The sequence below is a fragment of the Corythoichthys intestinalis genome, chromosome 12 (genome assembly GCF_030265065.1).
Source record: "Corythoichthys intestinalis isolate RoL2023-P3 chromosome 12, ASM3026506v1, whole genome shotgun sequence".
NCBI lineage: Eukaryota > Metazoa > Chordata > Actinopteri > Syngnathiformes > Syngnathidae > Corythoichthys > Corythoichthys intestinalis.
The window spans coordinates 796,766-857,713 of record NC_080406.1 but is presented as its reverse complement, the minus strand read 5'-3'; the positions used below and the strand labels follow the sequence as shown (position 1 = coordinate 857,713).

At 42.7% G+C, this 60,948-nt stretch overlaps 2 protein-coding genes across 4 annotated transcripts; both read left to right on the top strand.

The window, feature by feature from the left end:
- Nucleotides 1-301: 301 nt before the first annotated feature.
- Nucleotides 302-46,608, top strand: itprid2 (ITPR interacting domain containing 2). 3 transcript variants are annotated; one of them, XM_057852986.1, is made up of 21 exons: nucleotides 312-582; nucleotides 9,222-9,279; nucleotides 9,354-9,509; nucleotides 10,401-10,437; nucleotides 13,310-13,365; nucleotides 13,428-13,484; nucleotides 18,862-18,901; nucleotides 18,973-19,068; nucleotides 19,144-19,291; nucleotides 21,890-21,950; nucleotides 28,660-28,770; nucleotides 28,978-29,378; nucleotides 31,645-31,696; nucleotides 31,923-32,005; nucleotides 35,627-37,648; nucleotides 37,966-38,013; nucleotides 38,074-38,198; nucleotides 39,132-39,240; nucleotides 40,715-40,768; nucleotides 41,208-41,450; nucleotides 45,507-46,607. In XM_057852986.1, exons 2-21 carry the CDS (start codon nucleotides 9,237-9,239, stop codon nucleotides 45,585-45,587), a joined length of 4,023 nt encoding a protein of 1,340 aa, XP_057708969.1. In that variant the 5' UTR covers nucleotides 312-582; nucleotides 9,222-9,236; the 3' UTR covers nucleotides 45,588-46,607. The 3 variants fall into 3 exon arrangements, with proteins under 3 accessions (XP_057708967.1, XP_057708968.1, XP_057708969.1); XM_057852984.1 differs by having other exon boundaries at nucleotides 302-582; nucleotides 18,973-19,291; nucleotides 45,507-46,608; XM_057852985.1 differs by having other exon boundaries at nucleotides 308-582; nucleotides 9,354-9,479; nucleotides 18,973-19,291; nucleotides 45,507-46,608.
- Nucleotides 46,609-51,002: 4,394 nt separating this feature from the next.
- Nucleotides 51,003-58,100, top strand: hpxa (hemopexin a). Its single transcript, XM_057853556.1, has 9 exons — nucleotides 51,003-51,153; nucleotides 52,021-52,037; nucleotides 53,343-53,578; nucleotides 56,129-56,282; nucleotides 56,354-56,566; nucleotides 56,631-56,726; nucleotides 56,929-57,059; nucleotides 57,139-57,286; nucleotides 57,814-58,100. Exons 1-9 carry the CDS (start codon nucleotides 51,035-51,037, stop codon nucleotides 58,041-58,043), a joined length of 1,344 nt encoding a protein of 447 aa, XP_057709539.1. The 5' UTR covers nucleotides 51,003-51,034; the 3' UTR covers nucleotides 58,044-58,100.
- Nucleotides 58,101-60,948: the final 2,848 nt, after the last annotated feature.

Below are 60,948 nucleotides of genomic sequence, written 5' to 3'. Positions count from 1 at the left end.
TACAGCAAAAAAACATTAGAACCCGATTTGTTATATTATTACAGGAATTATTATGATTTTATTATTCCAGTTTTTATTAATAATTCATGTGTTTTGTTATGTGAAATTGCCATTTGTAATCGTACCAGCAGTATTTATTAAGGATTTAGTGTAGGTTTTCGGGCTGTGGAACAAATTCATGGAATTGTAATGTATTCTTATGGGAAATTCCTGCTCGACATACGACCATTTCGACTTTCAAAAAAGGTCCTGGAACCGATTAACTTCGTATGTAGAGGTACCACTGAACATGGGGAGCCCGTTCTTTTATTTTTTTCAGTGGGTCTAATTTTGTAAGGCGGCCATAGTCCGCCAGAGGGTGCCGTTTCCCCTTTTGATTCTCTTGCAAGCGGGCGGGCGACGATGAGGAGGAAGCGGAAGCAGGAATGCGGGACGTGAGTGGCAGTGGCGGCGCAGACGTCAAACTGGAGACGTGAGGAGGAGCAGGAGGAGGACGACTCTTGTCAACTTTTGACACTTTTCTTCACACTTGCGACGTGACGTGACGCGAAGCGCGGCGAGACGAGGCACAACATGAAGAAGGTGAGCGACGCGCGTCACTCGTTTCCAAACATTTGATTCGCAGTCCGCCCTCGTCTCTCGCGTCGCTCAACTTGCAGCAATAAAACTAGCTCAACTCGTCCGTGACGTTTTGGGGCAAACTCCATACGAGTGACGTTTCTCCTCAGTAAACACGTTTAAAGTACAAGATGAACTCGCGTTCGACTCCACAGCAGTTGTGCGCGCGACGCCGCCGAAAAGACGTCAAAAGTCAACAGAAAGTCGCTAAAGTTGCGTCACGGTGGCCATTGGCGTCCACGCCAAAGTCGGTGATGCTTCCTCAAAAGTCTGGACAAACTCGCGAGTCGTCACTTGTAGTTTATGACATCATGTTGAAAACGTCACGTCGTGGACTGTTTTGTAATCTTGGCACGCGTCCGCGGGACATTATTTAACAGTTCACGACGTCATGGAAAAACAAGTATTCACAAACAAAGATATTTTAGAGCAAAATAAGCTTGCTAAGATTATCATTTAGTACGAAGTAAAACTGTTCAATAATATCATAAAACATGGACGTCAAACTGCGGGCTTTCACGATTTTTCGACAGCGAATCAGCGATCGAACAAATGGATTTCTAATTTTGACAGGGTCATTAAAAAGCATTAAAAGTCAATAATGGATTTTGTCTATATGTTCTAGGCATTATAAATTTGATGGTTAAAAAACTTTTTTTTTTCTACATAGTTAGAGCGGTCAAGTAGCTGATAATATCGGCGATGAAAACATTTAAAAATGATATCGGAACATATTGACATCGGTTTTTCGTGATCGGTTTTGGCCCAGTGTGCGTGTTACCTTCAAAGCGAATGGCCTTGAGGCTTTGTGCAAGGGCTGGTCACAGCTAAGCACGGCAGTTACGCTTATTGACCATTAGATGTCGCCAAACTAAGATTTGTTATTTGAGCAGACCATTTGCATTCATGGTGCAAAAAAAAAAAAAGAATAAATATTTCAAAAACAATGAAATGATATACTCATGATGACATACCTTATTCACTGTACTGAAGCTGTGTGCAGTGTTTGTTATTTTGAGCCAGAAGCACTGTGGGAGCCACATGTGATATGGCAGTGTCTAATGGACACTTTGCACTTGCACTTGATCCAAAACACGGATGTTTGCACTATTTTGATTTCAACAACCTAGTGGTGCAATATAGGCACTTTCCCCAATAACTTCAGTTGAAGTTGTTCTCTTATTTTTCACAGAATTGATCATTGGAAACCCTTGAAGTTGTTATATTTATCATTATTAAAGTATCTAATGGGGCATCACAATGCAATTAACCATAATATGGGAAGTCCACGACTGCATATTTTGGAATCGGTTTGATCTAGGATTAGATCAATAGGGGGCCTGCATTGTTGGCGAGGCCGTCAAAGCTGACCGAGTGGAATCGCAGACAAAGAGCTTATTCGTTGAAAATTCTTGTGAATAAATGCTTAAATCCCTGAATTCTTTATAGATATGGACATAAAACCGTCTCAATTATTGGTTCAAAGAAAAAAAAAAGTGCAGTTAGCATTTATTTGATGTAAATATTACGAACTATGAGGCTAGTCAGAGTAAGGAAATTAGTGGCCCCCTGATGTAAACAAAGCTTTTCTGGTCAAAATTCTTGTGAATAAATGCTTAAATCCCTGAATTCTTCAGAGATATGGTCGTAAAAAAGTCTCAATTCTGGGTTAAATGCAACAAAACAAAACAAAAAAAACGTGCAGTTAGCATTTATTTTACGTAAATGTGCAATGCTAGTCTGTCAGTGAATGTAGCTAGCAGCCACCTGATGTGAACGGAGCTTTTCCGGTTAAAATTGTTGTGAATGAATGCTTCAATCTCAGTATTGCTCATAGATATGGACGTAAAACAGTCTAAATTCTTGGTTAAATGCAAAATACAAAACAAAAAACCGTGCAGTTAGCATTTATTTTACGTAAATATGTCAAAGTGCAATGCTAGTCTGTTGGTAAATGTAGCTAGTGGCCGCCTTATGTAAACAGAGCTTTTCCTGTGAAAATTCTTGCGAATAAATGCTTAAATCCCCGAATTCTTTATCGATATGGACGTAAAAGAGTCTCGATTCTTGGTCAAAAGCAAAAAAAAAAAAAAAGTGAAGTTGGCATGTATTTTACGTAAATATTGTGAACTATGATGCCAGCGCAGTAGTGGCTAATTTCTCACATTGATTTTTTTTTTCACAACGTTTCAAAATGCATGCATGGTACAAAAAATATAATAATGACCTTGAATCCTCGAACAAATCACTCCTGAGACAATCCTTCCTGTTTGTATGCGGTACAGCTGTCATACTTTTTCAACCTAAATCTGGCGTTGGGTCACTGCATGCGTGTTTGTGAAAAGCTCCTCTTGATGTGGGCGGCCCCCTACTTGAATGCGAGGCGCAGTGCACGACCCATCTGACCCATTTATGAAGTCGATGATCGGGATACTGGTTAAAAAGTAATTATAGGACAACTCTACTTACAATTTGTGTGTGTGAAACTATCTGCAGTTGGGCATGAAATTAGTTTCAAGTGGCATTCAATGAGATTGCTGATACCCGCTCCACTAGGCATGTGCCGATAACTGGTTTCAAGGTATACCGTGTTATGAAAACTAGGAGTGGGAACCTCTTGGTACCTCACGATACGATACGATTTGCGATACAAAGCTCACGATAACGATGATCTGACGATATGGCGATACAATGATTATTGATACAATTTGGTGAATAAACAGAAAAACTGTGAGTTGGAATGAGTTTATCACTAGTAGACGTCCAAGCAATCCATTTGAACTGGGAGGGTGGCAGCGAATGAACGAGCCGAGAATATGTTCCAATCCGCGGTAAGACCAGTTTTAAATGACCAAAAACACATCGAAACAAGTCATTGACAACAGTCAACATGGCTCGCGCTACACATGTTGAATAAACTTCTCTATTCTCCGCTCACGCTATTTTCTTGTCGCTTTAACAACTGCCCGTCCGTCGCTGATTGGTCCACTGCGCTGTCTGTTTGCTGTGGCTTGCTCCGCCCTCAGAATTTGATCCGCCGGACGGTCCCCAGACTCAACCGCTGGAGTCTGGTATACCAGGCAAGCAACTTGATGGTTCCTTTTCTTTTTTTTAACATTGACACCTTTTTAAAACGGTATTTCGATTCTTGACAGGAGCACATCGATAACCTTTTGGGATACAACGTATCACGATATATTGCCATTTCGATATTTTGTCACACCCCTAATGAAAACATCAAGGTTTCAAAACCGCAAAACTTTTCTGTCATACCGTCCCTAAGCTATTAGCTACTTTTTATTTACCATGAATGTAGGGAGAAATCCCTCGCTTTCAGCTGCAAGTCCCAAACCTTCCCCACTGGATGTTGCTCAGTGTAAGTGAGGCAGTTGTGCTACACGATGGCTGGAGGAGGTGAAACTCCAGAACTTTTTCCCCGTCGAAGAAAACGAAATCGCTGGTATGGGAATACAGTGCTGGCCAAAAGTACTGGCACCCCTGCCATTCTGTCAGATAATGCTGAATTTCTCCCAGAAAATGATTGCAATTACAAATGCTTTGGTAGTATTATCTTCATTTATTTTGCTTGCAATGAAAAAACATTCAAGAGAATGAAAAAAAAAAATCATTATGATTTTACACAAAACTCCAAAAATGGGCCAGACAAAAGTAGTAGCACCCTAAGCCTAATACTTGGTAGCACAACCTTTAGGCAAAATAACTGCAAACGGTATCAATGAATTTCTTACAATGCTCTGCTGGAATTTTAGACTATTCTTCTTTGGCCAACTACTCCAGGTCTCTGAGATTTTCAGATCTCTCCATCTTTTCCCCAAAAGCTCTACTTTTGTCTCATCTGACCAGAGAACATTTTTGACTTTCTCAGGGAAGTTTTGGCAAACTCCAGCCTGGCTTTTTTATGTCTCTGGGTCAGAAGTGGGGTCTTCCTGGGTAGACTCCCTTTTCATTCAGACGCCGACGGATAGTACGGGTTGACACTGTCGTACCCTCGGACGGCGGGACAGCTTGAACTTGTTTGGATGTTCGTCGAGGTTCTTTATCCACTATCCGCACAATATTTCTTTTGAAATCTCTCGTCAATTTTTCTTTTCCGTCCACATCTAGGGAGGTTAGCCACAGTGCCGTGGGCTTTACACTTATTGATGACACTGCGCACGGTAGACACGGGCACATTCAGGTCTTTGGAGATGGACTTGTCGCCTTGATATTGCCCATGCTTCCTCACAATTTTGCTTCTCAAGTCCTTAGACAGTTCTTCGGTCTTTTTTTCTTTTCTCCACGCTGAATGTGGTACACACAAGGACACAGGACAGAGGTTGAGTCAACTTTAATCCATTTTGACTGGCTGCAAGTGTGATTTAGTTATTGCCATCACCTGTTATGTGCCACAGGTAAGTAACGGGTGCTGTTAATGACACAAATTAGAGAAGCGTCACATGATTTTTTTTTTTTTTTTTTTTTCTAAGGGTGCCAATACTTTTGTCCGCCCCATTTTTGGAATTTTGTGTAAAATGATAATCATTTATTTTTTTAAATTCTATTTTGTGTTTTTTTCATTGCAAGCAAAATCAATGAAGATATTTATACCGAAGCATTTGTGATTGCAATCATAATGCTCAATTTCTCCCAGATAATCTTACAGAATTGCAGGGGTGCCCATACTTTTGGCCAGGACTGTAGTTGTGAAGATGAGGCCAAAACTGAAGAGAAATGGATGGAAATCAACGATGTTGGGGAAAACATGTTTTACAGAATTCATATCAACATCCTTTTGAACAAAACAAGTCAAATTTATGGGAACAGTCATTTTCATGGGGGGCTGATTTACAGGCTCCCCCCAAAATGGTCCATTTTAAAAAAAAATAAAGTCAACATCTTAGTGTTGAAAGCTATAATGGCATACTTGTGCGAAACAAAGAAAAGTCAAAATTGTACGAGAGTTGTCATATTTGTAGGAAAAAAAAAGTCATTTTACCTTATGAGGAAAAAATATCCCGTGATATGACAACTTTATTCTCATAATATTATGACTATTCTTTATTTCGTTCTTTTCTCCTCTTCCTTTTTTTTAAATCCTTTGTCTGAATCCTCAGTGTAAAATGTTGGAGAAAGTTGGATACAAAGGAAGAAATATAAATAGGCCAGCTATGACCGGGACGTGTGAAACAGGAAATGAGTGTTTACGGCCGGCAGCGCAACAACTTCCTGTCCGCGCTCGGCGTGTGTGTGATTTTCATAAACAAATTGAAAATGTCAACACGTGTCCACTCGCAGCAAATTCTCATTTGACTTCAAGTATAAACAACAACAAATATGGAATTTTCAAAAGCCGGTAGCGATACCAATTTCAACTTTTTTTTTTTAAACGGCCTCTTGCTTTGAATTTAACACTGTAAGTCCCAGGTTTTTTGGGCTATAAAGAAAGACCAGAAGAGCGTCAGATGATGCCGATACCAAACTGATTACTTGGCTTTGTCAAACAATAGACCACTCAAACAAGAAATCAAGCAGACAACCCCCCGACACACTCCTGTGGAGTCTCTGCCTAGGTGTGAAGGAAGGGTTTCACTCTGGATAGCTGCAATTAGTAGAGATGGGAATCTTTGGGCACCTAACGATTCGATTAAAATTACGATTCAGAGGCTCCAATTTGATTATAAATGGATTATTGATACACCCCCCCCCCCCCTTTTTTTATTTATTTATTTTTTTTAATGTTTTGTAGTTCCAAAATTGTTCAAAAATCCTCTCAGGCTAAACCAAACTACTATTTCAGTATCAAGTTAACAGTTAATAACAGTAAATATAATTAGAGCTGAAACGAATACTTGAGCAACTCGAGTAACTCGAGTTTAAAAACTGATCCGAGTAATTTTATTCACCTCGAGTAATCGTTTATTTTGACAGCTCGAAGCGTCACGTTTTGCTCGGACTACTTTTAATGCGGGACAACGCGCTGATGTCATGTGCGTAGAGGAAGAAGCAAAAAAAAAAAAAAACTTACTACAGCCGCTACAAACGACGCCGACGTTGCTAAATACTAGCCCGCACGATGCTACGTTGGTAGCAGGTAGCGTCTGATGAGTTTCATAGGGATCACATGTATGTTGAACTAGATGCAAAATGACAGACTCGGCCGCGTCTGGGCAGCGTTAGTAAACAGCCGCCATCCTAAAGCAGTAGAGGGCTCAGCGCTAATAAATAAGATTAACGTTGCTGTCACTAGCTCACGTAACGTTAGCCCTGCGGAGGGCTAGGTTTCTATTAATTATGACCACTGTCGATGCGTGGCTAACGTGTCTTACATACAGGCTTTGACATAACATAGCGTTGTGGAGTGATGAGGGTGTAAAATGAAAACTTAATCATGCTAACTATCAATTTTAGCTCAGTAGTCATTGCTGGATAAAACACCAAATAGCACTGGTCCCTAATGTGCTCCAATACAGCCTGTATCATACATTTATTTTGAACACTGCAAAAACTCCAAATCCTATCAGGACTTACAGTTGAGACTAACTTAAAAGTTAACTAGAACTTAAAAATCACTTGACACAAATAGAAATTCAAATTGAAACACGTGGGAAACTTTTAAGTGATGTGTGTTATGAAGCGTAACGGCATTTTTGGGTAAGATATATATATTTTAATAAGATCTAAAGGTTTTTTTGCGTGAAAGCAGTGAATTAGTCTTTTTTGTTTTTATTCTAGTCTGGCTGTTTTCAACAATATACATCGCAAATAAAGACATTGAATGAAAATGGTTCAAGATTAGATGAAATGTCTTGTTTTCTCATGTATATTTATAATTGCTCTTCACCTAAAAATATGTTTTATCCGATTACTCGATTAATCGATAGAATTTTCAGCCGATTATTCGATTACTAAAATATTCGATAGCTCCAGCCCTAAATATAATACTCAAGTCTCCATTCTGTACCAGCAGCTTTAATCTACATTCAATTAATTTAATGTTGTGAATCAACCGGTCAAGTTGCTCCCGTTATTCCATAATTTCATATTTTAAAGATAGATTCAAGTCTATATTTTGCTGATTTAGGAGTATTTTAAAAATAAAAAGTTAATTAAGTTTCGCTACAACAGAGCCTTTAAGAGAAGTCTACTGCTTTAAGATGGCGGCTGTTTCCTAAAGCGGGCCGAGTCTGTCATTTCGCATCTAGTTCTTTAATACGTGTTCTAATGCTGCCGTCGTCTGTCATTTTGCATCTAGTTCTACATCTATGATATCTACAGTAGCCGTATGTTTGTAGCAACTAGCAACTGGGCGTTGTTTGTAGCGGCTGTCGGCCGCAGTCAGGTATTATAGATTTTTTTTTTTTTTTTTTAGCGGCATGAGTTGAACATGATATTTACTCTCGGCCCGTTCCTCATTGCGTCTCGAAGACCGCGCCGACTGTGTTTTAGTTCCGCTTTACCTGGTATAATTTAATAATCGGAATTTGGATGTTTGTGAATCGTTCTCGAATCTTCCACGGCTGAATCGCGAACAATCTAAGAATGGGAAGTTTCGCACGCCTCTAGCAATTAGCATCTTGAATATTTGTAAATCCAGGGTTCCCTTGGCTTTGGCAAACACAGAGATGGCCGGTCGCCGTGTTCTACAATATGATTGACATGACAGCCGTGAATGCATATGTGTTGTATCAGGCATGCACCGGAAGGCAAGAGAGACGGGTGGACTTCTTGGTGGGCCTTGCAAAGGAATTGGCTCACTCTTATGTGGGCGCAAAGAAGGCGCAGAAGGAAAAAATTGCTTCGGCAACAACATCCAACACCTAGCTCCGGGAAAAGAGCGAAGTGTCAAATTGTCACCACATAAAAAATATTTTTATTTTATTACACCATCCCTTGTATATAGTTTCTTATGTTGTCTTTTTCACATACGTTTTTTTATTGGATAAAAAGCTTTTTTGTGCAAAAAATGACTTGTGTTGTGCATCATCAGCAATATGATAATTATAGCTCCATACATAAAAGAAACAGTGCAACTTAATATTCCAAGAGATTGAGACAGCTGTTCTTTTTCCATGCTGTCATGTCAGACAGTCCTCCGCAACAAATCCCCAGCAAAAAAGTACTCTGATATCTTCCCAATTTTGTCAAATCGTGCACAATTCGATCACATTAGACAACCATACTGAGCAGTTACCAAACAATAAAACATACAGTAAAAAGGTTGTCCGCCCGATTGCCTGCCTGAGCGGTCCGCTGTCCGACAAAGCCAAGGCAATCCTGCCTTGCAAACACTTTAGATGCTAATTGGAGCAAAACAACCCTGCGGTTTTGCGAGTGTGAATGGGAATGACTAATGAGGAGCTCAATGCTCACAAAAGATATGCTGATTAGAGATTAGATGACCCTTGCCTGGGTACAAAAGTGATTTGTATCAACTTGGTCGTTGTAGTTTTCAATCGTTGGAAGACAAATTGTCACATCCCTACTGTGTATGTAGCACTAGCTAGCTCTAACTAGCTCTAGTACCTTTAAATAAGAATGAGCCAATAGAATTTTTCAATGCCAGAACCGATGGTTTTGAAAGGGTTTACCCGCTGTCTCGCCAGGTGTTATAGCAGACGATGGAAAGTCCCGTCGTTCTCCCGGACCGGGCCCCGCCTCCAGGTACTTCCTCGCGGTAAGGTATGGAGAATGATCCGTGAATGACGCTCGGCCTTCCCCCCCTCGGCGACCGCTAGACGGCGCCGTGCCCAAGCCCATCCTGGCGTCCGTGCGCCGGTTGGCCTGGGCCAAGAGCAGGGACTCCACCTGGCAGGAGACGCAGAAATCCAACGGCGACGCCGAGAGGACCTCTGACGAAGCAGGTGAACCAGGTGTCTTAGACATAAATGGAGGTGGGTAGAATAGCCAAAAATTGGACTCGAGTAAGAGTGGCGTTACGTCAAAATAAAATTACAAAAGTAAAAGTAGTCATTTAAAAAAGGAATTCTCAAGTCATTAGTAACAATGTGAGTAACTGCTTACAATGTCTGTTTTTTTTTTTTTCTTAAACATTTTTTTTCCTCAAAATGTAATCTATATCAACTGTTATTAAAATATACTCACCTAATACGTGACCATGTTGGGCAAAAAAATACACACAAAAATAATCAAATTCAAACTAAGAAAAATGAAATGTCACCTGTCCAAAGATTGTGAGTGCCCTCTAGTGGAGAAAACCATTTCTACCATGAAATGAAAAGGATCATATCTCTGGGTCTCTGTGGTCAATCGGCGCCAAATAAAAACTCAGGGAGAGCTTGGAATTCAGTAATGTGTCAAATAGTTTCATTTTAATGGCGCTCAGAAGAGGCTACGTGATTGAACAGGCTGGTGCAATTATAGGACTGCGAGCTCGTGTGTGGTCACCTAACTATATTGTTACGTCTGATTGGTTTAACAGAGTCCTGTGATAATTGTTGCAACGTCTCATTGGTGAAACTGGTAGAGCTACATCTCTATGGAAAATAATGTCAAATCTATAAAGTATGGCGTGGTAAAAGTACTTTTACTGTAGAATTCTATTTCTCCCCAAAACCTATTGGAGTAAATGTAACGCGTTGCTACCCACTTCTGGGCATGGGCAATTTATGCGAACTGTCCACACACCACTGAGAAGCAGCAATACATCCACAAAATGATCCAATTGATTGACAAAATCAAGGAAGACAAAAGCGATCTGCCCGGTTTTGGCAAAAACGCCGCATGTGGCCAAAGCTTGACAAAAACTTTTGTCGCTCTTTCAGGACTTTCTCCCGTCACCAACTGGCTCGACCAATGCAGGTAAATCTTTCTATTTTGGGATCGTTGACTGCTGTTGAACTCATGTGCTGGTGTTGACTGTACTAGACTAGACGTCCAATTAAATTGTTTGTATTTGGGGGCCTGATCACTATGGCGCCCCCTTAGATGAGAAAAATATGTGTCATAGGTAATCTGTAGTCATCTGTGGGTACCGTTTAGTCATTTTAACTACAGTACTGTTGGTTCACTAAACTGTGGGCACAGTTTCGTCATCTGTACCCACAGAGTAGTGATCTGAACCCAGGTATTACTAGTCTGTACCCACGTTTGACTAATTTGTACCCACAGTGTAGTAACCTGAACCCATATATAACTAATTTGTTCGCTGAGATTACTAATGTGTACCCACAATGTAGTAACTTGTACCCACATAGTACTAATCTGTTCCAACAGTGTAGTAATCTGGACCCGCATATTATTAAACTGTACCTGCAATTTAGAAACGTACCACATATTATTTACCAATTCCCACAGATTACAAATCTTTACCCACCTATTACTAATTTGTACCCACATAGTAGTAATCTGAAACCAAATATTACTCATTTGTTTCCACAGATTACTAATCTGTACCCACGTATTACTAATCTGTACCCACAGTTTACGAACGTACCACATATTACTAATCAATTCCCTCAGATTACTAATATGTACCCACGGATTACTAATCTGAACCCACAGAGTAGTAATCTGAACCCATATATCACTAATATGTTCCCACAGATTACATCTGTACCTACAATTTAGTAACACGTATCCACATACAGTAGTACTAATCTGTATCAACAGAGTAGTAATCTTGACCCGGTTATTACTTGACTGTACCCACCTATTACTAAAATGTACCTAGAACTATGAAACATACCAAATATTACTAACAAATTTCCACATCTTAACTAATCTTTACCCACATTTTACTCATCTGTACCCACATAAATTTAGAAACGTATCACATATTACTAATCAATTCCCACAGATTACTAATCTGTACCCACGGATTACTACTCTGTACTGAGAGAGTAGTAATCTGAACGCACATATTACTAATTTGATTCACAGATTACTAATATGTACCCACGATTTAGTAACACGTGTCCACGTACAGTAGTACTAATCTTTACCAACAGGGTAGTAATCTGGACCCGCTTGTTATTATTCTGCACCCACGTATTATTAAAATGTACCCACAATTAAGAAACCTACCAAATATTGCTAACCAATTTCCACAGATTACTCATCTTTACCCACACATTACTAATCTGTACCCACAGAGTAGTTATCTGAAACCACATATTCCTAATTTGCTCCCACAGATGATTAATCTGTACCCAAATATTACTAAACTGTAACCACGGTTTACAAATGTACCACATATTACTAATCAATTCCCACATATTACTAATCTGTACCCAAGGATTACTAATCCGTACCCACGATTTAGTAACACGTGTCCACATACAGTAGTACTAATCTTTACCAACAGGGTAGTAATCTGGACCCGCATGCTATTATTCTGCACCCAAGTATTATTAAAATGTACCCACAATTGAGAAACCTACCAAATATTGCTAACCAATTTCCACAGATTACTAATCTTTACCCACACATTACTAATCTGTACCCACAGAGTAGTAATCTGAAGCCACATATTCCTAATTTGCTCCCCACAGATGACTAATCTGTACCCACATATTACTAAACTGTAACCACGGTTTACAAATGTACCACATAATACTAATCAATTCCCACGTATTACTAATCTGTACCCAAGGATTACTAATCCGTACCCACAGTGTAGTAATCTGAACCCATATGTTACTCATTTGTTCCCACAGATTATATCTGTACCCACAATTTAGTACCCACATTGTACAAATCTGTACCAAAAAAGTAGTAATCTGTATTCACGCACTGTATTACTAAACTGTACCCACTATTTAGAAACGTACCACATATTACTAATCTGTACCCACAGATTACTAAACTGTAGCCACGGTTTAGTACAGATGAAGACACAGAGGACTCATTTGTGGCTAAAGATGACCTCTGAAAACAATTCTCTTTACCCTAGCCGGCAGGCGGTTTTGTCCCATTCAGCTCTTCCGACCTGACACGTTGGCGCTATTGATTTTTTTTTTTTCCCCTGACACCTCAAGGCGTGTTTCGTTGTTATCAGCACACTGACGTAAAAACAACACACAGTTTTTGCTTAGATACACACGCGCGCAAGTCGACGCCATCAAAAGATGTCAAGACGGACGAGAAAAAGTCAACAAAGGAGGAGTTGCTTCTTCTACCGAGTCAACAGTGGTATCGCGCGTCACGCTAGCGATCGGCGGTTGCCGCGGGGCCTAAAATGACCGCCTGTGCTGTGGCAATCTCGTGCGAAGGCGCCGGCTGTGCTACCTTGTCAATCAATGTGGGAAAACGCCACCACGCGCACGTTAAGTAAGTGATGAACTCATCGGTGACGGCGCTAAAGGTCCAATCCATTTGAAGTGGGAGCGCCTGCGTGTCGTTTCAAATGGATTGGACGTCTACCAGTGATGAACTCCTTTCATCGCCTCTGCTAACATGTCCTCAGGGCAGCCATCTTGGTAGGGACGACGATCTCGTCAAAGTCGAGGCGTTGACATTACTACTTTATTTCTCAAACGATTTTTATTGAATCAGTGACAAAGCATCTGCCGTTTACAGACAAGTTCATACAGTTCAAATAATGAGCTGAGATGAATTGTGAGATATCGCATTCCGAATAGGAATCAAAAGTGGTATTTAGCACACTTTTATTTGGACTGTACCATACTGAACTTTCACTGGCTCTTCCCAGTCATAGTTGCGTTTGTTTCAGGACGCCGCTGACCGCATCGCTGGACGATCAGAGCGCCAACGCGGCCACGGCCAAAGGTAAGCGCGTCCAGTCCGTGACAAAGTCACAAGATGGCGACTGAGCTTTGCCGCTTCCGCAGCCGGGGCGCCCAGGAACGGCTGCAGCTTCGAAGATGACCTTTCTCTGGGAGCTGAAGGTCAGTTGTTGACCGGTTGCACTTCCGCATCAATTCTTCAGCAGGCCCGAGAACCAAAAGTGGTATTTGCCATGTGGCAAAATGTTTTTTCCCATGTGCCATTTTTTTTGCCATGTGGCAAAATGGATTTTGCCATGTGGCAAAATGGATTTTTGCCATATGGCTTTTTTTTGCCATTTGGCAAAATTGATTTTGCCATGTGGCATTTTTTTTTTGCCATGTGGCATTTTTTGTCATGTAGCATCATTTTTGCCGTATGGCAAAATTGATTTTGCCATGTGGCAAAATGGATTTTTGCCATTGCCATTTTTTTGCCATGTGGCATTTTTTTGCTATGTAGCAAAATTGATTTTGCCATGTGGCTTTTTTTTTCGCCATGTGACAAAATGGATTTTTGCCATGCGGCATTTTTTTTGCCATGTGGCAAAATGGATTTTTGCCATGCGGCATTTTTTTTGCCTTGTGGCAAAATGGATTTTTGCCATGTGGCATTTTTTTCCCCATGTGGCAAAATGGATTTTTGCCATGTGGCATTTTTTTTTTTTTTCCATGTGGCAAAATGGATTTTTGCCATGTGGCATTTTTTTCCCCATGTGGCAAAATGGATTTTGCCATGTGGTATTTTTTTCCCATATGGCAAAATGGATTTTTGCCATGTGGCAGTTTTTTTGCCATGTGGCAAAATCAATTTTGCCAAGTTGCATTTTTTCCCACGTGACAAAATAGATTTTGCCATGTGGCTTTTTTTCCTTTTTTGCCATGTGGCAAAATGGGTTTTGGTTTGTTGCATTTTTTGGGGGAGTATGTGGCATTTTTTTTGTGATAAATGACAGTTCTGAAGGCCATGCACATCCATGCAATTGATGGCTATGCATGTCCAAATTTTCCATTCATTTTAAATGGCAGAAAAACGTGTAGCTGTGATTTTTGACCATACACTTTACATTACAGCTAATTGACATTCAACTGACACCCGAGTCAGGCTATGCCATTGACAGCTATGCACGTCCAAATTTTCCATTCATATTAAATGGAAGAAAAAATGTATGGCTGTGACTTTTGACCATACACTTTACATTACAGTGCACTGACATTCAATTGGCACCCAACTCAGGCTTTGCCATTGGCAGCTATGCCACGTAAAAAATGTCACATGGCAAAATCAATTTTGCCACATGGCAACGAAAAAATGCCACATGGCAAAGAAATGACACATGGCAAGAAAATGCCACATGGCAAAATCCCTTTTGACACATGACAAATACCAAATTTTGGTTCTCCCTCTCTCTCCAATTCTTTGCGACTTCCAATTCTTGGCAAGTCTTCCATTTTTATGACCTCATTGTTTTTCCTATCATCTCAATAGTTTTGCGGATGCTTAGCAAAGTATACCAGAAGTGACCAAGAAATGCCCCAAAATAATTAGAAAGTCATCAAAAATCAACAGAAGGTGACCCGTAAGTGCCCTTAAACCACGGGAAGTGATCCAAAATGAATAGATAGTGACCTGGAAATGGTCCAAAATCAACAGGAAGTGACCCGGGAATGCCCCAAAATCCTTAACAAGTGGCCTAAAACCTATAGAAATGACCCAAAATCAATAAAGTTATCAGTAAGTGCCCCAGAAAAAAAGGAAGTGACCCAGAAATGCCCCAAAATCAGGAAGTGACCAATCAACAGGCAGTGATCCAAAATGCACAGGAAGTGACCCGGGATTGCACTAAACCAACAGGAAATGACCCAAAATCAATATATGGTGACCTAGAAATGGTAGAAAATCAACAGGAAGTGATCCCCAAATCAACAAAGTGATCGTTAAGTGCCCCAGAACCAACAGGAAGTGGCCAACATCCCTGACGGATTAGACGTTTAGCGCCGTCCGTGGCGCCGAAAGCCGCTCGGTCTCCGGAGTTGCAAGTCTAGCCTGTGCGTGCGCGGTATGCATTTAGCCCGGAGAGGAAAGTCTTCGCGGGTAAAACAAAGGATTTCTCAGACGAGCCCGGACAAGCCGTAAAGAAGACAATTCATCTTTTCCGACGCAATCCTGCATCATTTCTATATCTTTTTCCAGTCACCATTACATGATTATTATGATCACGCCGCAGTTTAGAGTGCAATAGTAACTAGGGATCAGAGGTGGGTAGATTAGCCCAAAATTTGACTGGTTGCTTCAAAACAACATGACTCAAGTAAAAGTAGCCATCTAAAAAATAGAGATCGACCCATATGAGTTTTTTAGGACAGATACCGATTTTTGGAGCCAATATTTATAATGTTTAGGAAAAATAGAATAATGCAAAGACGGAACTTCATTGAAAAGCCTAAAGCATGGTTATGAAATCACACAAATGAAAAATTATACAGTAGCTCCAGAAGTGCCTGAATTTTCTAGACTCCCAAACCTCACTTTTGAAGTTGAATAAAAGCTTAGATAAATAGCTCTCTGGAAAAAAAGTACTCTTCCAAAAACAAGAAAAAGTTTAAAACATGTTACTGCCCCATCATGCCGCCTTCATAATGTCAATTATTTTTAAAGAAATATAACGTATAAAAATGGGGGCTGTCAAACGATTAAAATTTTTAATCCAGTTAATCACAGCTTAAAAATTAATCGTAATTAATCGCAATTCCAACAATCTCTAAAATATGCCATATTTTTCAGTAAATTATTGTTGGAATGGAAATATAAGACACAAGACGGATATATACATTCAACATACGGTACATAAGAACTGTATTTGTTTATCATAACAATAAATCCACAAAATGGCATTAACATTCTTTCTGTTGAAAAGCTCCACGGGTAGAAAGATAAATGTTACTACAAGTTATAGAAATTTTATATTAAAACTCCTCTTAATGTTTTCGTTTCTTGAACTACGTAAGGTAGTGATTGAAACACACCACTTTTTGCCTCTCGACTGACGCCGTCGTTTCCGGGTTCATTGTACCTTACGTTCATTTGAGTGTTGACTTCACAACGTACGAGACCTCTGATAGTTTGTATATTGTGACTAAATATTGCCATCTAGTGTATTTGTTGAGCTAAACGAAATGTTTGAATAGAGTTTGACCAAAGTCTGAGTAAGTTTTATATGTATTTTGCATAGCTTTTTGATTTGGAATGCCACTTCTCTTTGCATTGAGCGCTTTTCTTTTCGGGAACATTATTTTTTGAGAGATAGGAATATTCATTTTGTTGTGCTTTAACTAAATGATACTGTAGCGACTTAACTGTTCCGCCCAAATGCATGATGGGACGTTGGGCAACCATGACTGTCAGTGGTGGCTGCAAATGGTATGTCTTCTGCGTTGTGTTCAATGAAGCGTGTTAAGATAAAGATCATCGCCTGTCATTCTCCCCCACATTGCTCGCCATAATAGGTAGTTATGGTAGGTAGTTAATAGTTATGTTTGTTGTGAAAGAGTTGCCAAAGCTTATGCCAATAAACGGCGCGGTCCAATAAAAGCCGGTGTCCACTCGCATTTCTCTGCCTCTTAGCTCTCAATGTGCAAAAAAATGGCGTCATTGTAATCTGTTTGAGGCAATTCATGAGCGGGTCATTCCGTGCATGCGTTAAATGCGTCAAATATTTTAACGTGATTAATTTTAAAATTAATTACCGCCCGTTAACGCGATAAATTTGACAGCACTAATAAAAATGCTTGTCTTTATTAAATGCTTGATTAAGTCCAGTCAAATCCGCTCACTCACATGAAATGAGTTGCCACAGAACTGTAGTGTTTAACAAGCTAAATGATGATTGACCCATTTTGCGTCTTTGAAGGTAGCGCTGCTCCATCCAGTCTGATCAATATGTAAATTTAGAGGAATAAATTAGCCCAATGTCCCTAACAGAAGTCCACTAGCTTAAATGCTACGAATGCTAACGTATTTACAGTTCTCGTTGCAAATCACTCACAACAACTCCACAAACTGTAGCTCTAAACTTCATTTCAAATGCATACACAAACATGTATTAGCTGAAACAACTTACAGCCTGATGTGGGCCAAACCAGAGCGCAGCCGTGCCAGACGAGTCTGCGCCTCAGTCTTTGCGAGCTGTGAGTCCAGCCAGACCCAAAGCTGCCACCAGAGGGCAGAGTATCTTCCATCATCAAAACACAACACAATACAATACAGTGCTTTCAAACAAACCAGTTGGATATTTATTATGAGGTTTAGGGGTACTTAAAGCGTTCATTCCGACTTACGCCAAAATTCAGGTTATGTCGCCAGCGTAGGAATGGAACTCCTTCGTACTACCTATATAAGATTTTTAAGCACGCAAATGTAATAACTATGACATAAATGAGATGTAGAAAAGAAAACAATGATTTGTACTAGGGCTGTCAAACGATTAAAATTTTTAATCAAGTTAATCACAGCTTGAAAATTCATTAATCGTAATTCATCGTAATTAATCGCAATTCAGACCATCTATAAAATATGCCATATTTTTCTGTAAATTATTGTTGGAATGGAAAGCTAAGACACAAGACGGATATATACATTCAACATACTGTACATAAGTACTGCATTTGTTTATTATAACAATAAATCAACAAGATGGCGTTATCATTATTAACATTCTGTTAAAGCGATCCATGGATAGAAAGACTTGTAGTTCTTAAAAGATAAATGTTAGTACAAGTTATAGAAATTTTATATTAAAATAAAATTTGTAAAACTTTCAAACAAAAAATAAACTAGTAGCTCGCCATTGTTCAGCACCGGCAAATTCTCATGGTGCTGAAAACCATAAAATCAGTCGCACCCAGGCGCCAGCAGAGGCCGACAAAACTCCAAAAACACAAGTAACAAGTGCACATGACACTGTACTGTCATTTTTATCTGTTTGAGCGGGGCATGTGCGTTAATTGGGTCAAATATTTTAACATGATTAATTTAAAAAATCAATTACCGCCCGTTAACGCGATAATTTTGACAGCCCTAATTTGTACATGTATATATTCATATATCTTAACATTTTTACATTAGACTTCAGCGGCTCCTTCCTCTACTGGCAATGATGACGATGATGAAGAAACAAGGGAGTACCTCAAAAATTCACAAATAACTGAAACTGCAAATTTCGGAGCGCAAAATGGCGAGGGATCTCTGTATGTGTTATCAAGAGGAAATGACTGTAGTTTCGCCCAAAATTCAGAATAGGGTTTGTTCTTCACAAACCTACTCAAGTAAAATTCAAAGGTATGATGTGTTAAAACAATTTTTATTAGAAGTAAATTTTTCTCCAAAGAACAAAGGACATGTGATGCGCTATGACCTACCTCTGTGTAGAAGTAATGCTTCTCTTACTCGAGTAAAAATTCTTTTCGCTGCATTTATGGCCACAAAACGCTTTTTCCACAGCGGACCACCTTCAGTCCGGCAACAAGAAGACTTCATCCTGGTGAGTGGAAATCCGTCCGTCCGCTCGCGGCTAACCGCTTGACGTGTCGCCGACTTTTCGCCCCCCGTTAGCGGCGGTCTGGCCGCCGATCAGAAAAGGAGCCAGTACAAGGAGAAAGGACGAAGCATGAACTCCACCGGATCCGGAAAGAGCAGCAACGTGTCCAGGTGCGTCTCCGTCGGCTCGGCTCGGCTCGGTGCGTCGGTCCGGCGTCCCGCGAGCTCACGGGCGTCCCTCGACAGCGTGTCGGAGCTCCTGGACCTTTACGAGGAAGACCCCGAGGAGATCCTCCTCAATCTGGGTTTCGGGAGGGACGAGCCCGACATGTCGTCCAGGATCCCGGCCCGCTTCTTCAATGGCTCGTCGGCGGCGCGCGGCATCGACATCAAGGTACGCCAAAGTGTTGCTGTTGAGCCGTTTTAAAAGACGTCTCAGAAAGAAATTTTTTTTTTTTTTTTATGTTTAACAGTTAGACCAGTGGAATCAAATTAGCGGCAGAGGGCCAGATCCAGTTCGCCTCGTCGTTTTGAGTGGCCCGCCAAATTAAATCGATTTATCTAGAATTTTTGTAATCCAAAAATCGGACAATATTTACAGCCCCCCCCCCCCTTTAAAAAAAGTTTTTTGTTCTCCTCTGTTTTTTAATTTAATCCAAAAACAAAAAAACGATTCTGATTCCTCCCCCCTTTTTGTTCATCCGAAATTGAAAATAAATTAGATTCAAATGAAAACTAGTGAGTAAATTAAAAGATTTATGGAAATAATCCCCGGGTTACGATGTACCCTTTAGCCAGGCTGCCGGATTACCGCCAGCCAAATCGCCGGAACCGCGCTAGCGCAATTCCAACAACCCGGGCTGGCGCATCACCAACAACCTGGCCAAAAGGCCAAACTCCACCTGCATTTTAACCCCTTGTACTGACTCCATTTTAAAAGCTGGAAAAGGGCTAATGAAGGGAATAGTTACCTTTCTCGCACACACACCGTGTAACTGTTTGCATTAGTCTAACACATTCATTATAGTCAGGGGTGCACTTAAGTGGTCCGCATGCGCACACGGTACTGGACGTAGACAAACGCGCTGGCCCTCAACGGTTTCCATACGCTTTTGCGTACCGATGGCTGACCACTGTATTTGCGGCAGACACGAGAAAATAACTTCTCAAAATGTCGAAGAGGCAGGCCACACTGAGTAATTACTTCCGTGTTCCCCCACCCACGTCAAAAGACAGATAGACAACAGAGATGTCACCGGAGCTACCGAAAAAAAGGACTTTTGCTGAATAGTGGCTCCAGGAGGTAAAATGTGCCGTGAGAATCCCAATGTCGCCGATAAGAGCAGCGCATTTTATGTAGGGTCAAAGAATTTCAGCCATCCAAACTTTAAAAAGCACGAAAAAAACAGTTTGCTTAATTGCCACATGCTCTCTATCAATGCCAGACAGCACCCTACTCGCCCTATGGACAAGCGGCGGAATAAAGGTAATGAAAACAGCGCCATGCACTGACAAACGTGTTTTTGCTCGCATTTGACAAAGCTAAACATGCACGTTCAATGAGGTCTTATGAGGAGGACATCCCACTTTTAAAAAGGCTTGGAGTTAATGTGGGAGCCGCATAATGCCCTTTATTTTGAATTGGTGCTCTTTATTTCTTTACATTTCACTTCAAAGTAATGGCAATTTTGTTGTGCCAGTTGATGTTTATCAAGCATTAATTGTTAATATAAATAATTAAAGTTAATTGGCTCTAAGTAAAGCTTGTCATAAATTTATCGCATCAGGCGGGTCAGCTCTCAAGCTCAATGAGGACCAAGTCACATCTCCAGGTCCTCCTCTGAGAACCTGGGCAAAAAAATTATGTGCACCCCTGATTATAGTAAAACATTTAACCATAGTTTGAGGGACCTCACTCCATGCCCTTTGACACAGTAAAGTGGATCACCTTATCAGCCCTCGCCTGATAAGCGAAGGAAAGGACGTCAACGACTTTTCGGTGGGTCAGGGCGCCCTCGCCCTAACAAGACAACAAATTGATAGCGCGGCGTCTTAGACGTCAAGACATGCCTCAGTTGCCGTGGCAACCACGTCCCAGCCACGAAGGATGACGCACGAACTTGACCGCCCAAACCTGCCACAGAGGGATGAGCCCGAGACAACACCCAGGCCCGGCCCACTCCACCGCAGCTTTCAAAAGACTCAACATTTTAGTGAACAATGGTCGCTTCTCGGGGACATTTCGATCTATCCGTTGTTTTGCTGGCCTTGGATCCATTTTGCCTTGTTTTTTGACCATTTTCCACGAATACATTGTCAAGCTGTTTTCGGCGAGCCTTCTTTAAACCGTTCAAAATGGAGTCAGTACAAAAGGTTAACACCGGAGTGGACGCGCGGGATTTGTCCCTCCCGGTCGACTTGCTGGGGCGGCGCCAGCGGAACGCCATCTGGTTCGGCTGTCGCTGTTCCGGCGGCTTGGCCGGGGGGCCTAATTCCTTCACTTACCAACACAAGTTGACAATTTATTCCAAGTCGACAGCAATCGGACAGCAAGGCAAAAACGGCAAACAGCCCCAGACGAAGAGGAAGGCTGGATCCAGGGTCACCAAATCAACAGGTCAACAAAAGATTCCTGAGAAAAATGACAGCGATTAGTTCAACATTGTCTTTTAAAGTCGGATTTACATTTTTTTCCCTTTACATTGGAGAAAATAAAAAAGGACAATATTTGCTGCTTCCCATGGAAAAAAAGACAAATTTTTTTTTTTCAAGGCTAAAAAAGGATTTTGACATTCTGAGATGTTTTTCTTTTATTCTCCATAGCGTTTAAAATGTAACGGAGTCCACAAATTGCAACAAAATTGACCGATTAAAAAAAAAAACAAACTCAAATCAATCCACAAAAATGTTATTTTGACTAGTTTCCAGCTCTGATGCAAAAGCACCCAAATCTTGAAATGGTATTTTGACATGACTTGACCTGTACTTGCAGGTGTACCTGGGAGCTCAGCTTCAGCGCATGGAAGTGGAGAACCCCAACTACGCTCTGACAAGTCAGTGGCTCTTCTTACGTAACGCTCTCTCTGTCTCTCTCGCGTGATGCCAATTGCCACGACAACACAACACACACGGCAAACGTGTTTGGGCGCCTCTCTCTCTCTCTCACCCATACACACGCGCGCACATTTCCATAGTTCACTTGCGCAAACAAAGAAAGACGCGAACTAGTCGGTTGCCATTGAAGGAGCCTGCCTGCCTTCTTTTGTGTTTTTTTTTTTTGTGTCATCATTTTGACATATGCTTTTTTATGTTTTTTGTGGTAAACCTAAATTTTCAACAATTACAATTTTAGTTTTTTGAATTTCTTTGGCATAATGTGGTTAAGGTTATACACAATTCTGTCAGACAATGCGTAATTTCTCCCAGAAGATGATTGCAATTACAAATGCTTTGGTAGAAATAATCTTCGTTTGTTTTGCTTGCAATGAAAAAACACAAAATAGAATGAAAAAAAAAAAGAATAATTATCATTTTAGACAAAACCCCAAAAATAGGCGGGACAAAAGTATTGGCACCCTTTTAAAAAAATCATGTGATGCTTCTCTAATTTGTGTCATTAGCAGCACCTGTTACTTACCTGTGGCACATAACAGTTGGTGGCAATTACTAAATCACACTTGCAGCCAGTTAAAATGGATTAAAGTTGACTCAACCTCTCTCCTGTGTGTACCACATTGAGCGTGGAAAAAGAAGACCAAAGAACTTTCTGAGGACTTGAGAAGCAAAATTGTGAGGACGCATGGGCAATCCCAAGGCTGAAGTCCATCTCCAAAGACCTGAATGTTCCTGTGTCTACCTTGCGTAGTGTCATCAATAAGTGTAAAGCCCACGGCACTGTGGCTAACCTCCCTAGATGTGTACGGAAAAGAAAAATTGACGAGAGATTTCAATGAAAGATTGTGCGGATGCTGGATAACGAACCTCGACGAACATCCAAACAAGTTCAAGCTGTCCTGCCGTCCCAGGGTACGACAGTGTCAACCCGTACTATCCGTCGGCGTCTGAATGAAAAGGGACCCTACCCAGGAAGACCCCACTTCTGACCCAGAGACATAAAAAAGCCAGGCTGGACTTACCTGAGAAAGCCACAAACGTTTTGGAAGAAAGTTGTCTGTTCAGATGAGATAAAAGTAGCGCTTTTTGAGAAAAGGCATTAACATAGAGTTTACAGGGGGAAAAAAAAAACGTGGCCTTCAAAGAAAAGAACACAGTCCCCACAGTCAAAGATGGCGGAGGTTCCCTGATGTTTTGGGGTTGCTTTGCTACCTCTGGCACTGGACTGCTTGACCGTGTGCATGACATTATAAAGACTACCAACAAATTTTGCAGCATAATGTAGAAAGCTGGGTCTCCTTCAGAGGTTATGGGTCTTCCAGCAGGACAATGACCCAAAACACACTTCAAAAAGCACTTGAGAGAAAGCACTGGAGACTTCTAAAGTGGCCAGACCTGAACACCTGCGGAGAAATGGCACCCTTTAAATCTCAGAGACCTAGAGCAGTTGGCCAAAGAAGAATTGTAAGAAACTCATTGATGCATACCAGAAGCAGTTGTCCGCAGTTATTTTGTCTAAAGGTTGTGCTACCAAGTATTAGGCTGAGGGTGCCAATACTTTTGTCCGGCCCATTTCCGAAGTTTTGTTTAAAATGATAATGATTTCATTTTTTTTGGCATTCCCTTTTGTGTTTTTTCATTGCAAGCAAAATCAATGGAGAAGTCGAGCATTATCTGACAGAATTGCAGGGGTGCCAATACTTTTGGCCAGCCAAGTGTAGGTGATAGTACAGTATAATGAGAACAGTTCATATGGATAACTTTGTGCTGAGAAAAAAATACCATTGTTTCAATAACAAATCAAACATCGTAAGCAGTTACTCACAAAGTGACTCGTTATTGTTTTATTTTATTTTTTATTATTGAGTATTTTTGAAAAGACAATTTTATGAACGTCAAAGTTCGGGCGGCGCAATTATTTTTAGAAAAGTATATCTGCGGTTTGACAAAAGCCTGGATGTCGTCCGGAACATTCTGGCCGCGCCGCGTCCGTTCCCGGGACGCTTACGTAACGAAGCGCCCGCCTTGATTTACGTGTCTAATTCTGAAGGCCCTCCTCGCTCCTCTCCTCTTCGGGAGGGGAGGCTTCTCCAAATCCGGTCCTCGGACCACATGTTAGTCCTTTCACGGGTAGTTAAGCCACAGAGAATTGTTCCAGGATAAAGTCATATAAAATATGACTGCAAGCTAATTATGAGCTCATTTGAAAGTCAACGCCCCTACCACTTTGTAGTGCTAATAATTTTATTAGGAAAAAAAAAAAACTTCGAGTCAAATTTTGCTGCTCGGAGGATTCATTTAATTAGTGTGGCCTTGTCCTGGTTTGCATTTAGTTTTATTAGGGCTGTCAAAATCATCGCATTAACGGGCGGTAATTAGTTTTGAAAATGAACCGCATTAAAATATTTGAAGCAATTAACGCACATGCCCCGCTCAAACAGATTAAAATGACAGCAGTGTCATGCCTACTTGTTACTTGTGTTTTTTGTCTCCCTCTGCTGGCGCTTTGGTGCGACTGATTTTATGCACCATGAGCATTGTGTAATTATTGACATCAACAATGGCGAGCTACTAGTTTATTTTTTGATTGAAAATTTTACAAATTTTAATCAAACGAAAACATGAAGAGGGGGTTTTAATATAAAATTTCTATAACTTGTACTAAGATTTATCTTTTAAGAACCAAAAGTCTTTCTATCCATGGATCGCTTTAACAGAATGTTAATGCCATCTTGTTGTTTTATTGTTATAATAAACAAATACAGGAACTATGTACAGTATCCGTCTTGTGTCTTATCCTTCCATTCCAACAATAATTTACAGAAAAATATGGCATATTTTAGAGATGGTTTGAATTGTTATTAATTACGATTAATTAATTTTCAAGCTGTGATTACCTCGATTAAAAATTTTAATCGTTTGACAGCCCTAAGTTTTATTGATTTGGGCGTATAGACTGCCCTCTAGTGGCAACAGTGAATATGACATAACTCGTCTAGCATGACTGAATCCAACCGCTCGCTGATAAGAGAAAAAACAAGTTAGCATTTTATAGCATTTAAGCTAGCAGACTTTTGCTATGCAAGTTAGCCAGTTGTTCTTTTGTTGTACTTAGATACTCATTCATTTTTTTTTAAACTGTTTGAGGCCAAGCCATAGACTTCATTATTGTATTGACGAGTCACATTCGTCAGCCACCGCGCAATGCCTTCGAGTAGGGAGCTGTCCTACAGTTTGCTTCAGTTATTCGCGGTCCAACGTCGGATTTAGGTTGAAAATGTACAAAAGCTGTACCGCAGTCAAACAGGAAGGATTGTCTCAGGAGTGATTTGTTCGAGGATTCAAGGTCATTATGATATTTTTCGTACCATGCATGCATTTTGAAACTTTGTGAAAAAAATCAATAGGAGAAATAAGCTGCTACAGTATTGGCATTATATACTTGCCAATATTTATGTAAAATAACTGCTAACTGCCCGGGGTTTTTTGCTTTTAACGCACAACTGAGACTGTTTTACGTCCATATCTATAAAGAATTCAGGGATTTAAGCATTTATTCACAAGGATTTTCAACAAAAAAAGCTCTTTGTTTACATACGGCGCCCGCTAATTTCCTGACTGACCAACCTCATAGTTTGCAATATTTACGTTAAAAAAATGCTACCTGAACTGCTTTTTTGCTTTTAACCAAGAGCTGAGACTGTTTTACGTCTACATCTATAAAGAGTTCAGGGATTTAAGCATTTATTCCCAGGGAATTTCACCGGAAAAGCTGCCACATTGACTGACAGACTAGCATCGTACTTTGACATATTTACATCAAATAAATGCTAACTGCAAACTAACTGCACTTTTTTTTTTTTGTTGCTTTTTGACCAAGAAACGAGACTGTTTTACGTCCATATCTATAAAGAATTCAGGGATTTAAGCATTTATTCACAAGAATTTTCACCGTGGCCCTTGTCCCGTCAATATCATTATGACGTCTATGGCTAAGCTGTTTTCATGTATTTTTAAATGCATTTATTACTCTTGTGAAATGTAAGTGCAGTTCTGCATTGTTTAAAGTGCCTATGACAGGATAAAACAAAGTCTTAAAAAGCATAATGATGTGAATTAGAATCATATTTGGAGACAATTCGACTATTTACAACAATTTGGCAAAGCGCAGATAACGAGAAATGAGTCTTTTAATCTGCCCTTTAGCCCCTGCCTTTCATTATAGCACTCTAGCGTCCCTAGCGGGAGGATGACGTCGGCAGGGTCACGAGTTCATCTGATTTAGAATTCAGCCCGTTGGGGGGGATTCAGAACGGGGGAAATGCGACAGAGCATCAAAATGTCATGATTATTTCAATCTCTCTATGCCAATATTTTGTCAAGACATTCTTTTTAGTATTTTTCCCTAATTGCTAAATAAATGTTATGGTCATGACCAGTGTTGTTATTTTACTTTAAAAAAATAAAGTAATTAATTACAGTTACAAATTACTTCTCCCAAAAAGTAATTGCGTTAGTAACTCAGTTACCTTAATTTAAGAGTAATTAGTTACTTGGCAAAGTAACTAGTGATAATTTTCATGTTTTTTGTTTTTCTCAAAAAAAAAAAAAAAAAGGACACACAATGTGAAGTTTAAAGGTTTTTTGGGACAATTGGCCCTAGCCCAATTCTTTACCCTCCACTTAACTAGACATAAGCGATAACTAGATAGTAACCTTTGCTATGTGTGGAAGTCATTTCAAGTTGTTAAAATTGCTCCCGCTATTGCATTAGTTCCCTTCTGTCTACTTTCAACATGTGTAAGTTTTAAAACTGTTTCATCATTTAAAGATCGATTTAAGTCAAGATTTTGCCGATTTAGGAGCATTTTAGATAAAAAGTTACTTAGGTTCGCTAGGAAGGATCTCTACAACAGAGCCTTTGAGAGGTCTACTGCTTTAAGATGGCGGCTGTTTACTAACGCATGTAGTCCTTAAAACATGTTGCCAATGCACCCTTGTCTATCATTTGCATCTAGTTCTATAATATGTGATATCTACTGTATCATGTGGGCGTAGTTTGTAGTCTACAGTCAGGTATTATTGGAGCCACCTAGCATCGCGTTTGCAACGGCGTCTTCCCCACTCCTGCTCTGCTCTTTCGTCTCTGTGAGTCCGTCTCTCTGACTTTTTTTATTCAACCAACTTAGTAATGCATAGTAACGCACGCCTTTCCCGCCTCAGTAATGCCAACGGCGTTGCCAAGCTGAGAAAAGTAATTAATTAAATTACTCGCTACTGAAAAAAATAACGCCGTTAGTAACGCCGTTATTAACAACACTGGACATGACAAATAACAGTCTTGTACTAAATGTAATATGAAATATTAAAAATGCATTTCTTCAGTACGACATGGCAAAATGACTCCATAATGGTCAAAACTGTAGACTTCTTGCACCTCCTGACTATATTTTATGCCACCGGAGTTAGTCTGGCTTTTGTCCTTTCCCTGACCCGGCTTCAGAGAGTGTAAACAAACCATGAGGCGTGACAGCAAGCCAACATGCTAACCCGAACCAAGCGGCGTTTCAAAGTCTTAATCTTGCTTTTTGAAGCGAAAAACCTGATAAAACTACACGGCGGCAGGGTTGTCGATTGTCTTCACTGATGGCAACCCCTACTCCACCACCAGCTCGTCATTCCCCTGCTGTGGGCAGGAGAGCTTATTTGCCGGGAAAGCAGCTGCAGAATGACCGCCGAACAAACCGGCCGACGTTGGAGGAGCGCGTAGCTGCCCGAGCCCGTCCCGAGGATAGTGGTCTATTGCTGGTGTTCTGCCAAATTTTGCACCCCTATAATATTTTGCTCCCAAAGCTGTTGTGGCCGTGAGTAACACCTCTTTTACATTCAGATGTACTCTCAATGTTATCCACAGGTGCTAAATAAACAAGTAATATTGCAAAGTTGCAATTTCTGATGGGGTACAAAATTTGACAGAACACAGAGTACACAAAGAGGGCAATAAGCCGAGTATAACGCTCTCTGGCGGACAAGCGAAGAGTACCGAGGGGGGGGTGCGACAAGCCGTCACCCGACTGGCATTCTCGGTGGACAAGGAGCATTGTCAGGCGTAAAATGCAAGCCACCTCCGTATTGAAACGTGTGCCGTGATCCCAGTATTTGACATGATACAAAACACGGTGTTTACTCACTTCCTCATAAGTCCAATGGTCCCACACTTATTTTGGCCATTCTCTGAGGGTGAACGGCCCTTTTTTAAACCCAAAAAGGCTCACACGCCTCTCCCTGGTGCAGCAACAAAACCCTGCAGCACATTTTGCTGGCGTGATGTGAAAAATAAACTAATGAATCTGCAAAATCGGCTGAATCCGCAGTTCATATGCCGTATTGTGAGATGCCGACCCAGGTGATGTCACATTCGCATTCGTCCTCAACCTGAGACTGGAGCTGGAAGTCACTCATTTTCATGGCGCGGGATTCAAACATTGAATAAATAAAATGATCACTTCCGCACACATCCAAGTGGCATAAAATACTGCGTGAAATATGAAGTAAACATGCTTTTTGCTTTCATAGGCACTTTAATGCTGTAATTTTCTGCACCGCGCGGCGCTTATCTAAACAACGTCCGTCTGTGCGCCGCTCCAGGTCGCTTCCGACAGATCGAGGTGTTGACGACGGTGGCCAATCAGTTCATCCAGCTTTACGGTCACGTCTCCGGTCAGCCCGTCCAGAGCGTCAACGGCAGCAAGGATCAAGGTAACCGCAGTCGTAAGGTTCCGGTGGAGTACGAGAAACACGTAGCTAGTCATTAAACTCATCGTCCGCTATTGACGTCCGGTCCATTTGAAGTGGGAGGGTTGGCTTCCGTTTCAAATGGATTGGACCTGTCCTAGTGATCATCTCGGTTTAAGATAGACATCTGTCATTGTCGATGATGCTGAAAGAGTAAACTTTTGGCCGTAGGCGGAGAAGGAGAGGTCATCAAAGACCAGTCGGCGCCGCCGTCGCTTTTTCAGAGGAAAAACTCTGCTCAGAACGTGGCCGACCGTCTGAGGAAGAGGCTGAGCAAGAACAACCTACTATCGGCGGCGTCCCAAGCCGCCGCGTCCGCCGCCGAGTCGGCCCCGCCCGCCCCCCTTGACGGGCGGGACGCCGTCGACAACCAGCACGCCGAGAAGAACGTCCGCAAGAAAGACGGACGCTCTCTGGAGACCGTCACCGAGGAGGGGGAACAACGCCCGAGCGTCCCCCCTGTTCAAAATGGCCACAGGTCTGCCCCGGAGGTGGTCCCGCCCCCTCTGGCCCCGCCCCTTCTTGCCCAGCTGCGTACGGTGACTGCGGCTGACTCTTTTGATATGGAGGAGGTACGTATATCCGGCAGATGGATGCCAACATTTCCACTTAAAAAAATTGGCGTTGGACTTTTGCTCAAGCCCTGATAGGGCGCTACTATGAATTCCAGAGAATGACAACTTGTGGGTGTCCTTAATCAGGGTTTATTTTGCATTGTTTTTTGCCATGTGGCAAAAGGGATTTTTCCATGTGGCAAAATTGATTTTGCTATGTGGCAAAATGGATTTTGCCATGTGGCATTTTTTTACCATTTGGCATTTTTTGCTATGTGGTAAAACTGATTTTGCCATGTGTCATTTTATGCCACATGGCAAAATCCATTTACCACATGGCAAATGCCACTTTTGGTTCTCTGCCCTGCTGTGAAAATGGCCAAATTGGAGGCCATAACATGCCATGTGGCATTTTTCTTTTTTTCACTTTTTCCACATGGCAAAAAAAATCCAAATGGCAAAATTAAAATGCCACATGGTAAAATCTGTTTTGCCACATTGCAAAAAAATGCCTCATGGCAAAATCCATTTTGCCACATTGCAAATACCACTTTTGGTTCTTGGCCCTGCAGTGAAAATGGCCAATTTGGAGGCAATAACATGCCGTGTGGCATTTTTCTTTTTTCAATTTTTCCACATGGCAGAAAAATTCAAAATGGCAAAATCTATTATGCCAGATGGCAAAAAAATGCCACATGGCAAAATCCATTTTGCCAAATGACAAAAAAAAATGCCACATGGCAAAATCCATTTTGCCACATTGCAAATACCACTTTTGGTTCTCGGCCCTGACAATGGCCAATTTGGAGGCCATAACATGCTCGAAATCTCACTAAAATTTGCACATACATGCGGCTTGGCGTACATTTGGATCATTTTGCAAAAAATACATGACAAAATGGCTCAGTGGCGCCCTCTTGAATTTTTCAAAAAGGCCTCTCCTATTTGTTTTCTTTTTCAACATTGGGTGAGTGGGGTGCCAAAGTCAGCCATTTTTTGGCAACAAGCAAAATTCATTCAATGACTAATAACTCCCTGATCCAAGGTGCAGTCTTTTTCATTACTGGCTTATATGAGAGGTATCCCAGCCTGAACAGGACTGCAGTAAAATATTACTCATTAGGCCTGGCACCCCCTGCTGGGGACAAGAATCACCCTTTTTAATTGACAGTCTCCTCCTCCAAGGGAAAAAACATCAATTGACCGGAAACCTGCATCAAAGGAGCCTTAAGACTTTTGTTCAGGTGTCTAATGAAAAATATTGAGGTTTTGTTGAAGCAGACTGGTCCAAACAGGAAAGTGAAAATGAAAGTCACCATTTTGTCTCGCCACAAATTTTGAACAGTCATAACTTGGCAGATATACAACATATCTGCGCCAAACTTTCCGTGCTTGGTGAGAGTTGGTTTCGTGTAGGTGTTATTTGCATCAAACATACAGTGCCACCTAGTGGCAACAGAAAGTTACTTATTGGTTACTCATTGTAGTTACAAGATCTTTTGTTATAGTACATTTTAAGGCCTACTGTATGTCAACATGTCTCTGTATGTTGCCATGACAACCCTTTGTTCGCCACTAAAAGGAAGTGGATTTCTTCAGGCAGCTTACAGAGCCACGAAAATTAGCACACGTAGTCAAATTGGCCTAATTCGAAGATTGATTTTGGTTTTGAATAAGGGCGTGGCTGCAAAGCTTGGTAGTGCCTCCTTTTTTTTCTCCTAGGTGTGTGACTGTATTTGTAATCCCAAAAAGAGGTAAGTTTTGAGCATGTTAGGTTCTCATGAGATGATGAGAGAGGGGCGATCTGCCACCACCCTGACCTGCGTGCTGTCCGAGTTGCGCCAAACTGTGAGGGCCTATTTAGTCTTGCTTGCAGGCCTAGTAATGATTTTTTTTCTTTTTCGTGACTTTTTGACCTTTTTTTTTTTGCCAGACAACTTTTCCATTCCTCTTTATGACTTTTTCACCTTCATATTTGTCAAATTTTCCCAAAGATTTGACCCTTTTATCAATTTCTCTGATTTTCTTTCTTGCCTTTTATATTGTTTTTATCATTGCTTTTTTTCTTACTCTTGTTTTCTCAGCTTTTCAGGCTGTTGTCAAATGTTTTTTGTAATGTGGCCTTTATGTAACTGTTCTGCCAACTTTGTCTGGACTTAATCTGATTACTGCAGACGCTTCCACATTGTCATCTTCTTCCTTTCCTTTCTCCTCCGGGCTTCTGTCTTTCTTTCCCCTCCCGTTGGTTCCTGTTGTAAAAGTTGCGCGTCTCGTCTCGCCTCAGATTCAGAGCAACGAGGACGACGCTCTCCTGTCCAGAACGTCCCGAAGCTCAGGTGAGAAGCGCTTGATATTCTCCCGACGCGGCTGTTTGATTTCACTTTCTGGCCCCGGAGGAAATTTCCATGTCGTCAATCTCTTACATAAGTCGGCGAGCCGTAAAGCGCCTGTCAGGACGGCTTGACGGGTCGCAGGGACGGCGCCCCTGATGCCGTCCGCGCGAGAGCGCCCTCTGCCGGACGGACGCGGTAACGCTGCCTTTTTTTGTTGTTGTTTGGCTAGATCTACTGAGGACGGCCAGCCAGCAGTCAGACAGCAGCGGCTTTGCCGAGGAGACGTCGTCCGCCGACGCCGCCAACCTCAAGGTGACCCCCGTCTGATCGTATGGCGTCCTTCTGCAAATGAGTTTATCACAAGTTGACGTCCGCTACGTTTGAAGTGGGAGGGTGGCATATGCAGTAATTACACTGTTTCAAAAAATAAAGGGAACACTAAAGTAACACCTTGTAGATTTGAATGGATGAAATACTTTAGTAGTGTGTTTTACCACTTTCATTTTGAGTATAACTCCAAATCCGGACCTCCATGGGTTGATACATTTGATTTTCATGGATATTTTTTGTGTAATTTTGTTGTCAGCACATTCTGACGATGGAAAGAACAAAGTATTTCATGAAAAATTTTCATTCATATCTTCAAAGTGTTACTTTCGTTGGCACCCCTGCAATTCTGTCAGATAATGCTGAATTTCTCCCAGAAAATGATTGCAATTACTAATGCTTTGGTAGTAATATCTTCATTTATTTTGCTTGCAAGAGAATGAAAACTAAACTAAATCATCATCATTTTACACAAAACTCCAAAAACGGGCCGGACAAAAGTAGTGGTACCCTCAGCCTAATACTTGGTAGCACAACCTTAATACAAAATAACTGCAAACAACCACTTCGGGTATCCATCAATGAGTTTTGCAATATTCTGCTGGAATGTTTGGCCATTCTTCTTTGGCCAACTGCTCCAGGTCTCTGAGATTTGAAGGGCGCCATTTTCAGATCTCTCCACAGGTGTTCTATGGGATTCAGGTCTGGCCCCTTTAGAAGTCTCCAGTGCTTTCTCGCAAACCATTTTCGAGTGCTTTTGGGTCATTGTCCTGCTGGAAGACCCATGACCTCTGAGGGAGACCCAGCTTTCTACATTATGCGGCAAAATTTGTTGGTAGTCTTCATTATGTCATGCGCACGGTCAAGCAGTACAGTGCCAGAGGCAGCAATGCAACCCCAAAAATCAGGGAACCTCCGCCATGTTTGACTGTGGGGACAGTGTTCTTTTCCTTGAAGACCTAATTTTTTTTCCTATAAACTCGATGTTGATGCCTTTTTTTGCCTTTTTGTCTCATCTGAACAGAAAACATTCTTCCATAACGTTTTTGGCTTTCTCAGGTAAGTTTTGGCAAACTCCAGCCTGGCTTTTTTATGCCTCTGACCCAGAAATGGGGTCTTCCTCTGTATCCTACCATAAAGTCCCTTTTCATTCAAATGCCGACGGACAGTACGGGGTGACACGGTTGTACCTTTGGACTGTGGGACAGCTTGAACTTGTTTGGATGTTCATCGAGGTTCTTTATCCACCATCCGCACAATCTTTCGTTGAAATCTCTCGGCAAATTTTCTTTCCCGTCCACATCTAGGGAGGTTAGCCACAGTGCCGTGAGCTTTACGCATATAGATGACACTGCGCACGGTAGACACAGGAACATTCAGGTATTTGGAGATGGACTTGTAGCCTTGAGATTGCCCATGCTTCCTCACAATTTTGCTTCTCAAGTCCTCAGAAAGTTCTTTGGTGTCAAGGTGCGCGGGTAATGTGGACCCAAGTGCAGGGAAAACAAAGTGGGGAGGCAGACCGGCAGTGGAAAATGATTTAATTCAGGCTAACAAAAGATGGGGAAGCAAAAAACACAGAAACAAACAAAACTCAGGTCACTAACAAAAGGCTTGATATCAAAAACTTACTTCGAGGAACACAAGGGTTTGGATGGAGAAAACTGCTGGGAGAAGACGCTGACATGCACATGGACACTGACAATGACGCAGCAAGGAGTGAAAAGAAACTGGGAGCTTATTCAGTATACACACACAGACAAGGGGTAACGAGACATAAAGGAACAGGTGGGTGACACAGAAGGATGCAGGTTGGAGGATACACTAGGAGCAGGTACAATAGGTGAAATCAATGGGCCATCACAGGGACACACTAGGAGGGAACCAACACAAAACCTAACATTTGGTCTTCTTTCTTTTCTCCATGCTCAATGTGGTACACACAGGACAGAGGTTGAGTCAACTTAAATCTATTTTAACTGGCTGCAAGTGTGATTTAGTTATTGCCACCACCTGTTATGTGCCACAGGTAAATAACAGGTGCTGTTAATTACACAAATTAGAGAAGCGTCACATGACTTTTGAAAGGGTGCCAATACTTTTGTCCGGCCCATTTTTGTGTAAAATGATGTTATTTTTTTTTTTTTATTCTCTTTTGTGTTTTTTCATTGCAAGCTAAATAAATGAAGATATTACTACCAAAGCATTTGTAAGTTCAATCATTTTCTGGGAGAAATTGGGCATGATCTGACAGAATTGCAGTGGAGCCAATACCTTTGGCCAGCACTGTATAAGTCAATTGAAAAATACAACAGAAAATTGGAAAAATTTGTATAATTCAAGGGGGAAAAAATAAAACAATACTGTAGAAACAAAGATATAAAATGAAATATTTTTAAATACCATTTAAAAATTAAAGAACTTTTTTTCGGGGGGGGCGGGGGGGTGTCTATTCTCATGATGTCGTTTGCCTGGCACAAAAAGCCCTCCACTGGAATGACAGCGACAACACTGCTGCCACCTACTGTAATGGATGTGCAATTACACTTAATTCTAGTACAGCCAAGAATAAAGCATATTCCCAAGAGAAACGCACGCGCCCCCCCCGTATCGCACCCGACCCACTATTTGAGAAGCACCGCTTAAAGGGAACCACAGATAAAAAAAAGACTTGTGGTTCCTAAAATATACATGTTTGTATGAGCTGTAACAATTTGATTTTAAACCCCGTGTTGATGTTTTTCTAAAATGTGTAAAAGTAAAACTGGTAGGTCGCCATTGTTGTTGACGCCGCAATGCACCGTGGGCGGTGACATCAAAGGGCGGTACTGCCGTGCTTTCAGAGTATGACTCTAGTTACATAAACACGTCATCTGTTCAGCCCTTTCAATTTGAGGCCGAGAGGAACATTCATAAGCTGTCAAAATTTCACAAAATGAGCAGCAAAAGCAGAATGAACAGGAAAGGCGGGATGAGACGAGACCAGAGTAGGAAAAAAAAAAATGGCGTTCTGCCAAAATGTGCTACAAAAAACAGGGAAAACCACGGTCAGAGGCAGACAAATGAAAAACCAAGGCAAGGATGCAACTCGCAACGAAGGGATATACAAGTGTGTCAAATGGCAGCAAGTCAATATCTCGGCAAGCCGCCTAGGATCGGTTTAAAGACGCTGCCGATGAGCTGGAATTGGGTGCCGGTACGACATCGGGAACTCATCCCACTGCTCTGTAACCAAACAGTCTGACCAGCAGCAGAATGTGACAAAATCATGCCAGTTGTCAAACCAGTTGTGCTTGCTAGCAAGCACAGCTATTTTCCCAGTCCAGTCCAGCCCAACCGCAACATCACCCTGTGCATGTGTTACACTTGTAAAACATGGAGCCCTCCGTAGGTCAAAACATGTACTAAATATTATAGATTTTTACATCAATGGCAATATTTTATGTGTTTCTAATAACACATACTTTAGTAAAAGAGGCTTGTTAGAGCCTACAAGTCTTGAAGTCCATGGTTCACTTTACAACATTCATCTGTTGTACATTCTGAAAATATTTTCAAAATAAGAGCCAAAAATGAAGTTTTTTTTTGTTGATGTTCTGTGTTTAGGTTCAGGTGAGCAGCGACAGCTGTGACAGCGAAACCACAGTCACTTCACACCCCTCTCAGGACGCGGCTACGCCAGTCGCCCTGGACCGACCGTCGTTCAACTTGCCGGACGCCCGGGCCGATGTCTCGGACACCGTTTCGGGGGCCGATGAGTCGGAACCCGCTTCCGGGGCCGAGGAGTCTCCACCGGTCGGTGGAGACGAGAAGTCGGAACTCTCTTCTTGCGAGGTCGAGAACTCTGAACCCGTTTGCGGTTCCGAGGATTCTGAACCGACTTCTGGGGCTCGGGGGTCGGAACCCGCCTCTGGCGCCGACAAATCGGAACGGGCTCGCAAAGTCGAGAGTTCGGAACCGACCGACTCGGAGGTGGCTTCTCGCGTACCCAAGGAGTCCCCTCAAGAACCAGACGGTAGTGTCAAGGAGTCCAACCTGATTTCTGTGGCCCAGGAGTCAAAACCCGCTTCTGGGACCGAGGAGTCAGAACCCGCCACTGGCGTCGAGCAATCGGAACCGACTCGCAGTGCCGAGAGTACTGAACAGACTCGCGAGGCAGAGGATTCGGAGGCGGCTTCTCGTGTGCCCACAGAGTCACAGCAGGAATCGGCTCGCGGGGACAAGGTGTCTGCACCGATTTCTGAGGCCGAGGAGTCGGGACAAGCTTCTTCGCTGGATTGGGAAACGGGCGAGGAAGGCCATATTTCCCAGCTGGTGCCGCAGTACAAGGCCCACCAGCTTCCCAAGAACATTGCGCCAGAAGAACGAGGGCCGAGCGGCGATGGGGCACAACCTCGGGAATTCCCGGAAGAGACTCCGCACGACACCTGTGATGATCCGCCCCCGTCGGTTCCGTCGCCTTTCCGTCTCCCTGCCATGGACTCCCCCGTCCTAAGTGCCCTGAATCGCGTCAAGCAGCGTTTGGGCGACGCGGTCCCGCATCCCAGCAGAAGGCGTCATCGAAGCGGCCTTCCCTTACAGAGATCGTCGTCCCTGCCGTCTTCACTGCTGTTCCCAAGCAAGGTGGTGTCCACTGTCAAAATCCAGTTAGGCGGGGGCCGGGCGTATTTCGGCCAACCCCGCTACTCCTTCCGCTATGTCCAGGAGCCCGACGCTGACCCTGACACCGTCAACCCGTGCTCCTTCGTCTCTGCCCATGTCGTGGAGAAGTCGTCTGATTCTCGCGAACGGGACGGCTCCCCCCATCCCACGGTGCGCTCGTCAGGCTCTCTGAGGTGTGCCAGCCCCCCTGCCGATTGGCCCTGGATCACACAGAGCGTCCCCGATCTCTCTTTCGACCAGCAGCGGTTTGGACACTATCAGAGGGGTGGCACCCCTGATCCGGGACCGGATATCTTCCACTACCCCTGTCCCAGCCCCAGACCGGAGACCCCTATGTCCGCTCCCCACGTCAACCCACCCCCCCTTTACCCCGCTCATCTTCATCCCTACGCCAGTCTCCCCAACCTCGTCCACCCGTACGTGTCCTTCCACCAGCCCCCCGCGACTACGCCCCCCCACTACGCCAGCCTGTGGAGCCTCCCTTCTGGAACTCACGGGCCCCGCTACCACGCCGGCAACTACCACACGGCTTACCATTCCGTTCCCCACAGTCCGTCTTATCCGGGTTATCCCGTTTATGACCCCGGCCCCTTCCCCCCTTTGGCACCGGACCACGTTGCGCACCGGGGCGGCGCCCCGCCGGCTCCGGGCTTCCTTTCGGGCCTCGGCCAAAGTCCCGGCCCTCGCCGCGGCCTCGGGCACGGCCCTCATGTGAGTTCAAATCTGGGTCAGAGCCCCCACCCGGGTGTCGGCCAGGGTTACGGCCCCTACGCCAGTGTCGGCGGTCACGTTCACGGCCCCTACTTGGGGTTCGGCCCAGGTCATAGCCCTTACTCTGGTCCCGGCTGTTGTCCCGGCTCCCACTCGGGCTTTGGCCAAAGTTCCGGTCAGTTGCTGTCTGATACCGAGATGCAGCTGAGGAGGGTTCTGCATGACATCAGAGGAACCGTTCAAAGTCTCAACCAGGTTGGTTCAGAGTCTTCGTTATCCCGATCGGTCAGATGAACTCATTGTCTGCCATTGAATGCGCTAGATGTGAGAGGGATTGGCAGTGAATGAACAAACTTATTTTTTATTTTATTCTGGGATGTAACTAGAGTTTATTTGTGTTTTAATTCATTTTAAATTCAACAAATGAACAAGAACTGACCTGAAATAATTATCAACAGGGAATGACCTACAGGAGTTAACCGACTGACCAGCATGATCAATTGCATGATTTATTAATCAATAATAATAGTTTTTTTTAAATGACCATGTTTTTTTTTTTTGTTACCTCACAGCAACTTAGCGACGTCTCAAGCGCGTCCCCCGAAGCTTCCTCTCAACAGGTGAGCCTTACCCATCGCTGTACCCGTCCCCGCCCCTTTAACCTTTCCCCACCCCCGCAGGCCTTTGCGGAACTTCGGCAGAAGCGACACAGTTTGAGCGTCTTCCGAGCGCAGATGAGCCACCTGGAGACGTCTGTCGGACGCCAGCAAGCGCTGGTCTACAAACACCTGAGCCCCGCCGACAGGTGCGTCTTTATCTATCGACGTTTGCGTGCATAAAAGTGGGCGCGGGAGGGTCAAACATAAAGGTATGATGATGCGCGGAGCTGTTTTTTAGCCAGTGCTTGTTTTTCCCCTCACTCCCTGAATGCACCGAGTCACATGACCAGTCACATTATGCCATCTCGTCAATCACCAGTCACCAAGGCAGCTTATAACAGCGCCTAGGTGATTGGCTAATTGACATAATGTGACTTGTCATTTAATGTGGGGCATTCAGGGACTCTGGGGAAAAACAAGCACTCGCTAAAAATTGGGAATCTTAACCCCTGTTACATGCGAAAAGTTGTTTAAGTGTTAAAATATTGTTGTCTGGAGGGGCCTGGCACCAATCCACTCCCTCCCCCATCACACACCCACCGGACGATTGTCTTCATCGCCCCCACCCCCGTTGGACGGTCCACTTACGGGGTCCCGTTTATGCTCATCTCACCCGGACCCTGTTCACCACTGGTGTACCTTATTCTTTCCGGTGTTTAAAGCTTTAAACTTATATTTATTTGTGATTTTTAATACATAAAGAGGGGAGGGGAAAAACTCTGGCAGACATCTTTTTTTCAAATTTTCTTAAAAACCAAAAGGAAAAACCTATTCTCTTTATTTTTGATAGATATTTTTACTGCAGAAATTTTACGTACATTTTATTTCAGTGACAAAAATGAAATTGTTCAGGGGCCGCAAAAAATAACGCCACGGGCCGGATTTGGCCCCCGGGCTGCCAGTTTGAAACCTGTGTCCTCATGTGTATGTGTGTTTTGCAATATACTGTACATATCAACATATTTGTTTATATGGCTGTTTTTTTTGTGCGTGGGCATGTTTGCTAACGTGCGCGCTGTTTGTTCCCGGCTGTGTTTGTCCTCGACGTGTGGGCGTGTTTGTGGATTGGCGGTGTCAAGGCTGGAAGTGGAGCAGCTGGAGTCTCTGCGCTCGGCTGTCAAAGAAGAACTTCTGGAGTTGGAGCAACAGCTGGAGGAGAAACTTCTGGACATCATGACGCCACGCAAGGCAAACGGGCATTTTTAGGGGATTTTCAATTTGGGGGAACCTGTCAATATTTGTGTCGTTCTTAATGAAAGCAGATGCTAGCTTTGCTTGTACATGCAAAAGCTAGCAAAGCATGAATCGAAAACATGTCTCGGACGGTTGTAACTTTTGACGCCCGTGTACGCTGATGCCAATGACTGCCATCGTACACGTCAGTTCCATTGATAGGAAGCGAGTGACCCTGAAATGTCCCCGAATAAACAGGAAGTGACTTAATGTCAACAGGAAACGACCCTAAAATGCCTCCAAATCAACAGGAAGTGACATAATATCTATCGGAAGTGACCCTGAAATGTCCCCAAATAAACAGGAAGTGACTTCATGTCAACAGGAAGCGACCCTAAAATTCTCCCAAAACAACAGGACGTGACCTGATATCAGCAGGAAGTGATCCCAAAATGTTGCCTAATCAACAGGAAGTAACCCTGAAATCCTCCTAAATCCACAGGAAGTCACCTGATGTCAACAGGAAGTAGCCCTCTAAATTCCCCCAAATCAATAGGACTTGTCCTGATATCAACAGGATGTGACCCTGAAATGTCCCCAAATCAACAGGAAGTGACCCCGAAATGCTCCTAAATCAACAGGACGTGACCTGATATCACCAGGATTTGACCCGATATCAACGGGAAGTGACCCCTAACAGCCCCCAAACCAACAGGACGTGACCCGATGTCAACAGGAAGTGACCCTGGAATGTCCCCAAATCAACAGGAAGTGACCTCATATCAAAAGGAAGCGTCCCAGAAAAGGCCCCAAACCAACAGGACGTGTCCTGATTATTAACGGGATGTGTCCCAATATCAACAGGAAGTGACCTCATGTCAACAGGAAGTGACCCAAAAATGCTCCTAAATCTACAGGAAGTCACCTGATGTCAACAGGAAGTAACCGTCTAAATTACCCCAAATCCACAGGAAGTGACCCCGAATTGTTTCCAAATCAACAGGATGCGGCCTGATATCAACAGGAAGTAACCCTGAAATGCCGCCCAAACAACAGGAAGTGACCTGATTTCAAAAGGAAGTGTCCCAAAAAATGCCACTGAATCAACAGGGCGTGTCCCGATATCAACAGGATGTGACCCTGAAATGTCCACAAATCAACAGGAAGTGATCTCATATCAACAGGAAGTATCGCCGAAATGCCCCCAAATTGACAGGAAATGACCTCATATTAGCAGGAAGTGACCCCGAAATGCTCCTAAATCAACAAGACGTGACCGGACATTAATAGGACGTGACCCGATATCAACAGGAAGTGACCCTGAAATGTCCCCAAATCAACAGGAAGTGACCTTTAAATGCTCCTAAATCGACATGACGTGACATAGTATCAACAGAAATGTCTAATCCATTTGAACAGGGAGGGTTGACACCAAATGTGAATAGCACCCGTATGCTAATTTCTTTTGTTTGTTGTTGGTGCCCGCCAGGTTGCCAGCATGGATAACGTGTCCGCCAACTCAGCACTAAGAGCCATGGAACCGGTCAGTATGCCTACAAAAATGGCTCATTTTATGAACTAGTTTGACTCATTTGGATGCCATTGACAACTATAGACGTCCAATTCATTCAGAAGTCTTATCATCAACATTGTAGATAAGCTCATCGGATTTTATTGTGTCGAATGTGAATGTTGCCCTTACCAAGATGGCCAGCACATAAGGCGCACCTTGTATTTTTGTATCAATGTACAACGTATTAGCCGAGAATGCCCGAGAGTTAAAAGGAAGTGACCTAAAATCAACAGGAAATGATCTGGAAATGTGCTAAAACAAACAGGAAATGACCCAAAATCAACAGGACGTGACCGGTGGCTACCATTAAATTTACGCTCTATCGCTGTCAATGGCAGTCAATGTGATTGACTTACTGTTGCTATTTTGTAGTGTTTAAGTAAGGCTAACAATGCTAACGTACGCGCAGGTGTCCGAGCTCCTGAGGGAGCAGCTGCTCCTCCGCTCGGAGCTGAGCTACGACGAGCGCCCCGGGAGCCCGGCGACGCCGACCCGACCCGCCGTGTACCGGGCGTCCGTCAACATCACCCCGGCGCCGCCCCCTCGCGGCGACGGCCGGAGGGACCGACCAGAGGAAGAGGAGAAGGCGGAGTCGGCGGGCGACGAGGAGGAGGCGCTCGCTGCGGACCACCTGCAGCAGCTCATCACAGAGGTGAGAGGTCAAAATGGCCGTCTGTTGCGTAGAGTAATACAGTATTTTGTCACTACACGATTGCGACGGGATGGCGCGTGTGCAAGTCTGAGTTGCTATAATATTATGATGTTATTGTTGTTATTTATACTATTTTTACATTTTCTTATGAATGAAAAAAAGGGCAACTTTCTGTTGTTTTTGGGGTGTTTGTGGGTCTCTTCCTGTTGACTTTAGGTCAATTTATGATCATTTTGGGGCATTTCCCAGGTCACTTCCTGTTGATTATGGGGCATTTCCCAGGTCACTTCCTGTTGACATTGGGGCAATTCCAGGTCACCTCCTGTGTATCTTGATTACTTAACACACATGGGTACACTTACAGTGGTATGAAAAAGTATCTGAACCTTTTAGAATTTCTCACATTTCTGCATAAAATCACCATCAAATGTAATCTGATCAAAATCACACAAATGAAAAAACTGCCTGCTTTAACTAAAACCACCGAAACATTTACAGGTTTTCATAATTTAATGAGGATAGTATGCAAACAATGACAGAAGGGGGAAAAATAAGTAAGTGAACTATCACATTTAATATTTTGTGCCCCCAACCTATCCTTTGGCAGCAATAACTTCAATCAGACGCTTCCTGTAGCTGCAGATCAGTCTGGCACATCAATCCGGACCCATTCTTCTCTACATGCTGTAGTTGAGTCAGATTTCTGGCATGAATCGCTGTCTTTAGGTCATGCCACAGCATCTCAATGGGGGTTCAAGTCTGGACTTTGACTTGGCCAATCCAGAACGTGTCATTTGTTCTTCTGAAACCATTCTGAAGTTGATTTACTTCTGTGTTTTGGATCATTGTCCTGTTGCAGCATCCATCCTCTTTTTAGCTTCAACTGTCTGACAGATGGCCTCTGCAAAATTTTTGAATCCATTCTTCCATTAATGATTGCAGATTGTCCCGGCCCTGAGGTAGCAAAACAGCCCCAAATCATGATGCTCCCCACACCATGTTTCGGTGGGGATGATGTGTCGGTGTTGCTGTTCTTTTTTTCCTTCACACATGACGTTGTTACTCCCAAACCATTCAACTTTGGTTTCATCAGTCCACAAAATATTTTGCCAATACTTATGTGGAGTGTCCAGGTGCCTTTTTGCGAACATTAAACGAGCAATAATGTTTTTTTTTAGACAGCAGTGGCAGGAGTCCTCCCATGAACACCATTCTTGGACTTATAGTTGATGTGTGCACAAAGATATTGGACTGTGCCAGAGATTTCTGTAAGTCTTTAGCAGACATTCTAGGTTTCTGAGTATTCTGTGCTGAACTCTTGGTGTCATCTTTGGTGGACGGCCACTCCTTGGGAGGGAAGCAACAGTGCCAAACTCTCTCCATTTGTAAACAACTTTTCTGACTGTCGATTGATGAACATATAGACTTTTAGAGATTGTTTTGTATCCTTTCCCAGCTTTATACAAATCAACGATCCTTGATCGCATTAGATGGCTCTTTTGACCGAGCCGTGCTGCAAATGAGACAATGCTTCTCATCAAGACATTTCTTACCAGGTGTGTGTTTTATAGTGGGTGGGGCAGCTTTAAATCACCCATCAGACTGAAAATGTTTGGTAAAAATGGGTTCAATTGTTCTTTCAGTCTCCTTAGGCAGAGGGTTCACTTACTCATTTTCCCCCCTTCTGTCATTCTGTTGAAATATAAAAACCTATAAATGTTCCGGTGGCTTTGGTTAAAGCAAACAGTTTTTTCATCTGTGTGATTTTGACAAAGATCAGACCACATTTGATGGTGATTTTTATAAGGATCAGATACATTTTCATACCACTGTATGTTCAAAACGACACATTTTAACAACAAAAGACGACACAAAACAATTGATGTCCATCTATTCTGATCAATATGTAAATTTAGTAGATTCAATTTGCCAAATTTACCTAGCAAAGTCCGCTAGCTTAAATGCTACAAATGCTAACGTACAGTGGGGCAAATAAGTATTTAGTCAACCACTAATTGTGCAAGTTCTCCCACTTGAAAATATTAGAGAGGCCTGTAATTGTCAACATGGGTAAAACTCAACCACGAGAGACAGAATATGGAGGAAAAAAAAAACTGAAAATCACTTTGTTTGATTTTTAAAGAATTTATTTGCAAATCATGGTGGAAAATAAGTTTTTTGAAAATACCAAAAGTTCATCTCAGTACTTTGTTATATACCCTTTGTTGGCAATAACGGAGGCCAAACGTTTTCTGTCACTCTTCACAAGCTTTTCACACACTGTTGCTGGTATTTTGGCCCACTGCTCCATGCAGATCTCATCTAGAGCAGTGATGTTTTGGGGCTGTCGTTGGGCAACACGGACTTTCAACTCCCTCCAAAGATTTTCGATGGGGTTGAGACTGGATAGGAAGCCACTCCTTTGTTGCCATGGATGTGTGTTTGGGATCATTGTCAGACCCAGCCACGTCTCATCTTCAATGCCCTTGCTGACGGAAGGAGATTTTCACTCAAAATCTCTCGATACATTGCCCCATTCATTCTTTCCTTTACACAGATCAGTCGTCCTGGTCCCTTTGCAAAGCATGATGTTAACACCCCCATGCTTCACAGTGGGCATGGTGTTCTTCGGATGCAATTCAGTATTCTTTCTCCTCCAAACACGAGAACCTGTGTTTCTACCAAAAAGTTCTATTTTGGTTTCATCTGACCATAACACATTCTCCCAGTCCTCTTCTGGATCATCCAAATGCTCTCTAGAGGACCGCAGACGGGCCTGGACGTGTACTGTCTTCAGCAGGGGGACACGTCTGGCAGTGCAGGATTTGAGTCCCTGGCGGTGCATTGTGTTCCTGATAGTAGCCTTTGTTACTGTGGTCCCAGCTCTCTGTAGGTCATTCATTAGGTCCCCCCGTGTGGTTCTGGGGTTTTTGCTCACCGTTCTTATCATTTTGACGCCACGGAGTGAGATCTTGCATGGAGCCCCAGATCGAGATAGCTTATCAGTGGTCTTGTATGTCTTCCATTCTCTAATAATTGCTCCCACAGTTGATTTCTTTACACCAAGCGTTTTACCTATTGCAGATGGTCTTCCAAGCCTGGTGCAGGGCTACAATTTTGTCTCTGGTATCCTTCGACAGCTCTTTGGTCTTGGCCATAGTGGAGTTTGGAGTGTGACAGGTGTCTTTTATACCGATAATGAGTTAAAACAGGTAACGAGTGGAGCCTTGTTAGACCTCGTTAGAAGAAGTTAGACCTCTTTGACAGCCAGAAATCTTGCTTGTCTGTAGGTGACCAAATACTTATTTTCCACTGTAATTTGGAAATACATTCTTTAAAAATGAAACAATGTGATTTTCTGTTTTTTTTTCTACATTCTGTCTCTCATGGTTGAGGTTTACCCATGTTGACAATTACAGGCCTCTAATCTTTTCAAGAAGGAGAACTTGCACAATTGGTGTTGACTAAATACTTATTTGCCCCACTATATTTTCAATTCTCATAGCAAATTGCTCACACGTAACTTCACAATCTGTAGCTGTAACCCTACAAATTACAAATATATACACATAAATACTGCGTATTAGCTGAAACAACTTACAGCCAGATGTGGGCCAAACCAGAGCGCAGCTGTCCTTTTTTCATGTCAGACTAGTGCGTAAGCTCCACTGTCTGTCCAGCCAGACCGGGCGCCGCCACCAGAAGGCTGTGTATCCTCCATCATTAAACAAAATTTGGGACTTTTTGGATAGTTATTTTGAGATTTAAAGGGTTAATTCCGAAAATTCGGGTTACGTCGCAAGCGTAGCAACAGAACTTGTTTGTAACCAGGGGACTATCTGTATATGATGTATTTTTTGTATCTGAGAGAAAGTGACGCAAGTTTCACATGTCCTACCCATTTCGAAGAATGTATTTCCATTGCTGAATCAATCACATTTCGATATATAGCGCCATCACGCAGTTTGGCACGTGCGCCGTCGCAATAGGGTAGTGACAATAATGTCCTGGTGTAAGCGTGCCAATGCTATCTTTGTGATGGATTTTTCACTTTAGATCCGTGAGAACGTCACGCAGGAAGTGCGGCAGGAGATCTTGAAGGAGCTAATGGTGACCACGGGGCCTTCCCGCCCCTAAGCCGCGTTTGGAACACTGTCAGAGAGCAACACTGAATGTCGACTACACTGCCGCGGGAGACCGCAAACCCGAGGAAGGGAAGCTTTTTTTTTTTTTTCCAGCACAAAACATGCTAACAGCTTTTTAACACGACTACTGTGCCAGAACCGAGGAACGCCACTCGTTAGCGAGTAGCGCAAAGAGGATTAGAAGCTTAAAGTACTTCGGCAATACTTTGGTTTTATTTTTAAACTCATTACAAGATCACGTAACAACACAAAGTGTGTCATACGGTGCGTCGTAACATTTACGCGAATAATATCTTTGTGCGCTAAAGTAGCATTAGCTCTTTAGCATTATTTGTTAGCGTGTTGTTCACCAGCATCACGGCGCGCCAAGACATTTTATCGTGTTAGCGTTACATTAAATTCGCAATAAATTTTTTTTAACTCATTGTCTGACGTTGACGGTTAGTGATTAAATCATCGCCCTGACCAACATGGCCGCCCTGAGGCGTTTCCATCAAAGTCAATGGATTGGATTGACATTCAAATGATAACAAGGTTATTTCTTTACCGATTTTTGAAAGATTTGATCATTGTCAAGGCATCTGCTATTACTGACGGCGCTAGACGTCCAATCCTACTTCAAATGGATTGGACGTCTACTAGTTAAAAACCCATTTCAATTCTAAGCAGGAGGATGATTAACGCCACACGATTGGACCGTTATCATTGTCGTCAAGTTGCACTAGCTCTTTAGCATTAGCTGTTAGCGACCTAAGCTGTGATGAAACTGTAAGAGTCGTGTCCATCCGCTCGTTCGACCCATCAACGATAAATTTCACTTTTATGATCCTGCGTCACGTCCTGATGACATCACACCACTTTGTTTCATAATTGTCAATTGTTCTAATCACACCAAATTTGCTTTTAGCGAGCGCTTGCGTGTGTAGCGCGTTTTGTCAATGCAGGGGGGGCTCACTTGCTAGGAATGAGAAATTAATAAAGATGTATTTATTTTCATTAGAACTGACTCATGTCTTCTTTTGGAAAAAGCCATGAGCGAATTCCGCCCTGTAACGAGAGCGGGGGGGGGGGGTTCCTATTGGGCAATTGGGCTTCATCCAATGACTGCGCTCAGCAATAACAGCAACAACTACAACTTGATCAATTTCCAGCGAAATTGTGTAGGGATTGATTTTGAGTCATTTCCTGATAATGTTGGGGCATTCCCATGTCACTTCCCGTTCAATTTACAGTGCTGGCCAAAAGTATTGGCACACCTGCATTTCTGTCAGATAATGCTCAATTTCTCCCAGAAAATGATTGCAATTACAGATGCTTTGGAAGTAATATCTTCATTTATTTTGCTTGGAATTAGGGTTGTTCCGATCATGTTTTTTTGCTCCCGATCGTTTTAGAGTATCTGCCAATCCTGATATTTCCCGATCCGATTGCTTTTTTTTTTTTGCTCCCGATTCAATTCCAATCATTCCCGATAATTTTTCTCGATCATATACATTTTGGCAATGCATTAAGAAAAAAAATGAATAAAACTCGGACGAATATATACATTCAACATACAGTACATAGGTACTGTATTTGTTTATTATGACAATAAATCCTCAAGATGGCATTTACATTATTAACATTCTTTCTGTGAGAGGGATCCACGGACAGAAAGACTTGTCATTCTTAAAGGATACATGTGACATTGTATATTGTGACTAAATATTGCCATCTAGTGTATTTGTTGAGCACCAATTGATATATCTTCTCTGCGTTGGGAAGTAATATAGGTTGTTAAGGAAAAGATCAACCACTACCATTCTTCCCCACATTGCTCCCCACGATATTTCTAAGTGTTGAGAGAGGGATTTTAAGGCTTTAGCCAATTAAAAAGAGGCTCCAATGACTGCCAAAATTCTCTCTACTCATTTTACGCTGCCTGTTAGCTCTATATATAGGAAAAACGACGCCATTATCGATTGAACGCGACAATGCGTGAGTGGGTTCTGCAGCGCATGCCTTAATTGCATTAAATATTTTAACGTGATTGATTTAAAAAAAATTAATTACCGCCGTTTACGCGATAAATTTGATAGCCCTACTTTAAGCCAAAACTAAAGACTCTGGATGAATGTAAGATATTTTGTCGGTAACGTTAAATACAATTTGAAAACGATTTAATTAAAAGATATATATATATATATATATATATATATATATATTAGGGCTGTCAAACGATTAAAACTTTTAATCGAGTTAATTACAGCTTAAAAATTAATTAATCGTAATTCATCGCAATTCAAACCACCATAAAATATGCCATATTTTTCTGTAAATTACATATATTCTGTAAAATACATTGTTGGAATGGAAAGATAAGACACAAGATGGATATATACAGTGGGGAGAACAAGTATTTGATACACTGCCAATGGGAAAATCCATTGGCAGTGTATCAAATACTTGCTCTCCCCACTGTACATTCAACATACGGTACATAAGGACTGTAGTGGGCATTTCACTCTACTGTCATTTAAATCTGTCTATGCTGTCCTCACTCCGAAGCGTCTACTTTTTCCAAAGCTAGACAGCTAGAGAACGACGCCTTAATAATCAGACTTCTTCCTTTTTCATCTGATTTATAAATAAAATAGCCTCAAACCATTGTCCTCTTTAGACCGTCGTAAAACTACAAAAAAAAAAAGTACACAAGCATTGCATTAGCAACAACGTTAGCTTAGCACGCTATACAGGTTCACTAAACATAAACAAAAAGCGTCTCATACAAAAAATATAACATTTCGCTTACTAACATAATATGTACATTCTTTACAACAACCATACTTACAGACAAATCTTGTCCAAGGATCATATAAGCACAAGATTACAACGTAGGCGTCAGCCCGAGACGTCGTGCAGCCGTGTGAACTGGCAAGAAAAAAACTAAACCATGTCGCAAAGCGACCACAAGAGTTCGCTGTTGTGCTGCAGCACAAAAAGCCTTGCTGTAAAACTTACCAAAAGGCAGAATACTGTCTGAGCGGGACATGTGCGTTAATTGCGTCAAATATTTTAACGTGATTAATTAAAAAAATTAATTACCGCGCGTTAACGCGATAATTTTGACAGCCCTAATATATATATATATATATATATATATATATATATTAAAATAAAGGCATGTCCGGTATTTTTTTGCCGATTCCGATACTTTGAAAATGACGTGATCGGACCTGATCGATCGCCATCCCGATCGATCGGGACATCTTTATTTGCAATGAAAAAACACAAAAGAGAATGAAAAAAAAATCATTGAAATCATTCTCGTTTTACAGAAAACTCCAAAAATGGGCCGGACAAAAGTAGTGGTACCCTCAGCCTAATACTTGGTAGCACAACCTGTAGACATAATAACTGCGAACAACTGCTTCCGGTATCCATCAATGAGATTCTTACAATGCTCTGCTGGAATTTTACACCATTCTTCTTTGGCCAACTGCTCCAGGTCTCTGAGATTTGAAGTGTGCCATTTTTAGATCTCTCCACAGGTGTTCTATGGGATTCAGGTCTGGCCACTTTAGAAGTCTCCAGTGCTTTCTCTCAAACCATTTTCTAGTGCTTTTGGGTCATTGTCCTGCTGGGAGACCCAGCTTTCTCAAACTGGACCCTATATTATGCTGCAAAATTTGTTGGTAGACCTCATAATGCCATGCACACGGTCCAGCAGTCCAGTGCCAGAGGTAGCAAAGCAACCCCAAAACATCAGGGAACCTCCGCCATGTTCGATTGTGGGGACCGTGTTCTTTTCTTTAAAGGCCTCCTTTTTTTTCCCCAGTTGATGCGTTTTCCCAAAAAGCTCTACTTTTGTCTCATCTGATCAGTAAGTTTTGGTAAACTCTAGCCTGGCTTTTTTATGTCTCTGGGTCAGAAGTGGGGTCTTCCTGGGTAGAGTCCCTTTTCATTCAGACGCCGACGGATAGTAGGGGTTGAGACTGTCTTACCCTCGGACTGCAGGAGAGCTTGAACTTGTTTGGATATTCGCTGTGGTTCTTTATCCACCATCCTCACAATCTTTCGTTGAAATCTCGTCAATTTTTCCTTTCCGTCCACATCTAGGAAGGTTAGCCAAAGTGCCATGGGCTTTACACGTTACACTTAATGACACTGCACACAGTAGACACATTCGGGTCTTTGGAGATGGATTTGTAGCCTTGAGATTTCCCATGCTTCCTCACAATCTCCAGACAGTTCTTTCTTTAAATGTGATACACACAAGGTTGAGTCAACTTTAACTCATTTTAACTGGCTGCAAGTGTGATTTAGTTATTGCCGCCACCTGTTACGTGCCACAGGTAAGTAACCGGTGCTGTTAATGACACAAATAGAGAAGCATCACAATTTCTCAAAGGGTGCCGATACTTTTGTCCGGCCCATGTTTGGAGTTTTGTGTAAAACGATAATGATTTAAATTTTTTGCCCATTCTCTTTTGTGTTTTTTCATTGCAAGCAAAATAAATGAAGATATTACTACCTAAGCATTTGTAATTGCATCATCTTCTGGGAGAAATTGAACATTATCTGACCGAATTGCAGGGGTGCCAATACTTATGGCCAGCACTATAGGTCACTTTGTTTATTCTGTGTCACTTCCTGAAGAGTTCAGGGCATTCCTGGGTCACTTCTTTTGTACTTTGGATTACTTTCAGATGAATTTAGGGCAATTCTGGGTGACTTTCTGACGATTTTGGGGCATGTCTGTGTTACTTTCTGTTGTGTTAGGTTACTCTTTGATGATATTGGGCGTTCCGTGGTCATTTCCTGTTCATTCGTTCACTTCTTGTTGATTGTGGGGTCACTCCATATTGATTTCAAGTCACTATGATGTTTTTGGGCCCTGACTTGGGTCACTTTCTGATGATATCGGGTCATGTCCTTAGAATTTCTTTCGGCTCCTTCCACTCTGAATTTGCTGTACGAATTCTGCCTGGCAATTGGAGTGATGGCGCTTTTTTTCGTAGCCACGTCTGCTTGATACCGATCCAAATTTGCGCTGGTTGGATGTTGACCATCTCTGGAAGCGTCCCAACTTCACAAAACACATTCTGTTAATGTTCACTGTACGGACGTGTGTTATACAACGGCCGCCGAGTGCGTGACCCGCCAGCACGCCGGGTTAGTTACCTCTCACCGTGGACCTTCTGGAACCGTCGGGATCCGTTTTGAACCCGGCTCGGGTCGGTCCCTCGACTCGAGCGAAGTGACTTCAGGACACGTCGCGAGAAAATACACGTGAACCGCGCCCTGGCCGGCGGCCAATGGCTGCGTGCGATCCGGGGGAGCGTGTGTGCTTACTCGTATTGATTTGTTCTGGTTGCGTGAGCCCACGCGAGTGCATCTCGGGGACACGGCGTTCTGCATCAAGAGTCTCTGGGCGGCCCGCCTCCCAGCAGCCTATAAATGGCGCGGGGAACCCGTCCGACGGGCACCTCCGGTCTCGCTCGCTCTCGACAGATCGTCATGAAGATCCTGCTCGCCGCCGTCCTGTGTCTGTGCCTGGCCTCGGCCTGGGCCGATCAGTAAGTCTTTTCGGTTCTGGATCTATTCATTCGGTGAGATGTACGGTTGTAAAGGGCGTAGCGTTACCACCAAGAACCTGGAAGCTTACGGTTTACTTTGGATCCGATTTGGATTAGACTTATTCCACTGAAGTGATATGATTTTTTGGAATTTATGCTGCAGAAATAATGTACCGTTGAACTCATTGGCCGCCCCTTGACAGTGCTAGATGTCCAATCCATTTTGACCGAGAGAGGGCGTCAAAATGGATTGGAAGTCGAGCGCCCTCAATCGGAATCTGTACGATATGACAATATAGAAAAAGTTATGTATAAAACATTACAAGATTCTGCAGATCATCATTATTATGATAGACCTTCTCTTGCATTATAAATTATGGCCAGCAGATGACGCCAGATTTGCGCAGACTGGCTACATTGATGGGATTCCATATGCCACAGTAGTTCCAACAATTGGCCTCAAGAGGTCCCTATTGCCACTCAATAGTGAGCCATTTGGCTCCTCCTGCTGACCGTGCGTGAGTAATGCATGCAAGACAATTAAAAATGGCAACAGAAAACACAGAATTCGATTTGATAGTAATGGAAATACTTTTTTTGGGGTTAATGATGTCATGCTGACTTTATATACAGCAATTTTCGAAACCACTCACAAGTCAACATTTGAGCAAAAATATTGCTGCTGCTCCTTTTTACACTGGATAGGTTAAGGTTGTAGAACTACTTGAACTATTTTACATTGGTGGCAGCCAATGTATTAGCATTGTTGGCCAGAAACCGAGACCTCATTTCTTTTGAAGGATGATATTGTAAGATTAGTGTTTGGTATGTTTCCGATGATTAATATATCTTTATTTCCTCCAACAGCCATGACGGCCATTCAGGTGAGTGACGCGCTGCCTCAAAACTCTTCTTCTTGGCCAATTTAAGGCACATTTACTTATTCTCTTGTTTTTTGTTGAGATGTTGTTGGTGTGAGTTATTCCTCCATCGCTCATGGATGGATCATCATGAAATTTAGTAGGGACTTATTGGCATTGGTCCTCGGTGTCCGGTTTTTCATTTTTTTGTACCAGGGCTGATGAAATAATTGCAGAAATATACTGTAGTTAGGAGTTTGCCACTAGAGGGCTGCCTTTAGCCTGTGGAAGCACATATCTGCCTGATTTTAATAGAATTGTTTCTTTATAAATTGATATTTTTTCCAGATTTTTGCGACATTGATTTTTATAGATTTTTTTTTTTGCATGTTACTTTATTTTAGTTTTTTTTTTTCCGGACCTTTGTGATTCATTTTTATGGAACTGCATTTTATTTCTACATGATTTTATTAAATCATTTTCTTCATTTATTTGTACATTATTTGGTCAGATTTTTGTGACCATTGATTTTTATAGATTTTTTTTGTATCGGTTATTTTATTTTAGTATTATTTTTTCAGATTTTTGTAAAATTTTTATAGAAATGTATTTTATATGTTATTACATTACTTTCATCATTAATTATACATTATTTGGCCAGATTTTTATAGATTTTTTTTGTATTTGTTATTTTTATTTTTTTCCAGACCTTAGTGATTCATTTTTTTTATGGAACTGTATTATTTTACTTCTCTATGATTTTATTAAATAATTTTCTTCATTTATTTGTACATTATTTGGTCAATTTTTGTGACCATTGATCTTTATAGTTTTTTTTGGTATTGGTTATTCTAGTATTATTTTTTTCAGATTTTTGTCACATTTTTATAGAATTGTATTATTTATTTTATTTTATACAATTTTATTAAATCGTTTTCTTCGTTTTTTTTGTACATTATTTGGCCAAATTTTTGTGACGTTGATTTTTATAGAATTTTTTTGTATTATTTTATTTTAGCATTATTTTTTTTAGACCTTTGGGATTCATTTTTATAGAACTGTATTATTTTTATGATTTTATAAAATCATTTTGTCCATTTACTATTATTTGTACATTATTTGGATTTTAGATTTTTGTGACATCATTGATCACTGCTTTTCTAAATTCACATTTCCAATGACGAACAAATTTGAACGCCGCCCTCTAGCGGCTGGCAGTGGACTTACACACAAATACACAATAAGAATGTCAAATCTGGCCCGCTAAATTGTTATGACACAAAATGGCCATTTTTTTAAAATTATTTTTTAAATTTTTTGCTTGTGCAGACGTCCCAGACCGCTGTCTGGGTCTGGAGATGGACGCGGTGACGGTTAGCGAGGAGGGCACGCCTTTCTTCTTCAAAGGTCGCTACCTGTTCAAGGGTTTCCACGGCAAGGCGGAGCTGGTCAAGGACTCTTTCCCCGAGCTGGATGACGACAATCATCACCTGGATCACATCGATGCCGCTTTCCGGATGCACTACGAGAACTCCACGGACCACGACCATATCTACTTCTTCTTGGTACGTGCGAGTCCTTGATATACTGCCATTGTAAGTCTATATATGTTAGATTCTTATCATAAAAAAACTGTCAATATTCTATGAATGTAGTTTAAGTAGGGGTGTGACAAAATATCTAAATGGTGATACTCGTCGTCGCCGTCCCCCGCTTATCCGAACATGGGTCGCGGCGGCAGCAGCCTCGGCAAAGAGGTCCAAACAGCCCTCTCGCCAGCCACTTCCACCAGCTCGTCTGGGAGAATCCCAAGGCATTTCCAGACCAGCCGAGAGATATAATCTCTCCAGTGTGTCCTGGGTCTGCCCCGGGGTCTCCTCCCAGTTGGACATGCCTGAAACACCTCCCGAGGGAGGCGTCCTGGGGGCATCCTAACCAGATGTCCAAACTACCTCAACTGGCTCCTCTCGACATGGAGGAGCAGCGGCTCTACTGCGAGTCCCTCCCGGATGACCGAGGTCCTCACCCTATCTCGAAGGCTGAGCCCAGCCACTCTGCGAAGGAAACTCATTTCAGCCGCTTGTATCTTGTTTTTTCGGTCTTTACCCAAAGTTCATGGCCTTAGGTGAGGGTTGGAACGTAGATTGACCTGTAAATCGAGAGCTCAGCTCCCTCTTCACCACGACAGACTGGCTAAGCGCCCACAACACTGTGGACGCTGCCCCAATCTGCTTGTCAAACTCACGCTCGGACCTACCCTCACTCATGAACAAGATCTCGAGATACTTCAACTCCTCCACCTGGGACAGGAACTCACCACTGACTTTTCTGGCTGAGAACCATAGCCTCAGACTTGGAAGTGCCGCTTCACACTCGGCTGTGAACTGTCCCAGCGAGAGCTGGAGGTCGCTGTGCGATGGAGCCAGAAGGACCACATCATCTGCAAAAAGCAGACATGAGATCCTCCCACCACCGAACTCGACCCCCTCCACCACCCGGCTGCGCCTCGAAATTTTCTCCGTGAAAGTCACGAACAGAACTGGTGACAAAGGGCAGCCCTGGCGGAGTCCAACCCTCACAGTGAACAGATCCGACTTATTGACCAGACTCATACTCCTGTGGTAGAGGGACTGGATGGCCCCTAGCAAAGGGCCATCCACCCCATACTCCCGGAGTACCCCCACAGGGTCCCCCTGGGGGACAAGGTCATATGCCTTCTCCAAATCCACAAAGCACATGTGGACTGAATTGGCAAACTCCCATGCCCCCTCAAGCACCCTCGCGAGTGTAAAGAGCTGGTTCGTGGTTCCACGGCCAGGACGAAAACCACATTGTTCCTCATCGATCTGAGGTTCAACTATCGACCGGACCCTCCTTTCCAGTGGACTTTCCCGGGGAGGCTAAGGAGTGTGATCCCCCGATAGTTGAAACGCACACCCATCACCACACCAACATCGTGATACTTTGCATGCCAAAAGGTTATCCATATGCGCCTGTCGATAAATCAATATATTGTTTTAAAAAGGTGTCACTGTTTGAAAATAAAAAAGGAACCAACAAATTGCTACCAAAATCTTCCACTAGATTGGTTTCTCTGTTAACTCAATGGCTGTTATTGACAGTGCAAGATGCCCCATCCATTCCTGACTGAAGGAATCTGACCCTTTAGCCAGAGGGCCAGAATCACGCCAGCCGAACCACCGGACCCGCGCTGGCGCAGCTCCAACAGCCCGACAACCCGCGCGTTCACCTTAGTCTTAACCCCTTGTACTGACTCTATTTTGAAAGCTGGAAGAAGGCTTCAAAACACAAGTTGACCATTTATATAGGTCGACAGCGATCAAACGACAAGGCAAAACTCTGACAGACCCAGGCGAGGAGGAGACTTAGGGTCACCATATCGCAAGTCAACAAAAGGTTCCCAAGAAAAAATGACAACGATTAGTTAAGCATTCAGTCTTTTTGAAGGCTTTCGCGGAGCAAGCCATGGGCAGGAAGAGGGGTGTGTTTAGGTCTTCTTCTGTTACAGATTTGGGCGGTCAAGTTCATGTGTTACCGTTGCTGGGTCATTGATAGGTCATGCTGAGCTATCAAACTTAGAGTTGTTTTTGTTATCGGGTGTTTTGGTAGTACAGGACGTCCCGCCATTTGTTGTGGACTGTCCTAAAGAGCTGATTGTGGGATTTGGTGTTGCAGACGTGGGCTTGTAGATGTCTTGCCTATCACCTGGTAGTCAGCGTCAATCTTGCTCAGTCAGCTGCATGACGCACACGTTGGGCTTCCGTGTTCAGAAGGCGTCCTTATCTGCACGTAGTCTTGGTGCTGCAAGTTCTTATCATTCCAAGTGCAACTGTTCATAATATTAAATATATTCTGCTTGTTTCCCTTAAACTATGATATAAATGCTATTTATTTTATATGGGGTATGTTAGAGTAATACAAACAGTTGAACGGTAAATAGGAGAAAAGATACTATTCCCTTCATGACCCATGTATCGATCGTTATCGCAAGCCTCGAATCGCTAATTGTATTGTGAGCTACCCAGATGTTCCCACCCCTAAATTTGAGCCAAAATGGAGCGAGCGTCCAAAACTGGTCTTTCTCTCCTCTCCAGGACGACAAAGTGTACGCCTACTACAAGCACAAGTTAGAGGACGGCTTCCCCAAGGCCATTTCCGAAGTCTTCCCGGGCATCCCGGACCACCTGGACGCCGCGGTGGTGTGTCCCGCTCCGGACTGCGAAGAGAACGAGGTCATCTTCTTCAAGGGTGAGCGAGTCGCTCGTCCGGAAAGGCGGTCGGCCGCGAGCCGAGCCGGGCTGACGCAACTCCGACCGCAGAACACGAAATCTACCACTACCACGTGGGCAACAAGAAGGTGGAACACAGGGAGTTCAAGACCATGCCCAACTGCACCTCGGCCTTCCGCTACATGGAGCACTACTACTGCTTCCACGGACACCAGTTCTCCAAGTTCGACGCCAAGGACGGCGAGGTCCACGGCCGCTACCCCAAGGAGGCCCGCGACTTCTTCATGAGGTGCTCCAACTACAGTAAGTTTTCCGCCGCTCGGCCGCGGTCGACCAATAGCCAAAAGCCGCGCTACGTACGTCGCAGGCGAGGACACCGACATCGTGGAGCGAGAGAGATGCAGCCACGTTCACCTGGACGCCATCACCTCCGACGACGCCGGCAACTTGTACGCCTTCAGAGGTATGCTGTCTTTTCTGCAGCCTTATCACAGTTATAGGACGGCGACCAAAAAAGTCCATCGTTAGTCTCATACTGAAAACGTCTAAAATTCAATGTACCCCAACAGAAACTGCTGTTTTGGTCAGGAAACTACTATATTTCACTCTTCTATCTCGCCCAGTGGCGTTGCTAGAATCACCGGCTGACCTTCTCTGCCCCTCAGGTCACCACTTCCTGTTCCGTGACGGCAACAACGACACGGTGAAGGCCGACGCCATCGAGAACTCCTTCAAGGAACTTCACAGCGAGGTGGACGCCGTCTTCTCCTACGAGGACCACCTGTACATGATGAAGGTGGGAGTCGCTTCCCGCTCTGATTTCCGGTCCGGTTTTGCGCTGCGTTGACCTCGACGCGGCCGTCTTCTCTACGCAGGACGACCATCTGTATCTGTACAAGGTCAGCGAGCCGCACACGCTCTTGGACGGTTATCCCAAAAGCGTGAAGGAGGTCATGGGTCTGGAGGGTCCCATCGACGCCGCTTTTGTCTGCCAAGACGACCACATCGCTCACATCATCAAAGGTGAGCCGTTATCGCGTCGGACTCGATGACTTTTTCTGATGAAGTGCAACGTTAACCCTGCGTTCGTCCGGCTACATCAGATCTGCCCGGCGACAAGGATCCAATGTTCACGTAGTCCTTTATTTTGAATAGGTCGCTTGCTGCGTTCTCGTAGTTTTTCTTAATGAAGACGCTAACTAAAATGGCAGTTAATTGTGGGCGGATCGGAATAAAATTCTAGGGATGGATACGCATCGATCCTCTGCACCCGATTCATATTTTTTTTCTCCCAAGGCTGACAAATCAGATAAATGAATTGCAAACTTATTGTTTCCTGTAGGTTCCAAGTTGGTCAGTAGCCAGTGAGGCTACCAAAGCACTACAAATCATAGGACTTTCCAATGCAATAACAATTTCTAAGATGCATTTTGCTGGGCTTTTCCACAGATTTTTGTATTTGATTACTTTTCTACTTTATTTTGTGACTATTTCTTTCTGTTAAAGAGTTCATAATTCAGTATTTTTCAATCATTTCATTGAATTTTCAGGCGATCACATCTACGACGTGGAGCTGAAGGGATCTTCTCACACGGCCACCAACGAGCGTCCCTTGTCTTTGATCAAAAAAGTGGACGCCGCCATGTGCGACCCTCACGGAGTGCGGGTGGTGGTGGGGAACCACTTCTACCACTTTGACAGCCTGCTGCTTTTCGTGGCCGGCAAGAACATCCCCGAGCAGCACCGGGTCTCCATGGACCTCTTTGGCTGCGACCACTGAAGGACTCGTTGAAGGAGAGTGTCATTTTCTACATGTCAATAAAGATGAGCAGAAGCACTCGGGCCTCCTGTCCTCACTCGCTGTCCTTGAACTCATGTCAATAATCAGAACGGAACCCTTTCAGACACAGTAGACTTTGACTTTTTCAGAAGTTAACATTAGCTTCCTGTTAGGATTTGTTACTCCTTGAAAAAAAAAAAAAGGTAGAGCCGAACAGCCCGGTAACTGACACCCTTTAATTATTTGTTTGTACAATGCTGGCCAAAAGTTTTGGCACCCCTGCAATTCTATCGGATCATGCTGAATTTCTCTCAGAAAGTGATTCCAATTACAAATGCTTTGGTAGTAATATCTTCATTTATTTTGCTTGCAATGAAAAAACACAAAAGAGAAAGGGGGAAAAAATGAAATAATGATTTTACAAAAAAACTCCAAAAATGGGCCGGACAAAAGTATTGGCACCCTTTGAAAAATTAATTAATTACCAGCACTGGTTACTTACCTGTGGCACATAACAGGTGGTGACAATAACTAAATCACACATGCAGCCAGTTAAAATGGATTAAAGTTGACTCAACCTCTGTCCTGTGTCCTTGTGTGTACCACATTGAGCATGGGAAAAAAAGAAAGAAGACCAAAGAACTGTCTGAGGACTTAAGAAGCAAAATTGTGAGGAAGCGTGGGCAATCTCAAGGCTGCAAGTCCATCTCCAAAGACCTGAATGTTCATGTGTCTACCGTTGGCAGTAGAGGCGTGCGAAATTTCCGATTCTTAGATTATTCACGATTCGGGTGTGGAAGATTCGAGAACGATTCACAAACATCCAAATTTCAATTATTGACGGAAGTAAAACACCGTCAGCTCGGTCTTTGGGACGCAATGAGGAACGGACCGAGAGTAAATATCATGTTCAACTCATGCCGCTAGATAAAAAAAACAGTCATACCTGACTGCGGCCGACAGCTGCTACAAACAACACCCAGTTGCTAGTTGCTACAAACATACGGCTACAGTAGATATCATATATATGTAGAACTAGATGCAAAATGACAGATGAAGGCGGTGTTAGAACAAATATTATTGAACCGAGATGCGAAATGACAGACTTTCCGGTGTAAGTAAACATCTGCCATCTTAAAGCAGTAGACTTTTCAAGAAGGCTCTGTTGTCGTGAACCTAATGAACTTTTTAGCTAAACTACTCCTAAATCGGCAGAATCTTGTCTTGAATCTATCTTTAAATGATGAAATAGTTTCAAAACTTTGACAAAAGTAGACAGAAGGGAAATTATGGAATAACGGGAGCAATTTTAACAACTGTAACAGTTGATTCACAACATTAAATTAATAGAATGTAGTTTAAATCTGCTGATACAGAATGGGGGATGGAGTATTTTATTTACCTTTATATTTGTACATTTGTTTACTGTTATATGCTAAATTGATACTGAAATAGTAGTTTGGTTTAGCCTGAGAGGACTTTTGAACAATTTTGGAACTAATGTACAAAACAAAACAAAAAAAAAAAGGCGGGGGTGCATCAATAATCGTTTTATAATCGAATCGGAGCCTCTGAATCGTAATCGAATCGTTAGGTGCCCAAAGATTCCCAGCTCTAGTTGGCAGTATTATCAATAAGTGTGAAGCACACGGCCCACGTGGCTAACCTCCCTAGATGTGGACGGAAAAGAAAAATTGACGAGAGATTTCAACGAAAGATTTTGCAGATGGTGGATAAAGAACCTCGACGAACATCCCAACGAGTTCAAGCTGTCCCGCAGTCCGAGGGTACAACAGTGTCAACCCGTACTATCCGTCGGACATCCGACAGAATTGCAGGGGTGCCAATACTTGTGACCAGCACTGTACTTACTTGACTCCCAAACTGCCTTGAGGGTGTTTAAAGTGCAATCTGAGCTGATTTTGTAAATATTCAAATAAACTGTAGTTATTGCACCCTTTAACGATGGCAAAGGTTTTTTCATTATTAATAATTATAATAATTATTTTACTCAAACCTGAATTGATTTGGCACATATTTAAGTGATATAAGCACGTGGAAAAGTAATAATTATCAGTAGGGCCGGCCCAGGCCATTTGGGGGCCCTAAGCAAAAGAATGCCAAGGGGCCCATATTTTTGGCACACCATTTCGTCACAGTGTACTGTGAAACCCATACATGCAATCCAACCCATACGTCCATATTTTTTATATTAATCAGATTTTGTTGCACTGCATACTTCAAACTTCTCACCCCAAATGATTGTCAGTGCTTACAGTAGATAGCGCCAAACCTTTTTCTAAAAGAGGAAAAGAGGTTAAGGAAGAACTTTTATTTTTTAAGCTTGAAATTAAGTAGCAAAACTCACAATAGTCAAATAAAGCAAACAGTAGTAAACAAAATAGAATATAAATTGATTAAATAAACATATATAATCATAAACAATTGCCAGATTGGGGGCCCCCTAGTGGTCAGGGGCCCTAAGCAGCTGCATAGTCTGTGTATAGGCTGGGCCGGCCCTGATTATCAGCAATGTATTGTTATTACAAAACATGCTAGAATAAAATTAACATATATCATGACCTGCTTAATTTAAAATAATGTAATAATTAAAAAAGAACATTCAAATAATTTAACCCTTAAGGACACGAGTCTGTCTTTTAGCCGTTTTTTTTTTTTTTCTTTTTAAAAACTGCAAACATAGGCTCAGAGGTCATTTTAATTTAGGTGTGTTCAAGAGCCCACACCCCAGTGCACGTGAACTTCCCCGGGGGTCTTGCAAACTGCAGACGGATATGATACGTGCGTTACCTGTAGGTTACGAGTTAGCCAGTAGAGAGCGTGCGCGCACAGCTTTCAGCTTTTGGTGGATGCCAGAGTACCGTTGAGTCAATTATGAATCCTA

Excerpts from the sequence above, each read along its gene's own strand:
- hpxa (XM_057853556.1), top strand. The coding sequence starts at position 51,035 with ATGGCGCGGGGAACCCGTCCGACGGGCACCTCCGGTCTCGCTCGCTCT. Across the intron at positions 56,283-56,353 it reads CGAGGTCATCTTCTTCAAGG|AACACGAAATCTACCACTAC; the intron begins GTGAGCGAGTCG and ends CTCCGACCGCAG. Across the intron at positions 57,287-57,813 it reads CATCGCTCACATCATCAAAG|GCGATCACATCTACGACGTG; the intron begins GTGAGCCGTTAT and ends TTGAATTTTCAG.
- itprid2 (XM_057852984.1), top strand. The coding sequence starts at position 9,237 with ATGGAAAGTCCCGTCGTTCTCCCGGACCGGGCCCCGCCTCCAG. Across the intron at positions 9,280-9,353 it reads GGACCGGGCCCCGCCTCCAG|ACGGCGCCGTGCCCAAGCCC; the intron begins GTACTTCCTCGC and ends GGCGACCGCTAG. Across the intron at positions 38,014-38,073 it reads CCGAAGCTTCCTCTCAACAG|GCCTTTGCGGAACTTCGGCA; the intron begins GTGAGCCTTACC and ends CCACCCCCGCAG.